The sequence below is a fragment of the Neopelma chrysocephalum genome, unplaced genomic scaffold (assembly GCF_003984885.1).
Source record: "Neopelma chrysocephalum unplaced genomic scaffold, ASM398488v2 Primary Assembly neopelma1_97102, whole genome shotgun sequence".
NCBI lineage: Eukaryota > Metazoa > Chordata > Aves > Passeriformes > Pipridae > Neopelma > Neopelma chrysocephalum.
Window position 1 is genome coordinate 5,770,251 of NW_020925744.1, and position 72,089 is coordinate 5,842,339.

General features: G+C 40.0%; 1 long non-coding RNA gene across 1 annotated transcript; it reads right to left on the reverse strand.

Moving 5' to 3' along the window:
* Positions 1 to 23,067: 23,067 nt before the first annotated feature.
* LOC113961229 lies at positions 23,068 to 41,729 on the reverse strand. Its single transcript, XR_003532250.1, has 3 exons — positions 41,647 to 41,729; positions 23,661 to 23,666; positions 23,068 to 23,077 (listed from the first exon to the last, which is right to left on the reverse strand). It is a non-coding gene; the product is annotated as an uncharacterized LOC113961229 (long non-coding RNA).
* Between the last annotated feature and the right edge of the window lie 30,360 nt (positions 41,730 to 72,089).

A 72,089-nucleotide genomic window follows, 5' to 3' on the forward strand; every position in this document is an offset into this window, starting at 1 on the left:
AAAGGAGGAGTAGCCTCAGACATAGGGGACCCCTGAAAAAAACTCCCACGGAAGGAACCTCCATGAAGCAGGGGACAAAGACTTTAAACATTAACCCCTTGTATTCCGTGGTGCAAAAATGGTGAGACTGGTGTTCCCTCGAAGACCATAGTGAGACCCTTGGTAATTGTGGCTGAGGGGCAAGAAGTGGGGGTAGACCCCCATGCATTCTGAAGAAGAGAGAAGAATCTTCCAAGTACAGCAAATTAGAGCTGTGGCCCTGAGTGAAAAAGACTTCTTCTTCTTTACTTCTGGACATTTATGAGGGAGAGATTTGCATCTAACGTAAATATATTGCTTTACCATAGGAGAGATAGTTAGGATTGTTGTATATACATATATTGTAGTATTTATTGTGTTAGTAAGAAATTTTGATATAATTCCCCCATGCTGAGTTGTGCCTGTCCAAAAACTTCTCTTACACTGAAACAAATTGCAGGGGGCTCGCAAATTGGATTTTTGGGAGCTGTGAAACCACGACACAAATGTTAGTGGCCTTTAATTTGCCATATGAATTAATGAACTGAGTCATGAATTCAGTTTTGGAGTTAGTTTTCATCTTAGTAGCTGGTACAGGGTGGTATTTTGGATTTGGTATGAGAACAATACTGATAACTAAGCTAATTAGTGCTTACTCTAAATCAATGACTGTTCAGTTTCTCATTCTCTGTCAGTGAGAAGTTGCACGAGACCCTGGGAAAGAGCATGGCCAGGAGAGCTGATCCAAATTGGCCAAAGGGATATTCTATGCCACAGAAAGTCTCACTCAGTATAAAAGTTGGGGGCAGTTGGCAGGGAGCTGCTACTTGCCCTGGGGGCTGGGTCAGTCATCAGCTGGCTGGTGGTGAGCAAATGTATTGTACAGCACTAATTTTTCTTGGGTATTATTCCTCTCTCTCTCATTCCTTCTCATTATTATTATTAATATATTATTACCAGTAATTGGTCTATTCACAACACTGGTTCAGAAAGTGCCCTAGAGAACAGCCCTTAATAACAAAGGAGTCCAGGAAATCTGGACATATTATAAGAAGAAGATCTTGAGGGCACAGAAGCAGGCCATTCTTATGTACCAAAAGGTGAGAATTGGGGAAGAAGACCAACCTGGCAGAATGGTGATATTTTGCAGGAACTCAGGGGGAAAAAATTTTATGACCTGTGGAAGAAGGGGCAGGCAACACGGGAAGAGTACAAGTATGTTGTTAGGTCATGTAGAGAAAAAATTTGAAAGAAATTCTCAGCTACAGCTCAGTCTGTTCACTGCTGTGGAAGATAATAAAGTGTTTTTATAAGTACTTCAACAACAAAAGGAGAGTCAAGGGAAATCTCCATCGTTATTGGATACATGGAGGAACACTGTCACCAAGGATGAGGAAAAGGCTGAAGTACTTCATGCGTTCATTGCATCAGTCTATAACAGTAATATTGGATATCCTCAGGGCAACCAGTCCCCTAGAGTTGGTAGAGAGGGATGGGGATCAGAAAAGACTCTCTTCATGTGGGAATGCAAATTCTTCATGACACTGCAGAGATAAGAAGAGATCTTAGCAAGAAGCCTTGGGATTTAAACAAAAGCAAGGAAGAACTGTTTGCACTCACTTCCTGAAATTCTTGCACCATCTGTGATAAGCAAGACAAACGAGCAGAATTGTAAACCTATATGATAAATCTCTTTATGGCCTTGCTTTGCCCCATCAATCATTGTAACTGTAATGAAAAACTGCTTGCTTTCCTGTTTGATGAAAAACACCCATTTGTGCATTCCTACCCCTCGACCCTGGCTATAAACAGAATGGAGAAATACCCTCTGTGAGTCCCTCCTTTCCCAAACCCTGTTTATACCAAAGGTTGTAATCAATAAACGATTCGGTTTGTCCATACAATCTGGGTCCATGAAATCAGTCACTACATCTTCAATCCAGAATGTAGTAGTTAGTGGCCTGCTGAACCACTTAGACACTGATAAGCATATGTGACCAGTTGGGGTTCATCCAAGGGTACTAGAGAGTTGGCAGAAGAGCTCACCAAGCCACTCTCCATCATTTATTTATCATCAGTCCTGATAAACCAAGGAGGTTTATCCTCCAGGTTACTGGAGGTTGGCCAATGTGATATCCATCTACAAGAAGGGTCAGAAGGAGAATCCAGGGAAGTACAGGCCTATCAGCCTGACCTCAATGCCTGGGAAGATCATGGAACAGATCATCTTGAAAGTGATCACAGGACAAGCAGGGGATCAGACCCAGCAAGCACAGGTTTGTAAAAGGCAGGTCCTGCCTGCCTGACAGACCTGATATCTATTTATGACCAGGTGATCTGCCTAGTGGATGGAGGGAAAGGCTGTGGATGTAGTCTTCCTGGACTTCACCGCAGCCTTTAATATTGTCTCTCATGGCATTCTGCAGAAAAGGTGGCTGTCCACAGCTTGGACAGGTGCAGTCTTTGCTGGGCTAAACACTGTCAAGGTGGTTGGGCCCAGAGAGTGGTGGTAAATGGTGCTACATCCACCTAGTGGATGGTTACTAGTGGGGTTTTCCAAGGTTCAGCATTAGAATCAGTCCTGTTTAATATCTTTATTGATTCCCTGGATCTAGAGTACCCTCAATAAGATCGCAGATAACACTAAGTTGGGTGGTTGTATTGATCTGCTGGAGGGCAGGAAGGCTCTGCAGAGGGATTTGGACAGCCTGGATTGATGGATGGAGGGCAATTGTATGAGGTTCAATGAGGCCAAGTCCTACACAGAGGTCACAACAACGCTACAGGATGGGGGAATAGTGCCTGGAAAGCTGCCTAGCGAAAAAGGACCTGGGAGTGATTTTTAGCAACTGCTGAACATGAGCCAGCGGTGTATCCAGGTGGCCAAGAAGGTCAGTGGTATCCTGGCTTGTATCAAAAACAGTGTGGCCAGCAGGACCAGGGCAGTGATTGTCCCACTGTACTTGGCACTGGTGAGGCCACAGCTTAAGTCCTGTGTCCAGTTCTGGGCCCCTCACTACAAGAGAGACATTGAGGTGCTGTAGCATGTCCAGAGAAGGGCAAAGAAGCTGCTGAGGGTTCTAGAGGGTAAGTCCTATGAGGAATAGCTTAGGGAGCTGAAGGTGTTTAGCCTGGAGGAAAGGAGGCTCAGGGGTCACCTTACTGCTCTCTACAACTACCTGAAAGGAGGTTGTAGCCAGGTGGCAGTCAGCCTCTTCTCCCAGGCAACTAGTGACAGGATGAGAGGACACAGACACATGTTGTGCTACAGGAGATTCAGATTAGACATCAGGAAGATTTTCTTCATGGAAAGGGTTGTCAAGCTTTGGAACAGACTGCTGAGGGAGGTGTTGGAGTCACCATATCTGGAGATATTCAAGAAATGACAGGATGTGGCACTTAGCACTGTGTTCTAGTTGACAGGGTGGTGATGGCTGAAATATTGAACTTGATGATGTTACAGGTCTTCTGAAACATAAAGGATTTGGTAATTCTGTAGCAAGCCAAGCATGAGAACAAGAAAAGAAGAAAATCAGAAAAGCCTGGGAAATGTCTAGATGACCTTCTATTGTTTATCTAAAGCCTTGATTTACTGTTCAGGGAATAGCCCTGAGCTCCTGCTTTGCAATTTGCCATGCAGGGGGTGCATGCCGGGTCATTTGAAATTCCAAGGTCTGTGTGTGTGGTGTGTGGGGTCGATTGGCCTATGTATGGTTGATGTGTGACTTGCTGCTGTGTTCTGCCTTGATTTGCTTAACCACTCCCAGTTGAAAGTGAATGAGATAAAAACCCTGGACCTTTAGCAATAAAGCGATTTCTGTCCATCAAGCCAGAAGTCCATGTGTCATTCCGTCACATAATTCTATGATTATTATGATACTATTCAATTTTTTATCTATTACTAAATTGTTCGTATCTCAAAATAAGCCAGGTTGCTGGCTGGAATTAAAACATGGCAGTCCTTTTTCGCTCACCAGTGGGGAGAATTGAAATAAAAAGTAAAAACTGGTGGATTGATATAGGAAGAGTTTAATAAATGAGACAATAATAGTAATCACAATAATTGTAATGAAAAGGAGAGAGAGAGAGGAGAATAAAACCTAAGAGAAACAAGTGATGCACAATATGAGGTCTCACCACCCACTGACTGATGCTCAGCCCGACCTCCAGCGGTGATTGGCCAACTTCCACCTGTTTATGCACTGAACATCCTATATGGCACAATTCATGCTAGCACAGCACTTTCCTTTGGACATTAAGGGTGTAATTAACCTGAACCTAGGCAATACAGATGTCAACATAAACTATTTGCCCTAATCACCTATAGGAGAAAAATGGGTATTTTTGGATATAATTTATTGCATTTTAAAGTAACATCTACACTAGGATAAGGGATATGATTATGGTCTAGTCAAGTAGCTCAAACATAACTATCTGTATTTGATGAGGAGATGTTTGTCTAAGGCCATTGGTTTCATTCGCATCACAAGTCTTTGTATGCTGAGGAGAAAGAATGATTTTAAGGAAAATGAAGGTTTTCCTGAAAATCTTACACTACTTTTCCTTGCCTTAGTGTTATGACTTGCATTATTTTGATGGGGTTATATATCCAACAGCATCTGGCATTTGGGAAACAAACCATAGAATATTGTTAAAAGCTGCCAGTGTATTCGAGATGTTGAGCAGGAAACATGACACAGCTAAGCTTTAAGACACAACTAAGCTAACAGATTGCAGGTTAAGACTGTTCTGAGGAAGGTAACAACAATATTAGATTTGGCCAGGTCTAATGGTCAAAAAAGAAATAGAAAAAAAGAGACGGGCACAAGAAAGTAAGTATGTTAAATGCAGAGTAAAAATGTGCCCATGAAACATCAAAATGAAAATGTGCATTTGACTTTATTTGAGTGATATTTAATATGTTAATATAATAGTCATACAAAGTGGTAGTTTAACTTTCTTAGCACACTAAGTGCTCTGAGAACTGCTGAGATTCATAACTTTTTGATTTAGGCAGGAAAACAACATATTAAAAATAAATACATAAAAACATTGCCTTAAAATACAGCATTTAAGATGCATGTCACAAAGCCTTTGAACTAGTCAGTTGATTTAGCATATTGGAAAAGTTGCAACAAAATTGATTTTAAAAAGTTCACATTTTTTGTCCTTACTGATGCCTTTTAAAAATCTTTCCTAATCAAATGTACAAAGAAGTTTCAAATGAAAATGAAAGAATTATTATGAATACATATTGAACAAAATCACTAAAAACTATGATGCACGTGGGAGTTAGGAGACAGCTTGTAAAGACACAGATAATACTTTTGGTGAGCTTCTGTGCCTTTGATGAAAATTTGGTTACATTTTCTGCACGGAAATGCTAGATCTACTGGAGACTCCTAAAGGAGGACAGACCTGAGAAAGAGAATTTTTCCTTACCCTTTTTTTTCAGCTGAATTTAATGTACATGAAAAGATCACAATGTGAAATCAGTTAGCTGAAATCCTCTTTAGCAGAGGGAGAATCACAGAGAGGAAGGAACCACTGGAGGTCAATCTAGTCCAACCCCTCTGCTCAAGAAGGGTCCCCCAGAGCATATTACTTAGGAATATGTCCAGACAACTTTGGAATATCTCCAGGGAAGGAAAATCCACAAGCTCCCTGGACAACCTGTTCCAGTGCTCAATCCCTTACACAGTAAAGGTCTTTTTGACGTTCACGTGGAACTTCCTGTGTTTCAGTTTGTGCCCATTGCCTCTTGTTCTATTGCTCAGCATCACCAAATAGAGCCTGGTTCCATCCTCTTGGCACTATCCTTTCTGATACCTGTATACATTGATGGTGTCCCCTCTTAGTCTTCTCTTCTCGAGGCTGAACAGACCTGGTTCCCTCAGCCTTTCCTCATAACAGAGATTCTCCAGTCACCTGATCATCTTCACAGCCCTCTGCTGGACTTGCTCCTGGAGCTCCATATCTCTTTTATCCTGAGGAGCCCAGAACTGGACGCAGCATTTCAGGTGCTGAATAGAGGGGCAGAATCACCCCCCTTCACCTGCTGGCAATGCTCTTCTTAATGACGCCCAGGGTACCACTGGGCCTTCGTGGCCATAAGGGCTCACTGCTGGCTCAGCGACAGCAATTTCATGGGCAAAGTAAACACTTTTTTTCCTGCTGTGATTATCTAGTCAGCCTTTTGGTGCAGAGGTGGAAGTATGTGTATCTATAACCTGCATTTTGGACTTCATATGGTAGCAAAGGTGCTAATTATTGTTAACAGCAAGCAGATATCTAGAAGTCACCAGCTAGCCTGAGACTATATCTGGTCTGAATGAAAACAAAAAGTAATTTAAAATCTAAATATAAAAGGTTTCAGGCCCTATCCCTTGTAACAACTTTTCTTTCATTATAAGAGATACTGTTTGAGTATTGATAACCTGGAAAAGTTGGGTATCTGAATCTGCAAAGCAGATGGACTGTGTATTCTAGATCTTAGTTCTTAAGTTAGGCCCTGGACTTTGGGAACTTTGGGACTGAGTTTTTTTATTTTAGGGCAAATGATCCATAAAGCACATTCTAGGACATAAATAGCTCAGCACTGCATTTGCTCATAGAGACTGCATGTACTGCTCATTTAAACAACATCTTAGGAGATAAAAGTATTCAGAGATATAAAGAGACAGAAATCTACATCAGTCAGCAGTCTGCCCTTTCGTTTCTCTTTATTTTTATTTTCGACAAACTAGATTATTAATAAGATTGATTTCTTCTTCTTTCCTCCTGATTCTCCAATTTTCTCTTTTTCATTCTGTCCCATTTCCTTCCTGCATTGCTCTGTGCAGACACTTCACCTCCTTTTATGTTTACCTATCTTCTGATAGGTAAATGCTGACTTGACACAATTTCAAGTTTTTATTCTCTATTTCTGATGGCATGCAGTGGATGTCATTGTTGGTGCCCTAGGATTCATCTGGCCTTTCAAAGGGGCAGACCATTACTGAAAGCATTCTGATCACTGGCTGCATAGCAGGAATGGGAAGAAGAATATTACAATATCCTTTGACAGAAAAAGAGCTGACTAAATTAATAGCTCCAGCAGACCTGTGGCAGTTCCTGCAGAGTTTCCAGCCCTGTAGGATTATGCAGTTCGTGTAAAGTTCTACATGTCTGACATTTGACTGTTCCTTAGAGATATTCTGACCAGCAACAACACTGATGCTTTTTTCCTGTGCCCTGTTTGCAAGCGCTGTTAAATTGGAGGGTGGTTTTATCTAGCGGGTGGAGCACAGACTCTGTAGCATTGCAGTCAGGTAGCACTGTAGAAAGAACAAACCACGCGTTAAATTCTCATTCAGGGGCTGCAAACTCCCTGTGTTATAAAACAAAAATATTGAGAATAATGGCAATATGAAAACTCTGCTAAAAATGTCTGTGAATGACATAAAAGTATATAATTTTGAAATAATCACATAAACTATATCACATAAAACATATGTTTGCTGTCACACCCAAACTGCTATTGAAGGTTCCTGATCTATGAGAGAGACATGATTTTCCTTCTGGATAGCTTGGATATTCAATTTCTAAGGATTAGCATATTGTCAAGAAGTGGTACTATTAGGTATGGATAGAGCACTAACATATCAGAAGCTGATTGTATTTCCTTGAATAGAAAACTGACATTTCTTCAGCATTTAGAGATTTAAACTCCCTTGGAAAGAACAGTTTGTTATCTTGTTTCTCCTGACATCAAATGTGGGGTGTTCAATACTTAGGTATTGGTGTAAAATGCCTCAGATTACCTTCTATATTTTCTGCTGAAATTGCACATGGTGCAGAAGTAGGGTGAGAGCCTGGCTGTGCACAGGGACGCTTGGTCACAACGGTTATGATCTGTTCTTCACAAGCCAAGAAGAGAAGAGCTGACTGAGTGCCATTCATCCGTCATGCATCCAGGTGCACCAATATTCCCAGTGTCTCCTTCTGTGCTTGTTTCCGCCATAGCAAGGGCACAGCTTCAGCATCTGTGATATGTGTTAACATACAGCTCACGGAGCTGGACAACTGCAAGAAGACCCTTGGCACATCAACTTTATTTTTGACAAGCTAACATGTCCCTTAGCCTTTGCCAAGTGCGAAGTGCTAAATCTAGTCCCTTAGGCAATGAAATGTAATCCAGCCTACAATTTCAGTCCTGTAGAGTCTTATACATGTGAATCATCCAAGGTAAAAAAAAAACTAGTTCATTATTTATGTTGAGAAATAAGTGCTTTTTCAATACATCTGTGCTGACACGTTATTTAAATGTGTATGAGTAAACATAGTTATTGATTTCTTCTTTACAAAACCTTTAAAAAAATATGAGTTTTTCTAAATCATTTGATTTGTTTGATGTGAGTGGGAGAAGGTCTGTTTCTCTTTTCCTTCTGCATTTTCTCCTTAAGTATCATTGGATTAAGTGAAAAGATTTTTCAAGTTTCCAACAAAATTTGTTTTATTGACATGAAAGACAAGTGAGATTTTCAGTAATAGTGAAAAAGTGTATTCTTCCACTTCAAGGATTTATGTAACTTTCTTGGTGTGTTGGTTTTGGCTGGGGTAGAATCAATTTTCTTTACAGTGCCTAGTATGGGGCTGTGTATTGGATTTGTGCTGAACACAGAGTTGATAATATAGAGATATTTTTGTTATTGCTGAGCAGTGATTACACAGAGCCAAGGCCTTTTCTGCTTTTCATAGTACTACGCTGGCAAGGAAGTTGGGGGTGCATGAGAGGTTGGGAGGGGACACAGCTGGGACAGGTGACCCAAACTGACCAAAGGGATATTGCAGACCATATGACATCATGTTCAGTATATAAAGCCAGAGGGTAAGAAGGAGAAAAGGCGTACATTTAGAGTGATGGCGTTTGTCTTCCCAAGTAACTGTCACATGCGAGGGGGTCCTTCTCTCCTAGAGATGGCTGAACACCTGCCTGCCCATGGGAAACAGACAGCTGATAAGACTTTTTCCACTCTTGCCTTGCGGGACTAGATTTTTGACATGGGTATACTACTTGTAAATATTAACAGAAAGGTGAATGTAACCATGTTTTTACTTCCCAGATAAAGATTAAAAAAAAAAAGAACTGCGAACAGTGATTATTTAATCTTAAATTAAACAGAAAGGTAGTCACCAGGTAAGTTTTTATTTTCATTTCAAATGAAAACTGAGAAAACTTAGAATTTTTTAGCTGAAAATACAAATATTTTGTAGAATTTATGTGGAATCTGTGAAGAGAAGAGTTACAAGTTTACATAAGAGACCACCACAGAAACGATTTTAAGACAAACAGATTGTCTAAAAGAAATGCATTAATGGATTAGACAGTAAAGAAACTCATGCCAGAAAGTGTGGCAGCAGGGTGAGAATTTCTTAATCCACCTCATTTAAATCATGTGCTGTCAGCTACCCAGAGATCAAGGGAAGAAAATCTGCTCAAATTTTCTTAAAGTACTGGCCAATAAATCACAGTTTATTTTTATGCATGATCAATCTACCTTTCAAAACCTTTCATACGATTTTCGCATTTTTTTTTATTTTTCTTTATTGGCCTTAATATTCAATTTTTTTCAACACATTATTTTCAAAATATATTGTAATTTCTTTTGCTGGCTGTACAATTGTTGTTGTATTACTCTTTGTTTCTCCTATGTGGTACTTCACTGAGAAAGAGAGTCTCTCTCCAAGAGCTCTAGAAACAACTATTGCAAAGACAATATGTGCCATGCATCAAGGTTTTTTCCTGGAAAATATTGCACTGGGGCCTTGGGCCATTGAGTGTATTGGTATGAAGAGAATTTTTATTAAGGCAATGATATGACTGACACAAGAACAACACCCCCCTCCCTTGTTTGCATGATTTTGGAGAACTAACCAATTTTCTAAGGAAAAAATATTTTGTTGTCTAATAATGCCAAACTTGGGGCTTGATTTCTTGTGTATCAACGTTAACATGTAATAGTGCAGAAGATATGGACTAAGCTATGCATGTTATTAAACTGCAGATATCACCCTTTACCCCCCACATGCAAGGATAAAAATATAGTGATATCTGTTTTGGATGTGCCCTGGTTCTGGCCAGGATGGAGTTAATTTTTTGCAGTAGCCTGGCTGAGGGGTACGGCCAGGAGGTTATTTGATACCACCTTGTGTCATTGATGGAGTGGGGGTGAGGGACTTTCTGGCTTCTGAGAAAAAGGGTGAAGTTTCCAGTTGAGAAAATGTGGTGCAAGGGGGAAGCTCCACATCTGCCATTGTTCATGGTCACCCAGGTCCACAGTGAGAATCTCTGTGTGTGAACACTGCCTCTTTTTCATACTTTTGTGATTAATATTGTCACTGTTACTGTTTTTTTTCTTATCTTGCTGTTGTTTCCAGTAACTTCTTATCTTAGCCTGTGATCTTCACCTTTCATGCTTCCAATTCTCAACTCCATCTCTCTGCAGCTGGGAGTGGGAGGAAAAGGGGAGAGTGAGAGAGCGTTGTGTGGTTTGGGAAAGTCTCAGTGGAGGCACTTGAGTTGGAGACTACCATTCCTAAATACGACAGGATACCATTAGCACAGCTTCTACAACGGGTATTTCCATCAAGAGGTAAGAGCTAAAATTAGCAGTAAAATAAAGGGAAAATTGGGCTCTGAACCACCGCAGCTATACTGTTCTTTGTGAAAGGCCTTACTTAACATACAGGCAAAGTCTGCATGTCTGTAGAGCCTGTAAATTTAAGGGCCAGTATTCAAAGCAAAGACGTTGTCAACATCTCTCTGAGGAGCACTCAAGGGCAGAGCTGGGACTGCATTTGATTGGCACTATAAAATGTCCATCTCAATGGTGCAGAAAGCTACCAGGCATTGACATAGATTGTAATTGATATAAGAGCCTACTACCAGATGTCTGATATGAAAGATAACTAAATCAGATCAGTTTTTCTATGCCTCAAATAGTTCTTTCAGCTACTGGCATCATAAAAAATGACTAATCAGAATGACAGAGACATAATTAGATGTAAATTGATTGTGGCAAATATTTCTGCAGATGAATAATACAGGAAAGATAAAAAAGTAAGCCCCCTCTTACAGGCTTCTCTTCATCCTCAAAGCAGTCAATGTAAAAACTCCCCAGAATCACAGTTCCCATGAGTGTTTTCAGGGACAAAGGGCTCTTCAAAAAGTGAAGGCAGGTGTCAGAAAAATGTTGTCCACCACAGTCATAACTGGTGCAGATTTGGGACTGATCCTCAATTTGCTGCAAACCATACAAGGAGTCTGGCATGATGTAGTGGTTTGAACCAGGTTTTCCCCCTGAAGCTAAGAAAGTGGTAACCCCCAGGGGGTGGTGACCCTTGGGGTTTGACCCAATCAGCGCTCCTGCAAAATATAAACATATCACTGGACCGGAAAAGAAAGTAGTTGTTGTTGGAGAAGAAGTAGCCATGTTGTGAAGCCACGAGGAGAAGCCGGGGCAGGAGCCCCTGGGGGCTTCGGCCCCCCCCCAGCCCCCCTGGGGGCTGCAGGGACTTGAAACAGTGTTAAACTGGGCTAAGTACCTGTAGCTAGAAAGCTGAAGGAGTTTTCTCCACCGTGAGTGGGCAGACGGAGCAGCGACAGACACAGCAGTGTACAGAGAGCAGTGGCAAAGAGCCAACAGATAAGCACCGAAGAGGCAGCAGAAGCCGGCATCCAGGTGAGGCAGACACAGAGTTGCCTGAAGAAAAGGAAAGCAGCAGCAGAAAGAGAACTCAGCCACTACAGAGACAGAGTTTCGGGGTAAGAACTGAACAACCAAAACTCCCCAAACTCCTTGGAGACTCCTCCAAGAGAGAGGAGGATGATGGACTCTTACTTGAAAGAGTCTTGGAGTGCAGTATGCACTGCAGAGAGGAGCTAAGAAGCTCAACTCTCCTGAGAGCTCAGCCAGGATGGAATGTGTGTGTGGAGGGAGTGACCTTGGGCCTTCCCCTCTGCAGCTACAAGGAAGCTAGCAGCCAGCTTGAGTCAGAACCAGAAGCTCTGCATAGGGGCTTGAATCCCCTGAAGATACAGACCTTCGCGAAGACCCCTGTGCTTCGTGATATGACCGTGGTGGAGTGACCTTTGTCTGGGTGAACACAGCCCACGGAAGACCCTTCGCCTGCGTCGAAGGGCCGAGGGGCTTGGAGACCCCATTGTGTTTGCTGGCAGAGATCCAGCAACTGCTGCATGGAAGAGAGGAAAAGACACTGCTGCTCTAGAGAGACTTGCTGCTCATAAGTGAGACGGATCTTTTCCCTTCTTCCCTCCTGGACTTTTATTTGGAGGGAGAAGAGATTTGGTCCTTTGTAGATATTGTATGTCATGGTAGAGGTAGTTGAAATTGGGTATATGATGTATTATACTATTTATTTGCTGTACAGTCACTGTAATATATTCCCTTTCCCCCCATTTTGAGTCTTGTGTAGTGTCTGGAAAACCCATCTCACACTGGGTTGAGATGTGGGAGGGGGGCTAAGAATCAGGAATTGGATTTTGGGACTTCAAACCATGACACATGACATTTGAAAGGATAAGAGAGAGAAGTCTACTCTGTAGGTTTGGCAGGTTTGAAAGCTGTGCTTGCACTACGGAGTTTCACGAGGTTTCTCCAGAACCATCAATATGACCTTTAGTCTTTGACTGCTACTGTGATGAAAGGTTGCAGGAACACCAGGGCTGATTTTAAAGGCCTAATGAAGGTGTAGGAAGTGTAGAATACACATGAACTGTTGCTGCCTGTAGCAATGAGGTTGCTAATATGGCTTCAGTATAAACTCAGGACAAAACAAAGGTGCAAACCCAGCAGGCACACTAGCTATACTCTGGTACTCACCCTTAGTCTTATATTCAGGACATTAAATAACAAAAGCCATAATACACAGCTGGAGACCTGCACACTGCTGTGGTTGGGGGTTTTTTTGTTGTTGGTTGGTTGGTTTTTGGTTTTCTTTGTGGGTTTTTTGTGTTTTTTTATTTATTTATTTTTAATTGAAGCACTGTACATTTTCTTTCTTTCTCTGTAAATTTGGAACTTTGTTTTGATTAGGGAAAGCCAGCATCCACCTGGTTCCAGAAATACTGTCAATACAGCTCCTGAATAATTTGGCCACAGCAGTTTCAAAACTCAGTGTGACTGTCACTCTTGGAACCCAGAGCTTCTGCTGTGGTTTTGAGTTCTGTTCACTCTGAAATGTAAACTAAAGAGCTGTCTCTACTTCAGCAAGTCATGAAGAAGTTTTCTTTTACAGCCTTCAAATATGCTCTAGCTCAGCTGTTTGGATAGGCAAGGTGACAGAGATTACCACCAGAGTACTTTGAAGTGCCTGGGGCATTTTAACTAATACATAGTGGCCAGTACACATGTGGATATTAGTGCTTCGTAGGTGACTTCGGGTGAAGATCAAACATCCCTCAGCACTTCAGGTTGCCTCTTGATGGGTGATTTTAAGAATTATTTGAACTTTATTGTGGTGATGGTTCTTTGACATCTATTGCCTCCATAAATGCATACTACTCTGTCCCATTGTTTCTATTAAGTGCTCCTTTGGCTTTGTAAGACTTTGAAAACTTGAGCATACTCAGTGTGCAGTGCCTACCTAGAAAGTTTGTGAGCCCCATACTGTATTGTCATTGTCTCAGTCTGAAGAGACTTGAATGTTTGCTAAAGAGGATGAGTTATGAGATAGACCAAACTTCTCTCTCTCAGCAATTGTAAATTCGAAATTAAAGGGCTTTAATCAAGGAAATGTGGAAGAAAAAGAAAAGAAATAACAACCCTTTATTAGAAGATCTGTGTATGTTGGCAAAAACAGTAACAGAACACAAAAAAACCCCAGACAGTAGTCCTGGAAAAACAAAAAACAAACAAACAAAAAGTCGGAATGAATACTTCTCTGTCCTTTAGCACAGTCCTAATTGTGTCCTGCAGGGGGCGCTGTTGGGTCGGTGGAGGTGCAGAACCTGCAGTTCTTTATGTTGACCTGCAGGGGGCGCTGTTGGATCACTGGAGGTGTAGGGCCTGCAGTTCTCTGTGGTGACCTGCAGGGGGCGCTGTTGGGTCGCTGGAGGTGTAGGGCCTGCAGTTCTCTGTGTTCAGAGGGGGCGCTGTTGGGCTCTGGCGGTCACCACGTGAAGAGGGGGTCTGGGGGGTGGTCTCGGATCGTGGGAGAAGCCGAAAGGAAAAAAATGGAGACCATTCCCCCAATGGGAGAAGGGCAGAGGGGAAAAAACAGTTCAGCCCTACGGGACTCACTGTGGTTCCCAGATGACATTGTTCCAAGGCTCTTCCCTTCTCTCCCAGCAACCACAGACCTCTCCGATGAAAACTCAGTAGGTCCCGGCTGGAGTCACGAGGCAGTGTGCGAGCCGACGGAGTCCAGTGGTCTGGTCTCACCAGGACGAAAAGCCAGAAAAGACAGTCTTCCAGTCTGCCTGCACGCAGATCCCCATCTCCGTCCCCAAGAGCGAACTTTGCGGTCTGCTTCTCTCTCCTCTCGAGCAGAGCAAGCCCACCCCCTCCCAAAACTCCTTCCCTCTCCCCCCAGCCTCTGAATGGGCCATCAGCGAGGAATGCAGCCTGGCTAGCTAGTTCCTTTGTAAGGCTAATTAACTCCCTTCCCCCTTTCCATTCAAAACTCCGTCTTTCCTACAGTGGGGGGGCAGGGGGAAGAAAAATTCTCCTTAAATTTCTAACCTATAACATTCATGCAGTATTTTTACAAGTATCTTTTCTTTCATTATGAGTAATTATTATTTGTGAAGTTCTTGGAGACCTGAAGTGAAAATGTCCTGAAAGAAAATACCACTGATAGATGATTGTAGGGGAAGGCATTTCCATGAATATGCATTTTGTCTTTGGGCAAATTAGATTTTTCAGTGTTCTTCCTGTTTCATGTTTGTTATCCATTAAAATATAAAGTGAATAAATGACATGCATGACTACAGATTTATACCAAACAATCTTCTTGGAAAGCAAATATTTGACTCTTACAAGTCAACATTCATGTCAGAAAGGAGAAGAGAAACATGTATGACTTACACATCTATCAAGTACTTAAGTATGTAAGTTCAAATATAAGTATCACTTAAATTTCAAATGGTCTCATGTATGTAATAACCCTAAGTTTATCTTGATCATTAGAGACCAGAGAACAGTCTGAAGATCTATACAAAGAAATTAAATATGGCTTATTTATAGCTAAGACTAGATTAATTGTGCTTCCATTTACAAACATACTATTACAAATGTACCCTCTAAAAACTACAAGTAAATTAATTATTACAGAATTAGGATACCAGTGTTATCCCTTAAAAGTAACTGAACATGCTCCAACCAAGGGCCAAAAATAACTTTAGCTGTTCCAGGCAAGAACCAGAACAACAGCAATTTTCTGTATCATAGTTCTTTCTACAGACTTGTGCGACTCTGGCATTGTATGGAGGCTGTGGAGGAGAGGAAATCTCCAGGTGGGCAGGGAGCATAAAGTGGGAGATGAAAGCGACATTGAATGCTGGCTGGTACCGGGTATCTGGAAAGGGGTATGCATAGGCAAAAGGAATGGCTGGGAACAAGAGCTGAGAAGTGGGGAAAGGGAGGTGGCCCGAGGGAGTTGTGAGAAAAATCTCATTTATTAAATTTAGAAAGGCGGCAAAAGTTTGCAAAACAAAAGGAATAAAACGAAAAGGAAAAATTAATTACAACACGTGTTGGGTGTCCTAGGCATGCAGGATTCCCAGGAACACGCCCTCCAATTCCAAAGTCCCGCTTTTAAACATTCTTAAGGTTCAACCCCATTTACGTCATAGAAGAGGCGTTCCCCTCTTTCTGGTTGGCTGTGTCGTGCTGGGAGGTGGAGTGTCCAGCAGCATGGCAGCTTCCAGGACCAGTCATGTGGTATAAGGGGTTTCCTTACCAATAATCATTTTACAGTTCCCTATTCCCGTTCACATGTTTCCCTGACATGGGTTCCAGGCTGAATCTGGTGTCTTACAACTCTGCGATATGCTTTATAGGTTAGTAAAGAAAAACTCCTACGTTAGTGATTTGTTTAATTCATTTGCTTGTAATAAAACCAATTCTTTATTTCTCACAGAGTCCATAGGGAAAGTACATCTTCCGTCCCTTCCAACTCTCATCAGTGTTGGGGTGCCATAATCTCCTGTTTTGACCTGTCATTCAGTAGTTCCAGAGGCAGCAGAAGGTGGTGGTGGATGCAGAGCTCCAAAGACTGGAAGTGACTCTTTGGAGTCAATATGATATGCTCAAATAGGAAAGTCCAATATGTGCTTTCTGCAATTTTCCTTATTTTTTTTATTAAAGATAAACAAGGAGGAATATATCCCCTTTAAGCCGAGTTTATGTTATTATTAAGAGTGCAGAGCAATTTGGCAAAACGCTGTAGAACTTCACTACATGCAAGCATGGGTGACTTCCACTCTTTAAAAATGCTACTTTATTTAGCTTTTATTTCATGCTTAGGGCTTTTTCTCATTCTCCTGTTGCAGTGAGCTTGAGCACGGGGTTTGCTTTACAGGCAAGCAATGATGACATGAGAGCAAGGAAGAAAGGCAGAATTCTCCCTCTCATGGGGCAGGGTTAGGAAGGCACCTGCTAAATGAGACAGCAGCTTGCAGGAAAGGAAAGCCTTCCTGATGCAACTGGATGTTATTTGGGAAAAATGGCCACTCGTCTCCCTCTGTCTCTGCCTCCTTATTTCCTTCTACGCTGTTGACCAAACCCTGATCTTTGGTAGCTGTCAGCCTTCTATGAATACTCATGTCATCTTGTGGCGTCCTATCTGCAAAACATCTGGTGACACTTAAACACAACTTAATTTGAAATGATAGGGAGCTGTTCTTTCCCTACATAGTGATCAACATGATGCAAAACTCTCACAAAATAAGGTCTCATATATCCACAATTGGTATACTTTAAATTAGTGAAATATTTTGACCTTAATATGCCCCTTTCTGTTTTCCATGTGTAGAATGAAGGCAGCAATGTCACTTAGTCTAGGTGCTTTATGAAATGGTAAAATGATTTAAAAATATCATCCTAGAAAACATGTGACTGCTACTATTAATACAACTGGCTCCTAAGAAATAGATTCTTATCACGTCTGGTAATGAAGAGTAAAATCCACTAGTATTGTCTGTTGGGAGCACTGAATGATATAGGCATCTTATAGAAGAAATTTCTATTATTAAATAATAGATAAAAATAATAGATAATAATAGATAACAATTTCATATCATCCTCAATTTAAAAAACTCATTGCTGTCAATGTTGAAGGTTTTAGAAAATATTCTTTAATCTATATGAATATACTGTGTTGAAATAGATTTAGTTTTGATCATTGGAGATATGCATTTTGTTACTCTCCTGTAACTCTAGTCAGACTGAGCACAATATTAGTCTTCAAAATTTTTTTCATCAGTTCTTTTATCAATTCTTCCTTGGGGCATTGAAATCACCAGAACTACACACAGCTAACTGAAATAAGATGAATCCAAGATCATCGTATTGCTTTTAATAAAAATAGAATATTTTATAATTCATAACAACATTATATCTATTGTTTCTAATATGTTGATATATCCAGTCACAGAAGAGAGTATTAAGCTAAGGTTTAGATGGCATCTGTATTGTGACAAACCTTTAGCAGAAACTAATAAATTAATAAAACTAATGGAATATTAACATCAACATGTAATGATAAGTTGCTTCCTACTGCAAGAATCAAAGCTAGTGTCTTCACTGGAAATATTTTTACTGTGAGAAAATATGAACTTCTATTTGAATTTCTTTTGCTGCTTAGGGCAAACATCAGATATCAATTTTGATTTACATCTCAAGCTGTCTGCTAAAATATTATTTATTAGGTTCATTTGAAGAATGAATTAATCTGAATTAAAAATAAGACTAATAAAGTTAATGACCTGCAAGTCCTCTGAACTCTTCCTACTCTGGGAATTATCATTTTAGACAAAAATAAAACCTATTGTTTGCTAGGTATTTCTACTGTGAAATAAAAAAAATGTAATTTACAGCGTTTACTTTCAGGTGTGTAAACAGTTTTACACAGAGTTAGAAAAAACCAATGAAATGGCTTTCTACAGGTACACGGTAAACTATACAAGTATGTGGTTAGCTTAGCAAAACAAGATTCCTGAAAGACTCAAAATCAAACACTCTTCTTTTGAAAGGTCATTAAACCCAAACTGCTTCTTTACGATATTGCAGCTACAGGTTGTTACTTTGTCCTCATTGACGGTGAGTTCAAAATCTGGAGTCATAGAATCATAGAATGCTAATGAGTCGTCATGAACCTTAAGGATCATCTAGTCCCAGTCACCCATGCTTTGGGCGGGGACACCTCTCACTTGACCAAGTTGTTCAAAGCCTTTTCCAATCTGGCCACGAACACTGCCAGGGTTGGGGAATCCACAACCTCTCTGGGCAGCCTGTTCCACCATCTCATCACCCTCACAGTAAAAGATTTCTTCCTAATATCTAACCAAATTTCTCCTCTTTCAATATGTATTCATTACTCCTTGGTCTATCACTACAGTTTCTGATGAAGATCCCCTCTCCAACTTCTCTGTAGGCCCCCTTTTGATACTGAAAGGTTAACATGAAGTCTCTATGCAACCTTCTCTTCTTCCAGCTGAACAGCCCCAAATTTCTCAGCCTATTTTCTTCATAGGAAAGGTACTCCAGTCCTCCTATTGACCCCATGGCCCTCCTCTGGACTTGCTCCAATAGTTCCATTTCCTTCTTATATTTGGGACACCAGGTGTGATCTCACAAGAGCAGAGTAGAGGGGCAGAATCACCTCCCCTGACCTGTTGGCCACACTCCTTTTGATGCAGCCCAGGATTTCGTTGGCTTTCTGGGCTGTGACCTCACACTGCCAGCTCATGTTGAGTTTTTCATCTACTATCAGCCCCAAGTCCTTCTCTACAGGGCTCCTCTCAATCATTTCTTCCTCCAACCTGTAATTTTACCTGGGATTACCCTGACCCAAGTATAGGACCTTGCACTTTGATTTGTTGAAATTCATGACGTTTCCACTGGCCCCCCTCTCAAGCCTATCAAAGTCCTTCTGGATGGCATCCCTTCCCTCCAGCGTGTTGACTACACTACACAGCTCGGTGTCATCAGCAAATTTACTAAGTCACTGTGTGATATCTTAATGTTCAGAATTCCCTTCAGCAATATTACATTTCCTGTTATAATTGAAAGTGTCAAATCCTTTAAAAGTATTATTTTTAGGAGGCAGATTTGTTAACATGAACATCACCAGACAAATATTAAGCCCTGAAAATAAATCTGCAACTAACTGACACACGAGTCTCATTCTATATTCTCTCTTCAGTGGTTGATTATTTTCCTGCACAGAATAAAGAAGTCATTAATGAATAACGAAAGAGACTGCTTCATTATTTTATCTTTAAAAATTTTCTCTCTGAAAAATACATACTTAACCATATGGGGCCTTCTGTACGCATGGATTTTCTCTTGCTAACAAGTTCAGTGCCAATGGTATGATTACTTAACCATCATATCACATAGGGGACCCCTGGTGGCCTAGTGGTTAGGATGCAGCACTCTCATCACTGCGACCCAGGTTCAATTCCTGGTCCCCCGGGCAGATGGAGCTCGTTAGCCCTGTGAGGCCATCCATCTATGAGAAGGTCACTCTAAACAAAACCTATGTCCTGAGGACCTCACTGCCATTGTCCAAGCTCGCTTGGCCCCGGCAGATGAACCTTAGGATTAAAGGGTGGGCTCAGTTCAGCGTATGCTGTGTCTCACCTAAAAAATCCATTGCGCAGGCTTGAAAGGTAAAAGACCTTTCCCAAAATCTTCGTTCGCGAAGACTGGCCATTATTATTATATCACATAGGGTTGAGAAATACTCTGTTGGTCATCAATAAGAGTCAAAGTGGCTTTTTATGTCTTTCAACACCAGTCATCTCATGAAGACATTTCTCCTGTTATCAAGTGGCCATATTGACTGTGTTTGTTATTAAAAAGGCTCTTTTGTTTATAGTATGAAGCAAACTGACTGCTATAATAAAGTGATGTAGTCTTACTTGAAATGATGCTCAGCTAGGGCAGAACTCTATCCAGGTAACAGCAGAAAAATACACATCTTCACATATAGTCTTGCTGGCAAATGTATGCTCTTTGCATCTGGAAGGAAGCACATTGCTTCTCTGAATTGCTCGTAGACACTCCAGCTGCTGCACTCAAAGCTACAGCTGATGCTGAATCAAAAAGGAATGAAAAAGCAACACTCTCTCATGCAAATCTCTCTCTTTGTGCTGACTGTCCCACCTCATGAGAAAAACATGACTCTCGTAATTCTTTTTTTATGCAGCTAAGTTCCACCACTGTAGTGATGGATTCCAAAACTGTAGACTCAAGTAGATTTCTAAAACAATGTAGGAAAATACAGTTTGAGTTAAAAGTACTTGTAAGGAGGTACTGGAAAAGGATAGTTGAAATAAGTATGTACGTTTTCTGCTGAACTAAGCAACTCTTTAAGACTTTGTAGAGATGTCATCAATATGGATTGCTTCATGTCTTGCTTATTTTTATGTATACTCCTTAATGCGACATTGTAAACTGAAACTTGAGTAAGTAAAGGTAGTTAAGAGTAGTATCAAATACTGCATCTGGCCTTCGACATGTTTTAAAATTTGTGAAGTTTTAAAACTGCAAGGGTTTTGGTTTGTTTTTGGTTTTGTTGTGTTGGTTTTTTTTTTTAATATTTCCTTCAGGCTACCAGAATATGAATCCAGCAGAGAAGAGTTGCTTTGGAGAAGTGACTCTGGATTGAAGTGGTGCACCCTCTGCTCCCTGCTGGGATGACCAGTCACAGACAAGACCTGCCACCCTAGTTTTTGCTGAGAACACCCACAGAAATGTGGTTTTCTGATTGGTGGTGGTCTCAACACATGTTTCGGGAATCTGACTCCTAGGCTGTTGATCACACATTTCTTACTAAACTTAAAGCCTCAGCAAAATCAAAATGAAAGACAAGGAAATAGCCTTCCCTCTTATTCAAGAGACACCTGTCCTATGCGGACTTATTCAGTTCATCCTACTGCTACTACTTTTTCCTACATCATCCCTGTCCATACTTTTTACTTAGACAGAAATGTGTCATTTATTCTTATCCTGGTTTTGGCCAGGACAGGGTTAATTTTTTGCGGTATCTGGGAGGGGGCGTGGCTAGGACACAAAGGTTATTCTGTACCACCTCACAACTGCTGGGTCCAAGGGAAAGTGACTATCTTGCTGGGAGAAAGGGTTCCTTCCAGTGGAGGAAACATGGCTGAGGAAGCTGTCCAGTATTGTCTATTATTGGTTGGGGAGGTTTTCCCATGTGAATAGTTTCTTTTCTTATACCCTCTATCATTAGTATTGTTGCTTTACTGCTTGTTTTCTTATCCCATTGCTATTTCCAGTAACTTTGTTCTTATCTCAACCCGTGACCTTTGTCTTTTGTGCCTCCAATTGTCCTCTCCAACCTACCTCAGCAGAGAAGGGGAGGAGAAAGTGGGAGAGTTAGAGTGGCACATGGTTTGGAGAGTCTCGATGGGGACACTGAATTGGGGAGTACCATTCCTAAAACCCATGTGTGTGAATGCTAATGATAACGTATGACCTTTACAATAAATTAAGCCAAAGTAATATTTTATTTAAAGTTTAAAATTTCCACCATGCAGTTTCAATTTCTAATCTCTGTGTACTGTGCTTTTGCCCTTGAGACCTTAGATATATTAGATGTTTTGCATGGTGCTTTACTGCTCAATATATTGTATATTTCATTTGGCTTTGTTACACTTTTTCATTATATTTTCATTTAAGGTACAACGAGGTCAAGTACTGGGTCCTGCCGTTGGGTCACAACCTCAGGCAGCGCTAAGGCTGGGGGAAGAGTGACTGGGAAGTGGAAAATGACCTGGGGGTACTTGTTGACAGCAGCTGAACATGAGCCAGCAGCATGCCAGGTGGCCAAGAAAGCCAATGGTATCCTGGCTTGTATCAAAAACAGTGTGGCCAGCAGGACCAAGGCAGTGATTGTCCCACTGTACTTGGTATTGGTGAGGCTCCGCCTTGAGTCCTGTGTCCAGTTCTAGGCCCCTCACTACAAGAGAGACATTGAGGTGCTGGAGAGTGTTCAGAGAAAGGCAACAGAGCTGGGAAGCATCTAGAGAGCAAGTCCCATGATGAGCGACTGAGGGATCTGGGGTTGTTTGTCCTGGAGAAAAGGAGGATGAGGGGAGACCTTTGTCATTCTCGACAACTACCTGAAAGGAGGTTGTAGCCAGGTGGGGGTTGGTCTCTTCTCTCAGGCAACTAGTGACAGGATGAGAGGACAGAGTTTCAAGCTGTGTCAGGGGAAGTTCAGGTCAGACATCAGGAAGAATTTCTTCATAGAAAGGGTTGTCAAACATTGGAACAGCCTGTCAAGGGAGGTGTTGGAGTCACCATCCCTGGAGGTGTTCAAGAAATGACTGGATGTGGCACTCAGTACTACGGTCTAGTTGACAAGGTGGAAATCAGTTAGAGGTTGTACTCATCATTTTGGAGATTTTTTCCAGTCTAAATGATTCAGTGATTCTGTTTATGACATCTTGTCATAGATTTACTTGCTCTAAGAAAAACCAACTTGGAATTTTTTTTCTCCTGCACCACTGTGAAAGAAAAGTGTTGAATGAGGGAGGGGGACTCACACACAAAAGAACTAGCCAGCAGTCCCACATTCCAAGCTAATAGGCCTCAGAAGACTGAGGGGGGGGAAGGTAAGATTTTCTTCTCCTTGGTAAACAGCATCCTCACTTTACTTTTGCCCTGACTCAGCGAAGGTGTGTTTGTGGAGTGCGGTGGGGCTCTGGAATTCATTTTGTTTTTGGCCGAGTCATCTGGCTGCCTTTGGCCCCAGTCTGTCTCCATTCTCTAGCACCCTGTTCTGCTCACAGCCCAGGACCTGCCTTGGGTTTCATCAGAGAAGCCAGGGCCATCTGCAAAGTAACCTTTGAGGGAAGAGGCTGCCCCTTCCCTCTTCCATTCCTGTGTTGGCAGCAGCTTGTACCCATCGGTGAAGGGGGGAGAAATCCCAGACAGAGCCAGCCATCAACAGTGTGAGTCCATAGCAAGAACCCTCTTTCCCCTTTTCTCCTTCCCCTTTTAATGATGGTGGGGGAATCTCCATTTCGGCTTCTCCCATGCACCGAGGCCCACACTAGGCGACCACCAGAGCTCAACAGCGCCTCCTGCAGGCCACCATAGAGCAACTGCAGGCTCTGCTCCTGATCCAACAGCACCCTCTCCTGAGCATGGTTAGAATTACACCAAAAGGCAAAAAGTACTGAACTCTTTTTGGTGTAAACCTTGGGTGCAGGATTGTTGTAACACCAACTGACCAAAGGGATGTTCCATACCATATGGGATCATGCTCAGTATATAAAGCTGGGGAGAAGAAACAGGAAGTGGGGGATACTGGAATGATGGTGTTTGTCTTCCCAAGTAACCATCACATGGTAGGGGACCCTGCTCTCCTGGAGATGGTTTAACACCTGCCTGCCCATGGGAAGGAGTGAATTAATTCCTCAGTTTTGATCTTATGCAGGGCTTTTGCTTTCCCTATTAAACTGTTGTTATCTCAACCCAGAAGTTTTGTAGCTTTTACCCTTCTGATTCTGTCCCCAGTCCTGCTAGGGAGGGAGCAAGTGAGTATGAGAAATAAATAACCTTGTTTTATTAAAAGCAAATGAATTTAGTAGGAGGACAGAAGGGGTTGGGGTTTTCCTTTTTATTAGTTCCAAGAGCTTTTTAGGTATACCGTGGAAACAGTAAGGTGGATGGTCCTGTCTAGACCTGACCCCAGGGAACATTTCATGGCCAGGAATAGGGAAAAATAAAAAAAATAAAGATATATCCTCTCTGCCACATGGCAGCCTATTGTGTCCAGGGGGACCCCCTGCACAAAATCCAGGGGGGTACGTCACAATCAATCAGGGGAAAAGGTAGCACCCCCTTCTGGGTCAAGAAATTGCCTTTTAATGTAAAAATCCTATGGTCAATGAATATGTAACAGCTTATGTAACCGGGAGAATAAAAAAAGCGCGATTTTCAAATGGTTGGTGTGCTTCCAGACCCACGTAGCCTTGGAACACCCAACACGCTTCAATAAAAAGCTTCTTGGTACATTTTCCGTGTCGTACAGTTAGTTTTTGCCGTCTTTAAATCTAAGGGAAGAATTTTACCAACATGAGTGGCTGTGAGAGACTGAAAATGATAATGCCTTAAACACTGTTAAGATCACTGAAACCCACTCCCCACCAAAATATGCCTCCTGGATTTCAGGGAATTGGACTGTGAGTTAAGCCACCTGATGGGAAATTGAGATGCGATAAAAGTGGTATTACTGTCTAATCCTCTCAGGTTTAAGAAGACGTAAACAAAGCTGGGAAGAGGCCATAGCCCCTAGATTCGTTCACACACTCTTCACCTCCTGTGAGAGGCTAGACTTAATGACAAAGGTTCGAAAACTCAGCAAGGTGCTTTGCTAAAAATGTGGCTGCCCAGGTGCTGAGGGTGTGTATACCCAACTCAGGCTACAAGCTGGGTGTTAAATAAGATACGGAAAGAGGAAAATCCTGCAGGGTAGAGTAGTGTTTCTTTTTCCTTACACAAATGACTCAGCTGTGATAACTCCCCTCCGGGATGGCACAAAAGCATTCCTGACCTGCAGGTATTCATCTCTGCTGATGGGCCATAGTGGAGTCAACTGCACTGAGGTAATAGGGAGCTGTAATATCTTAGTGTCAAAGATGTCCTGCTATCGAGTATTATTTCATCCACTGTAAAACTCCCTACCCCAGGAGATAACGATACATAAAAAAAACCTGTGGGGCTTCCTCAACACAAAAAGGCTTCTTCTCTGACCACCCTGGGACTTCCCCCACCCCTGACTGATCAAGACCATCAGTTTGACAAGACTGCAAATAGCACTTCTGCATGACTGTGTTCTTCACTTCAACCAATCAACATGGAAATTACAACTAGCAAGTCTCATTGCTGAATCCAACATATGGTGTCTATATGTCTTTCTATTTTCATCCTTTCTTTCTCCTTCTTTTCCTTATAGATTTCCTTAAGTGTTTTTTCTATGTTGTATTGCTATATAGATAACAACAACCAAAATGGCTACATGTCTGTTTTCCTTTGCAACCAAATTGTTCTAAAATAAACCAACAAACTCTATATTTACAAACACTGATCATTCAGTGTCATTTCACTCTAATCTGCCCCAAGGGGTCTATTAACAAGAACCTGGGTTACCATTGCCTTCTGGGGTGGGTTGCAACAGTGGCTACTGCATTACAATTACTAGAAAATCTGTATAAGTAAATTGCACACCCATTTCAAAACAAAATTGTGGTGGAAGTAGTTACTTTGTCAGGATAGCCACTGCTGTTCTGTGATTAAGCCTAGATTTCATTTTAAATTAATTACATAAATTTTCAGTCAAATCAGCCAATATGTAAGAGAGCCATTCTGTTCAGGACTGCTTGCTTTAATCCCAACACAATTGAGGAATTTCCCTACCTCATGCAGAACAGAGAAGAGAAGAATTATTGCAACAGAAGGCAGGCCTTCTGTGACACTGAGAAAGATGATATGCTTTTAGGTAGTCCCTATCTTAAATATGAGGTTCAGAGCAGTCACAATGTGAGTGAAGACAGCTTGGCACTTGATAGATTGCTTTGTCTAGGAGTTTTGCACAAAATGGAAAAGCCAGCTAGAGCGTTCTGAAAAGGGAGGATGTGGAGAAAAGTCCCTCAGTCACTCACTAAATGTGGAAGAGGCAGAACTGAGAAATCATGATCCTCCCATTTAGCTTATGACCTAACTGCTTGACCATCCTTCCTCTCTCCATTTGTTGTATGTGCACCTTTATTCTCCTTTCAAGGAAACTGATTTTGGCAATAGCTTGCTAAAACAGAAATTCTTGTCTGTTATTTAAAAATCTTTATTCTCAGAGCTCAAATTATAAGTAGAAAAATCACCGGTCTGGATGTTGCATGTTCAGTCCTGTCAGCCACAAACAGGTTTTGATTTCTTTCCTAAACTCCTATTGTGCCCTAATAGAGATCTCTGACTTTATAATAATGAGCTGGAAGAAAAGATGCTCAAAAATCAGTCCTAAGGTACCTCAGTCCTCAGTCACTAAGGTCTTCAGATGTCTGTGTTACATAGATACAGTATAGGTTAGAAATAATTCCTGTGTGATAGTGTGGAATTAGGTTATGAATATATTAGTTATATACTTAGGGAATTAATGCTAATGATACATAATAAGTACAGTCTTTGACGAGCATGAACTTCTCTACAACCACCAGCAACATGTGAGTTTCTACCAGCGTTCAGTGAAAATACTGAAGCGTATCTGTACCAGCCTCTGCTGATTGCCCCCAACAGTGAAGGAAAAACAGCCTGTCTCTACTGCAAAATTTTAAGTTTTAGTATTACTGAGTCCAGGGAGAACTTATCTTCAGCCAGGGCTTGTGGACGAGACCTTTGAATCTGAGAAGCCTTTTGTACATCTTCAGTTCCTTCCTTAGCTTTCCCTTAAGTGACAGTGATGGGGACTCAGAGGACCACTCCCCAGATGGGAGTCAGGAGCCTCACATTCCTCATGCGTCCCTACATTGTCTCTTCAAATTGCAAATGCTTCTTAATCGTTGCTGATCCTATCTCAAACTCCTCTGTTTCTTCCTGCTCGAAAAAGTTGAGAATAACTTTAAAAATTTCATAATAATTATTTCTGTGACAGAACTGTTAGTTGCAAGTCAGTTCCTTGACATCCATGGACTGCTGCTGTTTTGAGCCCCAGCTGTAAAAGAGTTCTCCAGCCTTGGAAGTCCCCTTTCCCTGCCAGAAAACTGAGTTTTCTACCCATTCACCTTGGACAAATCTGCTAGAGCTCTCAACAAGAAGAGTATAGGGGAAGTAACATTTCAGTAAACCAAAAAGATCATGAAATGTATGCTTCTCACCATAATATTTACATTGAGATATTTTTAAATCTTTTTTCTAGCTTTGCTACTTCCATGACCCCTACCACAGAAAGTAGCACAAAATAGACAGATAATTTCAAGAGTTTTGCAAAGAGATGCTGTAACTTCCATTTGTATTCCCCAAGTGAATGTGTCCTGCCTGATTTAAACTGATAATTATCAAGTGCACTGCAAAAATGTGATCAGGACTTAGGAAGAGATGAATGAGTAAGAGGAGAAAGATCAGAACAGTGACCTCATTAAAAAATTGGTCATGGAAATACAACTAAAGAGTTGACTCTTAGTTGACTCATATCAGCAAGCTCTGATGAGTCAAATCAGATTCAATTCATTGGAGTCTAGTGAAAAACCCAAATAATTCTTGTGTTGTTTGAGAAGGTGTATTTGTAGTTTTGGGATCAAAAGTTTTATGGATTTTTTTATTATTTATAAGAAGACTGAATCTGATAGTGGAGAATGTTAGCCTTTCCCTTGCTGTGTGATTTGGGATTTGGGCATGTAAGGTGAGACTCAGAGAAACATTTAAAAATACAGCAGGTACATATACATATGCATCATTCATTGTGGCCTAAAACAAACTGTATGATTTATCTTATGACACACTCAGTCTGTGTCATGTGAAAAGGGAGCTTCCTTGAACCCTTTATGTTGAATCAATCAGTCAACACTCCAGAAAAACTGAGACCCTTGTGCCCAACAGTCTCTCGGTGTCCCATTATGGTGACTCTACTGAACAATCCATTGTATCAGAGTTCAACTAACTTGTTCAGGGACATATGCCAACAGAATACTTCAGCTGAATCTTTTATTACAATTTAGAAAGAGAGGCTTCCTGCTGGATCTCCCTACCCTCAACTGAGTATGTTATCTGCTGCCAGCAACTGTTAGTGCCCTTAAGGACTTATGCTAAACAGGTTATGGAATAACACACTTTTTTTAATAAAAACACCGATAATAGAAAATAGTGACAGGCTCAGGTTCAAAGATTTCCAGTACTGGAGAGCAGTACAGAGGTGCCTCTGTGGGTCCTTCTCTGTAAGGGTAGCCAAAAGGATGATGGGCTTCACCAACAAGGGCATCACCAGCAGAGATCAAGATGGCATTATCCCACTCTACTCAGCACATGTCAGGATACACCCAGAAGGCAAATTTCAGTTTTGGTCCCCACTATGCAACAAAGATATGGACAGACAGGAGAAGGTTCAGAGAAGGGCAACAAAGATGATCAGAGAACTGGGAAGCCTTCCATAAGAGGAAAGGTTGACAGAACTGGTCCATCTCTGTAAGGGTAGTTTAGGAAGATGTTTGATTGTGCTTTGGGATGATGATATTGGAGCACTGATATAGGTATGCTGTCTCTTACATATTCTATGCAAACTAAGTGTTGCTACGCCATTTTCAGAATCTTGAAAGTCTTGGAAATTGAGTATTCTAATCTGGACTGCCCACAACTCTGCTTAGGGTGGTAGTGTTATTTCTACCAAGGGAGAAATCCAGGTGGGCAAAACAAGTGAGATCAGTTTGATTAGTCAAAAGCCAGGCAGTGAAATGATTTCTTAAACTAATAATTAGAAAGAACTTAATTTAGAGAAGCCCTTTGTAAGTCAGAACAAAAGATCTTCTCTGGTAATAATAAAGTTTGTATTTATTAAAGAAAAGGAGATGCATCTAATGGTTGTTCACATGTCTAATCCTGGATGTTAAAAAGGCAGTGCTACAGCAGTGCATTTTTGTTCACAAAATGAAACTACTGGCTGCATGTGGAATTGGTGAATGCATTTGCTTATATCAGGACTGACTGCATACACAATTTTGGGTGGATGCGTGCATTCAGTGCTCAGGGAAGGCATACTCAGCTTTTTTACTTTGAAAAACTTCCTCTTCAAGTTATTTAAAATACAAAGTCTATATTAACCAGTGAATTTTCTGTGGTAGCTACAGCAAGAAGTTATATTGCCTTGAGTGAATTGAAAGGAAAAAATCTTTTGCAATCTTATTCAGAATCTTTCATAAATGTCAAACATTTCATTATTGCTAGGGATAATTCCTTGTTTATCCACAAGTATAATATGTGGATATACTGCAATAGGCTTTTTAATAATTTTTCAAATCACCTTGTCTTTCTTCAGCTCTGTCCCCTCTCTTTAGTTTCTAGTTCAAACATCATGAATGCTTCTGCTAACTAACTTTCTAAAGGTTCCTGATAGCATTAACATCAAGTGCAGGGCCACAAATTCTTGGGATGGATATTAGGAAGATTAAAAGGCTGTATAATTTGCCAATCATAATTAACAGAATTAGTAAGTATAAACTATGCCTTTAAGAATTTCACTTGCATTGATTTCTCGAAAAATGAAAATGCTATTTAAAGTCTTTAATCAGAGAAACAGCGAAATCTATACTGATGTTTATTCTGAATGACTGGAAATAATAAACTTGAGAAAATATTGGACTAGATACATTTACTGTGGCTTCAGTGGGGTTATGGAATAAAGAACAGATCTGAGGGTCTTTTGTTACCTAACACCTTAAAACAGTTCCAAGTTTAGGCCCAGCTACCTACCTACTGTTTCAGGGAACAAGTGAATCACAGAAAGTGATGGATGTCCTAGCTTCAGTCCTCTGAAAAGTGCCCCCTTACCTGGTAGTTCCAATTTAGTGGTGAGTCACCAGTGGTTCTGGATTTCCCTTGTATGTCACTAGAGACATCACGAACTAGGAGGAACTGTTGTGATTGGTATGTGTACACACTACAGAAAAGCAAAGAACTCGGGAGGGAGGAACTACCCAACTAAAACAGATGTGCACTCTCAAAAATGTGTTTTCCCTCTGAAAATGTCACTTTCTCGATATTTAGCCCCTGGTGGATCCATTTATTGCGCTCCAGTCCAATTCATTTTAGTTGGTGTTAAACACAGGAGAGTTAGAAAAGCATGAGTAACACTAGCATCATTAAGGATGGAAATGTGATTTGATCAGGACTGTCAGCAAAAGGAAAAAATGTTTGAATGCTTACCACATTAAAGCCAAAAGGTTTTCTTAAAATTGAAACTAGAACTCTACAACATTGTTCAGATAAAGTATATTTTCATGTCAGATCTGCCTTCCTTATTTATTCCCCTCCTGTTATTTGACTAACTGTTAAACCTTTAACTGCAACATCTCGTGTAATTATTTCCACAGGACCCATCCCCCATTTCTTCAGACGGTATTAAACAGAGGTGGGCACATATCTAGGAATATATCAGATTTAAAAAAAAAAAAAGAAGAAGGAAAACAGTTGTTTCCAATCCATGTGGAAAATATGAAGACAAAAATAGGAGATCCTAGGAGATATGCATCTTTTAAAGGTGCAGGGAACAATTTCATACAATGCAAGTAATCCCATTTCTTTTGCCTAGCCCTGCTACAGTTCTCACAGGAGTTCTCTCTATGCTGAATTAGGGCAACATTAAGGTAGATGTAAGCCCCAAGTGGCTGACTATATGTAGTTTATAGGGAACTGGGGCAGAGACATTCCCACTTCTTTTGGCAATCCCTTTTACCTGTTGTGCTACCATGGGACAGTGCTTGTCTGGCATCCTGCCCATGAGGTCCCATTTCCCTGGGGTAATGTTATGAGGGCTGCATTTCGGGAAGAATGGCAATGTGTTTACAAGAGGCATACTGTGCCGGAAAATCCAATCCATAAATTAATTTTGCACCGCTGCTGTCTTACATAGCCATCTCGTTTTCAAGACCATGTTCAATTCCCTTCATATGAGCTCTACTTCCTTTATTATAAGTTTCAACTTGCTAGAAAACTCAGCAAACAATTTTTCTTGCAGCAAGTTTTATTCTAATTAGGTTGGTGCAATTCTGAAATAATTTGAGGTGAATTCAGTGTAGTTAATCCATATTTGCATCACTTTAATAATGATAGCAATCTAGTCAAGGCTTAGAAAACTCTATGTAAAACCTTAGCTTCATTTGTTAATTGATTTGCATGGTAGATGAAGGGTGAACAAGCCATGGTAATAGCCTATTGTCATATAATTGAAAACTATCTTATAAAATACAAAACATGTAACCTGGAGTTATTAATCTACAAAATTATATCACTACCTCCCACCTTCATTCTTTGAAAGCATGTTCATAAACGACATAAAGAACAAAGGGGACAGAGTTAAAAGTTGTCGCTTTTGTTTTGGACAGTAAATATTAATAAGCATTTAAGATGTTGAAATGCCTTAATGTTTTAAACATATGGAAATAGAGTCATATAATCATAAGGGTAATTTCTCTGGAGTTTTTATATTTTTTACTTTTGGAACCTGAATTTTAATGGCTCTCGTCATCCTCAGTTTCCTCATTATGAAGGCTGATTGGTAATATTCTCTAGAGTATCCAACATATGCCATGGTGTTAATCATTTTGCATATGAAGGTGAATGTAACTAGACACTGCCAGTCACATACTCTGTCACTTCTTCTATGACATTTATCCACATGGCTGAATACAATCATGGAATCACAGAATTGTAGAATCATAGAATTGTTTGGATTGGAAGGGACTTTTTATGGCCATCTAGTGCAATCCCTCCTAAAATGTGCAGGGGCATCTTCAACTATGCCAGATTTCTCAGAGTCCTGTTCAACCTCACCTTAAATATTTCCAGGGATGGGACATCTACCACCTCTTTGGGCAAACTGTTCTAGTCTTTAACCACCCTCATCATAAAAGCTCTTTTCTGACTGACTTTTCAATCAGTCTTCCTTTAATCCACTCACGTCAGGCAAGACTTGCCCTTGCTGAAGCCATACTGATTGCCTCAAACTACATCCCTGTTCTCCATGTGCCTTAGCACAACTTCTAGGAGGATCTGTTCCATGATCTTTCTAGGCACAGAAATTAGACTGACAGATAGTTCCCAAGGTCCTCCTTTCATTCGCTCAAAAAAGGGTTGTAATATTTACCTTTTCCCAGACATCAAAGACTTCACCTGACTGCCATGACTTTTCAAATATCATGAACTATGGTTTGGCAACTACACCAGCCAATTCCCCCAGGACTCTGAATCTTGCCAGTTCCCATAGATTATAATTATAGGTTTACAAACACATGTATTGTAATTGTGTATATTCAGGTTCCTCAGGAAGTCTCAGACTTGATGATTTTTTACAGTGGGAGGGATTTTGCTTCTCCTGTGTTGTGATCTATGCACGTGAGAAGTGTGGAAAGAGGTTGCCAGATAAGATTCAGACAAAAAAGTTGTTCAGTATCTCAGCCTTCTGCTCTACTGTTGTTATCAGTTTGCCAGTTGTGTTCATCAGGGACAGTACATTTTCTTTAATCTTCCTTTTCTGGCTGACACACCCGTAGAAACCCTTCTTATTCTTCATGTGCCTTGGCAAGTTCTTCTCCAGCCACATTTTGGAATTCCTGATTCCATCCCTACACAACTAGGCAGTGTCCCTATGCTCTTCCCAGGATACATGATTCCACTGCCTGTGTGTTTCCTTCTTGCTCCTAAGTATTATACAAAACACAGTGCGTATTAGGTACATCTCCTCATGAGAAAACAGTAATGACCTTGACAATTTTGCTGGCTTTTATTGATTTATAAATACTGCACAATGCACTACTCTGAGCAAAAATACTGCTGAGAGGGGTTTTTTCTAAAAGATTTTATGATGACCATTCTTAAATCTACTGTTCTTAAACTGAATTTATAAATGAATGCAAATCCCTTTTTCTTCCTGTGATATAATAGGACCGAAAATATACCATAAAATGTTAAATTGTGTTAAATGGTAAATATCCTGCAATGCTTACCAGTTAAATGGTAAATATCCTGCAATGCTTACCAGTTAAGTGTTGCCTTGTAATTTATCCAGAATCATTTCTTATGAACATGCTTTAGTAGCCACACAGGGATACACAAACTAAATTAGAAGGATTACAAAATAAATGTATAAAAGAGCAAAATAAATAGAGTGACGACACAGGATGCTCTCAGCATTTCATGGACAAAATGTGAGGTCTTAAACTGTGTGTGAAAGAAAATTTAGAAGTTAAAATCACAGAATCATAGAATTGTTTAGGTTATAAAAGACCCTTAATATCATTAAGTACAACTGTAAACCTGACACTGCCAACTCCACCACTAGACCATGTCCCCAGCTATCATGTCTACATATCATTTAAATATCTCCAGGGATTGTGACTGCACCACTTCCCTGTGCATCCTGGTCCAATGCTTGACAAACCTTCCAGGCTAGAAATTTTTCCTAATATACAATCTAAACCTTATCTTGCACAATTTGAGGCCATTTCCTCTTGTCTTATCACTTGTAACCTGGGAGAAGAGACCAACCCCCATCTGGCTGAAACCTCTTTCAGATAATTGTAGAGAGAGAAAAAGTCTTCCCTGAGCCCCCTTTCCTCCAGTCTAAGCAAGCCCAGCTCCCTCATCCACTCCTCATATAATTTATCCTTTACACCCTTTATCAGCTTTGTTGGCCTTCTCTGGACACAGGCCAGTAAACTCGTTGTCTTGTATCATCAAAGATTTAGTGCCATTCATGATGAACTCTTGGTGGGGTTATTAGTAAAAAAATTGCAAAAGTCACCTAAAATTGACAGATAGCCAGAGACTCCAAACCTGCTTCTTGGCATGATCAGGTGACCTGCCTGGTGGATGAGGGGAAGGCTGTGCATGTGTTCTATCTGGACTTCAGCAAAGCCTTTGACACCATCTCCCATAGCATCCTCTTGAATAAGCTGGCAGTCCACAGCTCAGAAATGTGCACTCTGATGGATTAAGAAATGGCTAGAGGGCTGGCCCAGAGAGTGGTGGTGAATGGTGCTGCATCCAATTGGCAACTGGTTACTAGTGGTGTCCCCCAAGGATCAGTGTTGGGCACATTTCCATTTAATATCTTTATTGATGATCTGGATGAGGGGATTGAGTGTATTGTCAGCAAATTTGCAAATGACACCAAGTCGGGGGAAGCATGTTGATCTGCTGGAAGGCAGAAGGGCTCTTCAGAGGGACCTGGACAAGCTGGAGAGATGGTCTGATTCCAATGGGATGAGGTTCAACAAGGCCAAGTGCTGTGTCCTGCGCTTTGGCCACATGCAGCGCTACAGGCTGGGGACAGAGTGGCTGGAGAGCAGCCAGGCAGAAAGGGACCTGGGAGTTTGGATGGACAGGAAGCTGAATATGAGCCAGCAGTGCGCCCAGGTGGCCAAGAAGGCCAATGGCATCCTGGCCTGTATCAGGAACAGTATGGCCAGCAGGACCAGAGAAGTGATTCTTCCCCTGTACTCAGCGCTGGTGAGGCCACACCTGGAGTACTGTGTCCGGTTCTGGGCCCCTCAGTTCAGGAAGGATATTGAGGTGCTGGAGCAGGTCCAGAGAAGAGCAACGAGGCCGATGAAGGGACTTGAGCACAAGTCCTATGAGGACAGGCTGAGGGAGCTGGGATTGTTCAGCCTGGAGAAGAGGAGGCTCAGGGGAGACCTCATCACTCTCTACAACTACCTGAAAGGAGGTTGTAGCCAGGTGGGCCTCAGTCTCTTATCCCAAGCAACTAGCAGTAGGACAAGAAGGCATGGTCTTAAGCTGTGCCAGGGAAGGTTTAGGTTGAATATTAGGAAAAAATATTTACAGAGAGAGTAATCAGACATTGGAATGTGCTGCCCAGGGAAGTGGTGGATTCACCATCCCTGGAGATTTTCAAGATGAGACTGGATGTGTCACTTAGTGCCATGGTCTATTAAGCACAGCAGTGTTGGATCAAGGGTTGGACTTGATGACCTCAGAGATCTTTTCTAACCCAGCTGCTTCTATGATTCCATGATTCTATGAAGAGGAAGGCATTAATGAAAGAGTATAAGGCAGCAAGCTATCCTGTCTGAGCAACTGTTTAAGGACTCAAATATCTGAGTTATTCTGGTTTGTGACAAAAGACTATTCTATAACACTAGGGTTTTAAAATGTCCTACAGAGCCAGTAAGATGTTTCATTTATCACATATTGCAGATAAGTGGTGTTTCTAAGGCTCTTCAGCTTGTATCCAGTCTCTTCTGTAGTGCAAAATTCACTTCATTCATCATTTCCATGCTCATAAAAACAAGAGAAAGAAGTCTTACAGCTTATGAAGATCCTCCTTTTGTTTGTATTGACCCCAGTGGACCCCAAAAAATAAACCTCCTGAGTCAACTATGAGCATTTAACAACTTTCTTGTTGCTTCAAAGGCTCAATGAGACCTGTTTGCCTTTCAAAAGGGCAAATAGAAGTGGGTCTGCCTCCTCTTTTCTACTGAGCTCTCTGTTGTTACAGTGTGTACAAGTGCTGTAACTTAGTTGAGCCTTAGTTGAGTCTTCACATATTTTGTGGGTACTGAGAAGATTTACACAGGTAAAATGTGCATAGTTGCAGAGTGAAAGCAATTTGGCATATGTGCAGAATGTAAAACTGAGGGTGCTTATGGCACTTTCAGGTTAAACCTGAGAAAACTTAAGGAATCTAGTTATTTCCAGAGGCAGAGGGATGCCAAATTGTGAAATTGCATTTTATTGAGTTTTTTCATGTTTACTTAAAGTACTTTTTGTTTGCTTTTTTGAGTTTTTGGTTTCTTTTTAAGTTGGCCTTGAATATTTTAAAATAACTGGAGTTAAAACTGTCAGCATAAGAACAGTTCTGGGTGCATTCCTCCCATTGTGGGGTTCCATTTCCGAAGGCTTGAGGTGGATAGGGAAGGGGTTACTCCAGCTCCAAGGGTTTCATCAGGGTCCTGGACGCATGGAGGGGTTAGGTGCTCACCCCTCCCCCCATCCACGTGGTCCCATGGCAGCCGGAGAGAGACAGCACACGGGACTTGGAGAGGAGGCAAGAGAGCGAGTTTATTGTGGTTAGGGGTTTATAAAGCTCTTGGGAGGGTCAAAAGGGAACATGTAAGGTAAGGGGTCTTACAAAACACCAATCAGGCAGGGAACAGCCAAATAAGGAAGGGGTTAACAAGAGACCAGTGAGAAGACTTCTTGATATCTTCTCAGGACATTCCTGAGACAGAGATAAGAAATGGCCGTGGGGGATTTTGGGAAGAAGAAACATGAGTTAGCAGAGACCACAAAAAAGCCATTTTAAGACATGCTTAAACCACAGTTTTCCCATATAATGCAGCTTTACTGCTACACAGTCATTTCTCTTCATTTTCTAGCATGATGCATAAAGACCAAAAAGCTTGGTTCACACTTTGCCTTCATTAAGAGAGAAGGTCAGAGTCTTTCTTAGGCTCATGTTCTTCCTGCTGTTTATGGGGTAGAGGGGTGGGAGCATATAATTTTATGCTCTTTATTTATTTTTAAAAAGGACCTTGATACTTGTGCCAACATCTTGAAATTGAAATGTCCACATGTCTTTGGCACACCTTAGATCCCAAAACCTCTTTCTCTTCTGCTCACGGGGGAAAATTACGGTTGCTGTAACTGTAGATGATGAACCAGAAGGGAAAGCTGACTCAAACTCTCAGCACTGTTTTTGCTGTGTTGTGAAGGTGACTTTTGCTAGGAGGATTTGTCATGGTCACCAGCACGGAGAAGGGATGTCCTCTGAAGCATTTTGCTGCATTCTTTAAATCCATTTTCACCTCTTCTTTCCAACAGTGATGTCCTTCAAACATCATCAAGGAAAGGAAATTGGGGGTGAACCTGTAGAGGTACTCTCTGACCCTGAGATATAAGGGCATAGTTTACCTATCCAGTATCCCACCCATTATTTTCTGCTGCTGGACAAAGTGTGATTCTGGCTTTACTGAAGCAAAGTGAATGGAACTCTGAGAACTAGTTGCATAATATAGCCAACATATTGGAAAATAATAGTTCATTCAAACTATTCCAAAAAATCTGTACCAAAAATCTGTGTTTCTGTGAGGGATCCAATTAGAAATATCTGATAAAGCTATGTTAATGCACACACAAATTAGTATGACTGTGACATTAAGCCTAAGAGATTATATTTTTTAGGAATGAAACAACAAAGCAAGTCTCCAGTGTTGACACTGCCACGACATCAAATACTGTTATAAGAATCATTCCTTTAGTATTTAGATCACTCTTGTCTTCTCCTCTGAGTGCATTTTTCAAAGCAGATTATGGGAAAGGACATAATTCCTCTGAAATTACTGGCAAAATTCCCACCTATTTCCATGGATAGAAGACAAGACGCTATTTATAATATGATGACTTTTTCCCATTGCAAATAACCACTGTGATGCTCTGCCCATCATTGCATTACACTGAGCTTTTGAATAGATAATGATTCACCAAAACTTATCAAACTAGACCAGAGAAACATGTAGAATTTCTATGGTAGCTTTCATTATAGGTCTCAAAGTCCTCCTCAAAGCATAGGTTAGTTTATCATTTCTCTGTTACAAAAAATGGGGTCCAAAGTAAAATAACTGAAGCAAAAGAGTAAGATCATAGAAGCAAATAATGTGAAGTAGCATTAAGACTGCATTCTTAGCTTTCATACTTCTATAATTTTTACTGGATGTGAAGACTTATTATTCTGTGTTATCCTTATCTGGGCATTAGTTATGCCTCGGTGTTTTCTCTTCCATTTAAAGTCATTAAGTAGATAAAAAAAACAACGAACAGACTGTTTCTGTGTTTTTCAGTGAAACCCAATATATTTAGGCCAGATACTGAACACAGGAGTTGGAGTTTTGCCTATGTATAGGGCATGAGACAGTCCCAGTAGTGAACAATTCCACCAGGCTTACATTAGCACTATTTCCATCCTTCAGTATGAATTAATTTGACAAAATATTTTTTTATAACTAATCAGAACAAAAAAGAAGTTCTGCAAGTGCTCCCCTCTGTGCTCACTCACTTGAATAAAACCCCCTGTTGTCATGAAAAGTACACCAAGGTTACAGAAATACTTTCTAATGAACTAGTTTTTGTGGCAGCATGAAGTCTGGGATCGGATATATAGTGCTATTAGTCTACCTAGTCAGTTTTCTGTTTTATCTGATTTTTGTAAATGTTTAAGCTGGTAATGTAAATTAATTTTTTTTGTCTCCTGTGGTGCTCTGAGAAGCAAAAAAAACCCAAAGTAATCTCAACATCCAACACCGATTGGCAATCAAGCTCCAAGTTTTCAAAATGCATCACATGATTCTTCCTAATGGTGATAAAGGGCTCCAGGAATGGCATAATATTTGGGATTATTGGTCACAGTGATCAGCTTTTGCAAAAGGCTCTGTATAAATAGTGATGTGCGTGTTGATGTGATTTACTAGGGAAGGCAACAATTTTTAAATATATTGTTTTTCCAGTATCCTGTGTTATGCCTAGTCTTATTTTTGTTTGCATTTCAAGGAAATATATAACTGTATCTTGGTACCTAAAAATACATTCCTTTTAGCAGTCACTGACTCCATATGCAGTCTCTCTCCTTTTCTCCACCAAAGCAAGGAAGCAAGGGCCTTAAGAAGAACTAAAAATGTTTTCTTCTTATTAATTCAAGATAGGAATGAGAAAAGCAGGTTTAGGCATTTGAGGTGAATATAAAACTGAAACAGTGTGTAAGAACCCGCCTAGTGCAAATGTCACTTCCAAATCACTGAAGGAAAACAAGATTCCTTGATAAAGTCTTTCATGTTCTGACAAGTCAGTGCTCTTAGAAAGGGCTCAGAAAATATATGCACCAATTTTTCAATCTGTCTATATTACGAAGAAAAAAATACAGGTCAATTCTACTGATTTTGACAGAATTGCTGCATGTTTATAGAATAATCATCACACTTTGACTCTTTAATATGAGAGAGTGCTGACCAGATCCTCTTGAAATAACTGTGTCTTTCAAAAACAGGCTTCCAGATTGCTGGTCTTGTATTGCATGCCAAATCTTTTCCTTGGATCAGCTACAGAAAAGAGCCCTTTGAGACAATTTTTGCGGACAGTCTGTCATTCTGCAGCAAGAGGAGAAATGGTGGGACATAAGTCATGAAAATTATGTGTGAACCAAAGCAAGCAAACCCAGAAGCCTGGAGACAGCAGCAGAAGGTGGAGAACATTCATGGTGAAAGATTCACTTTAGCCAGCCCAGAAGGAAGCTTTTGCTCCTGCATAGATGAGCTTTCTTATGTGCCCAAGGAATAAGGATGTTTGCTGAGGTCCACGCCTAGACTTTGCTGCAGTGTTTGAGACTTTGTAGCCCAGGTCACTGAACAGATATAAGATAAAAGTGATGAGCTGGGGAAACGGGAAAATATGGGATGATGCAATGATGCAATGATGCATTGAGAATGGGCAAGACCTAGGATCAACAGCGCTTGGTGGCATGCAAGAACAGTAAGAGCAAGCAACAAACAGACGGAATATTATTGACCTACCCTGCCATGCTGACATCACCTCCCATTGCTCCCATTGCTTTTCCAACAACTCTCCTCTTTTATATATCTCCAGATTTTATCAGCACTATGACAAACAGGCTGCTAATAATTTGTTCTTCCACTTTCTCCCCCTCCTTTCAACTATTTTTAAATGGAGTGGGTAATTTCAAAGTATTGGATGCTTCGTATTACCTGTGCACAATAGGAATTGTACCTTCTTCCTACCTGCTTGAAGACATACTGGCAGCAGTTGTAAGAATTAGGAGAAACAAAGGCTGAGGAAAGAAACAACCGAAGTTATGTACCACAAAGGAAGCAAATAAATTAACTTTTGATTGATGGACAGAAATATACTGGTTATATGACAGAAACCAAATATTTCTTTCCTCTAATGTTCCACTATACCCCTACACGTGACTTAAAAATTCAGTACAAATAGTAGGATATAACCACAGAGCATTCACAAAAACTACTTTTTGGTGCAATATAATTTGGGGCAAAATTATAACTACTCTTGAATGCAAGATGTCTAGAATGCATAGGGAATTTATAGCTCTTGTAAGCTAATGTAATGTTTTTAAGAGGTTTCATGTTGATGTACACTACTAATGCGCGGACAGTTACAAAGCTGCTGTACCAGCATGAGGACAAGCAAAAAAGTGAGTGGGAGAGCCCCAAGAAGGAGTATTGCCATAACCTTGTTGAGTTTGGGGAGCGAGGGAGATTTGTAAGTCCACTTTGTTCTGTGTGATCAACAAGCATATAAGAAAGGTCAAAAGCTCAAATGCCAGATCTGGCACTTACAAACACAAATGTCATCTTTCTTGGGTGCAAGTAGATGAAGTTACAGTCATAACCTGTGTGCTGTATACTGGGAACAAAGGTGAGAGAGTGGCAGCATGGGTTTGTTTGAATGTTTTCCCTGTGAATACATGCAAAAAGCGAAGTAAAACACTTAGAAAGTATTTGAAATGTCTGAAAGACTCCTGAAATTACTAAGACATTCCCAAAAGTAGATTTTGAAGTTGTACAAAAAGCCACTAGAAAGGACTAACAATTTAAAATTATTCTCAGCATAAGAGCAGAAGTGGAGCAGGAAAAGCTTTGATATAAATATCTGTAAATTTAAGTTACACAAGGTTGTTCGAGAGGTCTCAGTGGCAAGAAAAACCACTGCAAAAAAATGTTTACTCCTGAGTTTGTTCCAAACAAATAAATTGTTCCAGATAGTTGTAAAGAAATAGGACAATATCCACCTGCTTTTTTTACAATATAAAGACATGTTTTGTTTTCATCTCATAAAAAAACCACTTGTAGTTTCACAGACTAAACTCATAATCTCAATTTACCTCGTGGCTTTTAAAAGCTGTGAATGCTGAGAAGGCAGAAAAGTGGGGAGCTGCAAGAACCTTCGGTAATATCCGGCGGAGAACTCAGCAAAGAGCTGGTAGAGACCTTGGCTGTCTTAGACTTCAGGGTGTTTATGCCTTTCCAAAGACCAAACTTGGATTAAGCAAGCAAAATTGAAACCACCAGATATTATATTTTAAGTTTCTCCTCTACCTAGTGTTTGCCTGGCAAAGCATGTCCAGGAAATGGTCTGTGAAGGAGGAGAGGCCAAGATTTCTCCTCCCCAGCTTCCTTAGAAGGAAGCAGGTTACTGGAGATCATGAGGAGATGGTCTGTGAAACAGCACATGAAAGCTCATTCTTTTAGTGTGAATTTTGGCTTGTCCTGAGAATCAAGGATCAGAACTCAAAGGACTACTAAGTAAGTTTGCCAATGACACTAAATTAGGAGGACATGCTGACTCCTTTGAGGGCAGAAAGGCCCTGCAGAGAGAGGCCTCAACAAATTAGAGAGATGGGCAACCACCGATTGTATGAAGTTCAACAAGGGCAAGTGCTGCATTCTGCAGTTGGGAGGAGGCAAGCGGTTCTGTTTATAGATTAGGGAAAAAGAGGCTGGAGAGAAACACTGCAGAAAGGGACCTGGGAAGTCCTGGTTCATGGCAAGTTGAATATGAGTCAGCCAGTGCCCTGGCAGCCAAAAGAGCCAACTGTGTCCTGGGGGGCATCAGGCAAAACATCACAAGCTGGTCGAGAGAGGGGATTGTCCTGCCCTGCTCTACACTGGTGCAGTGTCACCTTGAATATTTGTGTGCAGTTTTGAGCACCACAATATAAGAAAGATATTAAGGTGTTAGACTGGAAAGGCACTTGGGCTGTATCCACTGATGATTTTAGCCAGCTCATGGCTGTGAATTTCAATACTGATATGTGATTTAAATACTGATACACTGTTGAGAATAGTGAAATGTAGCAGTGATAGTTTACTTACATTTTACCAGAACAAAAACTCTCTGCTTATTTAACATTTTTATGTTTCATGCTTTTATTACCATGTCTTCACATTACCTACCTTACAGCGAATAAATCCGGAAATATAAATAACGATTGAAGACACAATATTTGATGGCTAGAAGTAAGGGATTATAAGAAAAAGTCCAGGTATTACTCCAGCTGTGAGACATAAACATATACAAAAGTAAAGCCAGAAGTTTAATTATTGCAAATGTTGCCCCAAAGCAATAAATCCACTTGTGTTTTACAGCCCTGATCAAGGAGCCATAGATTGTTATCCAGTGAAGTGATCCAAGTTTTTCCAATACCTCTGTTGTTTAGCTTACAGTAGAAATGAATAAATTGAATGCTTTTAAATAAATTTCCATACACAAAGCTTGATATGGACACACAAAAAAATACCACTTCATTTATAAAATACATGGTGTTCCAGACTCAAACCACACAAAATGGAAAGCCTGTCCAAATCAGTTCCAATAATGGCTTCAGTTAGGAGGATTAACTTCTGATGACGTGTGTAATATGGGAAGGCAAATATTGGATGCTGTTCCTGTAACATGGTACAACAATCCTAGAAATGCTGTACTGTTTCTACTAGACAATCAGCCAATTTATACAACCACAACAAGTCAAAAATTTTTTTGCACATTAGAGGATGTGTGAGCGAATTGTGTGAGGAAGGGAGAGCTGATAGCTGTTTTCGTAGTCTGGACTTTTGGGCTAGGTTTGTGGGAGCGAAAAAATGTAAGCCTGTAAGCCTACTTAGTGTGAAAGAAGAGAGGGTGGGCAGACTTCAACTTACTGTTTCAAAATATGCACCTTGTGGGACACTATACCAGTAAATGTTGTAATTGTCAATGCTTGATTCACTTGCCTGTAAGGGCTGTTAATAAGACGCTATTATAAAATTATGCTAGCCTGCCAAGTTGACTCTGTATTGGCACAGAATTTGTGCTGGTAAATGCAGAACATTCAAAATGGCTTCTAAACTCATAATCTCCAAATAGTGATGGAGATAAAACTCCAGTTTCCTCAGTGCTTTTTACAAGTTTTTAAGGTATTTATCCTCAGTTGCTAAGAAGTCAGAATTGGTCACGGAAACAGTTGTGGTACTGACCTGGGAAGTCTGAAATTCATCCAAGAACAGTGCCAGAGAGATTACAAGAGCTGCAGGCAGGTTTGGGCCCACAGGAGCCTGTGAAGCCCCATGCAGAAGAGTTGAAAGTGAGCAGTGACTGGGGCTTCACAAGATAGGATGTGTGTATAGTGACAGACTTGGCAGTAAGCTACTAAAACTTCTGTTTAGGTATTATCTTCACTTCAGATATTCTGCTTAAGGCAAGTGCTAGAGAAACTTGAATACCTTAGGTGGTCCTTTCACAGGCATATGACAGATGAAAACGAATCTTTAGAAACAAAATGCTGGGTTAGGAAATTTTAAAGAACCAGTGTGCATTGCTGATAATTGGTTATTGGTTTGGATTTGAAGCTAAATTTTAGCTCTTAGGTGGAAAAAATGAAAAGCAAATAGAGCTAATGAGGAAGGACACAAAAATACAAAAGCCAGTGCTATGCCACTCCCTGAAATGGACTGCACAGAAATGAATGAGATAGTTAAACCAAGTTGTTTACCAAATGCAAATAAAATGCCGTGCGCAGTTAAATGCAAATAAAATACCGTGTGCAGTTAGGTGACAAGAAATAATCAGAGATACAAAAAGTACTCTGGAACATTGAGAGGATTAGATTTGTTTGCCTTGCAGAGGAGATTAATTACGGCTACTGAACATAATAAATGCAAAAGAGGAAATAGATGAGAAAAGCATGTTTGCCAACTCTTACAGCAAAAGAATAAATTGCATCCAGTAAAAAGTTAAAGGCAAGAAATGTGAGACAAATTACAGGGTTTCTTTAATATACCATAAAATTTGCCTCTTGAATTCATTGCCACAATATATGAGCTAAATAAGATTTAGATAGGGGAATGTATATGGCTAATGAGTGTTTTCGCATTCACAGTACGTGCAAACTGAGAATAACTGGAGATATAAACCAAAGATATCATAGATAACTGGGACATTACATATGTAGTAAAAAATGACTAGATTTTCCTTTGTATTCCCGAAGATCAGACACTGCTTCTGGTTCTTTAAGTATGCAGCAAAGTGCAAATCAAAATGTTGTGCTCTATTAAAGCAGGCAATCTCTGTCCTGGAGATACAAAGGATATACAAATATTAGTGCACTGAAAAGTCCAAGTCACTTTGAAAAACAAAAGAAATTTTACTAGGTGAATGCTGAATGTCAGGTAGTTGTCACAAACAAAGTTTGCAATAAAGACTAAAACACAGCCATAACAAGCAAAGCATCTCAGCCTTTCTTCTTCTCTGTCACTTCAAAGGCAGAGGCTTTCCAGTGTTATCCAGGCAGCTGGTGTTGACAAGAAATAAATCAGACATCTACTGACCACCTCTGTTATTTAGGCACGAGCACTGAGGATTGGTCATATATGCAAAATATAGGAATAGTAATTAAAACGTGTCTAGTTTTTTTGGGGAAAAAAATTCTAAACTGTGAGGTGTAATTTGGTTTAAAAACCCTCCAGGCTAAGGATTTCAATTTTCTCTGACAAGAAGTCAGATTTCGAGCTCTGTCAAAACACATACAAAGCATCTCAGTTGAGAAAACAAAAAGTTTAATGCTGAATTTTTAAATATATTTAAAATATATTTTATATCAAATGATTTAGGAAGGTAGAATAGAAGGTGGAAACGCTATTTTAGTACACAGAAAAAACCAGCAGATTTTCAATTTTCCATTATTTCATCATGTATAACCTCACAATCCATTAATAATGGTTCTTCATGACAACTGACATAGTAAAACTAAGAAAGTTGAATTGGTCTTATTGGACTAAAATGATTCATGGTCACTTAGAGATTAAAGATTGCTCTTCAAATTCTATTACTGTTTTCATTTACTACCAGTGCAACAAATATGACGCGACACAAGGGAAAATGGTGGAAAAATTCAGAAGGAAGTGAATCATCAGAAATATTCCAAGTCTACTTTTAATGGTAGAATTTAACTAAGAGTTTAACACAGCTATTACTTGGCATAATTGATAGAAATGGAAAAAGTTCAGTGCTACCAGAAACACAAAAACAAGTCTGAAAATTGCCGATTCATCCATCTCAAAATTTTTTGCAAGTATTTCTAAAGTGATTGATAGTCTTCCCCAATTTCTGTCTAAATGACTGAGAACCATTTTGAACATTATTTTGTGTGGTGTTTTATTTGTAAACAAAATGGAACCATTTTTTATTTTGTTTTCTTTCAGAAATATAGCAAATTTAACACATCAAGAACAGGGGTTCAAAGGTTTGCATTAATAGAGCTGAAGAAATATTCTTGCTTTGCTTCATTTAATAAAATGCTCATAAAAAGAGTGAAATTCATGTATTGTACATATCCATACCTCTCTGTTAACATTTTTACCCTTACTGTTTGAGTTTTCTACTTTAGAGAATATGACCTTTTTTCCTTCTTCTGCAGTATAAAAGATCTACACCTTTTTTTTGCATATTAATGCCTGAAGGTACATGAAAATTAACAAATCACCGTCTAGAACAGAGCATGAAGAACTTTTTGTAAACATTGCAATGTAAATTTTTTTCACGGAAACTAGTGACCTGATTTTGGAGCAGTAAGAAAAAAGTGTACCTCTCATAAGCAAAACACATTCAAGAAAAGGCTTTCAGAATTAATTACAAGGGCATTTTTTGAACTGAAAATTCGTTAATTACTAAATGGGAATATTTGAGAAGTATTGTTCATACAGCTGTTCACGCTATCAACATACCTGCATCTTTACTTCACACTACCAAGGATGTTTTTCCATTTGCGGTATTGGAGAAAACTTCTTGAACAGATCACAAGTGCGTGTCTTTTCCTGCTGGCTTAGAAGATGGAGAGGATCTCAGTGTTTTTTGACCTGGGATATGAGAGCGCCTCTTATCTCTTGTATTCTGTCTGAAATGGCTAAGCTGGTGATCTAAATCCACTTTCAAACCCTCAAAGAATTACTTACTACTAATAGTTGAGTTTGGTATTGTGTACAACAGTCCTAGAGACGAATTGCTTCCTAGTGAAGTGGAGAGGTTATTCTTCCTCCTTACTTTGCAGTGCAAGCTGTTGGGATGGTTCTGGCCCCTATTGCTTCAGCTGCTGTCTGTTAAGGCTCAGGAGGAATGACTGATACATGCTTCACAGAAGTCAGGTTTTCCAGCACATTAATGCTGCATTTGGCCTCCTTGGGAAATCCAGGAGCCTGAGGTTGTCCATGTGAAAGAGAAGTATGAAGTACATTTTACCACAAACATGGGAAACAGCTTTACTTTCTGGAGTAAAAACAGATTTTTAAATTAAAATTTAAAATTAAAAAAAATTAGCAAATTTCGTCTAATAAAATCCAGAAAGATCTGCAAGATTCTTTCAGATTGGATAAACAGGGAAGTACTTCATTTGAACTCATTCCCCAAAGCTCTGTGCTCTCAAAAAGACAGATCTTCCACTGTACAGTGCAAGTCTTTGGACTACTATTACAGTCTACTACCAAGACTGAAATGACCCTCCTCTGGAGTGACTGAGGCTGTACACAATAAAAATACAGATAAGAAAGACAAAAAATTTGTGATGCTTCTGCCTTTAATGTTAAGGAGGCAAATATCATCCACTACTAAGTTGCTTTTCATGTGCAATTAGCTTCCTATACTGTGGAGGTTCCCTCTAACTCCGAGTAATTTAAAAACTGATACAGCTTTGAGTTTCACAGATATTTTTCCCTTAAGTTTCTAAAAACTACAGGAAAATGACTGCAGTTTTTTATGACCATACTCTCTTCACAGCTTTTTCCTTTGTTAGTTTTTGTAGGGAATCACTTAGCCCAAGTTAGAACTTATTCTGCCAGCTCTCAAAAATAAACCCACAAATTCTCAATGTTTTGCAACATCATGCATTTGCATAGCAAAACATTGGCAACAAGATTGAAAATTGTTTTAAACGTCATAATTCAACGATTGCACTAGCAATAAACTGCTTATTACAAAGTTCTGAATTTGAACACTCTAAACTTTCTGAACAAGAAGCAATCTCTTAGCTAACAATCTTGTTAATAAGACACTTGAATATTGAGACTAATATCAAATTGTCAATGGCACTCACAATGGTTTTTACTGACACTGATTTCAGAAATAATGACAGCACTGTCATAACTTCTTCTGTAGCAAATTTATTAGAAGTACAGTGCTCCTACCCAATGCCCAGGTGGAAGTCTGGATCCATGGGTTCATTGGTTCTGAGTACATCTGCTCCTGGTAATTACTATTTTATTATTTAAGATTATGTGAGAGTGTATGGGGCAGGCACTGATCTCTTCTCTGTGGGTACCAGTGACAGGGCATGAGGGAGTGGCCTGAAGTTGTGTCAGGGGAGGTTTAGTTTGGATATTAGAAAACGGTTCTTCACCCAGAGAGTAGGTGGGCACAAGTAGGCTCCCCAGGGAAGAATTCACAGCACTAAGCCTGACAGAGTTCATAAAACATTTGGATGATACTCTGAGGCACCTGGTGTGACTCTTGGGCATGCTCCTGCGCAGGGTGATGATCCTTGTGGGTCCCTTCCAACTCAACATATTTTGTGATTCTTTGCTTCTGCTGTATTTTATTGGTGCTGTATGACACTGTTTAAGAAGATGTTAAATCACAGAGCAAATGTCACAAGAATATGAAATCGGGTATCACATTGTGGGATATCACAGCCTGTCTTCTGCTTCATTGTGCAGATCTTGCCGTTTAGAAATAGTATCAATCTACCAAGTACCAAGGAAGTGAAGGTGCCTCAGCTCAATTTATCTATTTATTTGAATTTCAGGTGGTTCCTCTGAATCAATAGGTGTGAGTCAGTATTCAGTGTAGCTGAAATGAAAACTTCAACAGATCAAAGTGGGCTCCTTTTAAAGTTTTTTCCTACCATGAGAGAGATTAACATTAATTCAGATTTATTTGAAATCATCATAAATATCTTTCCCTATAAAAAAGACATAATCAAAGCTAATATTTAATCTAATTCTTAGTTGAATAAAACAATATTCTAAGGGCCAAATTTGTGCTGAAATCTGTGAAGTAAACAAAATTACAACAAACAACAAAACAACCCCCCTCCCCCCCAAAAGACCCAGCAAAACATTCAAAACCCCCCATCCTATGGAAAATGGTGATAAAAAATGAACTCAGCCTTGGACAATGTTAAACCCAAATAGTGAACCTGCTCCAAACATGTAAAATTCACTTACTATGTTTGCCAGAGGTGACTATTAGCACAAATGACGGGACCATTTTTGCAAGTTGATACAGGTACCCTTTCTCTTGGACCAAATCCCACAGAAAGATGATATATTGCTAATTTGAACTAAATCTGGCCTTTTAATTAACTCAAAAAGCCTGGTTTAGTTTGATTACACATATGAGACCAGTTATTCAAGGACTTTTTGTTGAGACCTGAAAATTAAGCTAAGCCTATTAGACAGATTCTCACTGAAATACATATGTACATGTCTGTCTGGTAGTGCAGCCTCTTCCCGCTCCTGCAACATAAGGGAACTTAAGGGAATATGGAATGTTCTCCATGGCGTCATTTAACAACACAATCCCTATTAGCTTTAATGAGGTTCCACGATTAGATCTTCACACAATGTGCTAAAAATCACTCTTTCAATTTAATGCATAAACTAATAGGTTCATTTTAAAATGTGAAAGGATAGGGTAAGTGAAAAATTTTTGGAAAATACATTTGCCTCAGTTTGATGAGACACTTAAAAAGAGGGGACAATTCAAATATATAGTAAGAGTCTTGTTGAATTAGATATTAGAATTATAATCTTGCTGTATGTATAGTGTGAAACCTGTAATAGAAAAACAGAAAGTACGAAAGGTTTGTAATTCTTCACTGTGAATCAGGTAAATAACCAGGTTGTCTCTATTTCGACAGCCTGTGTGAAAGGTTGTCTAATTAGGGCTGTAAGTATATTTCCACCAATTAAATATACAAAAAACAAACCATAAGAAACATAGAAGTCATCTTTATGTACAGCCAACAAGCATCATGGTAGAGTAAAACAAAAAAGGAACTGCTCTTCCTCCTTTTTTTTTTTTTTCCTGTGTCCGATTAGAAACACCTTTTGCCAGAAGAAACACTGTGGCCTGTTCATTGGGGAAAAAGTGGAGGTTATTTTGAACAAGCTGTAGAAGGTGAGTGAATTCCCACCTTGAATAAATAATCATTAGGAATCTTGTGTACTGCTCCAAAATACAGAGAAAAAACAGGCTGTGGATCACTAGCAATTTTGTCTCAAAATACAATATCCTAACTTACCAGTAAACTACTACATTCTGTGGGAACCTCTAACTCCCAGATGGGTTTCAAGTAAAATGAGTAAGGGAACAGAAATTTTTATTTTTTAAATGCAGCTCAATACTATATGTAATTATATATCAGGCTGCAATATTTCTCTGAGTGTATATTGACAGTTAACAGTTTCCCACATAAGTTGTATTTACAGAAAAAGAGTATTTTTACATATACAGCCATTCCTCTATATAGCAAAGAGGCATCACTGGTGCATTTATTCATGGTCAAACTTAAAATCCACAAACCTTTTCTTCTGAGGCTGTGTTTGGAGAACCATTGCAAAACCATATAGATTGCTTGTATAATTGAAGGTTTAACACTATTTTTTCCCTAAAGTTTGAGATTGTCCAATATCAAGAAATTTACGAAAACAAATTTAACACTCCTCCAGTAATTCAATGTCTTTAAAAGTATAATCACACTTTATATGATAATATGAAAGGATGAAATCCTGCCCGTTCCCCTCAAAAACAGAGCTGAAAAGAGAAGTAGACATCATCTGATCAGATTATGGCTAGGCTTCGCGAACAAAGATTTGGGAAGGGCTCTACCCACACTTGCTACAAGGGTGCTGGTGGCTAAAAAGGCCAATGTGAGATAGAAAAGTCCGGTTGCAAATAGCACAATCGAAAGACTCCTTAGGTGGTATTGATTAGACACAGCTCTTTCTATGTTGTCTCTTCTCGAGAGTGATGCTGCGTGAATTTTCAAAAGAAGCAGTAGTGTTATAGATAGTGGGTCTCCAGACCCCCCGATTGGAGGCCAGAGTAGACCAATGATGATGATCGATATGACCAAGGCTGAGACATTGTTTCAGGGAGTCCTTGTATCTCCTCGTCAGGGCTCCACTCTTGGGGCAGCTGGTGGCAAGTTCACCATAGAGCACGATATTAGGAAGGCGGTAGTCCTTCATCTTGGAGACGTGTCCTACCCAATGCAGCTGTATTCTCAGCAACATGACCTCAATACTCCTAACTGCTGCCTGTTCTAGAACAGATGTATTAGTCACATAAACTGACCAGTGGATGTTTAGGATTGTACGGAGGCAGCGCTGATGAAAGCGTTCTAAGAGTCGCAAGTGGTGGCGGTAAATGACCCATGATTCGGACCCATACAAAAGAGTGGACCGTATGATGGCTCTGTAAACACTGATCTTGGTACTTTTCTTCAAGTGTTTATTTCACCAAACTCTTTTATGGAGTTTTGCGTACGCTTTATATGCCTTTGCTAACCTATTGGCTGTCTCTTCGTCAATCTTACCATCCGAGGAGATGATGCTTCCCAGGCAACTAAATTGCTGGACTGATTTGAGCTCTGATTTGCCAGTGGTGATATGGCGATGATGGAAGACTTCCTGAGGTTGATAGAAAACTTCTGTCTTCTTTAAGCTGACTTCCAGCCCAAAAAGCTCAGCAGCCTCTGCAAAGCAGGATGTTAAACGCTGCAGAGCTACTTCTGTGTGCGTGACTAGGGCAGCGGCGTCAACGTAAAGCAGCTCACTTCTGATACAGTCACACATATCTTTTTCAAGTAGGAAAAAAGTATTTTGAAAAACTCTCATGTTGAAGCACTAAATATTCACTGATGTCCATAGTTCCTTTTTTTTTTCATATAACAGTTCACCATGCAATTTGTCTCACACTTTTCAGGTTAGGTTAAGTAAAGCTGGTGCTTATTAATATGAAGGGATTGACAGCAGTATGAAATGAAAAACAGTGTAAGTCAGATCTTCTACAATTTTCCGTTCAGATTTTTAATCATTAATAGCAGTAGCTGCTTTTATCTTGTTATCCTGGCTTTTTCCTTCTCCTAAGAAGAATTTTGCAGTCATACTTAAGTTAAGCTGAACTATGTATATCCATTAACAATTAAGAGAGATGAACCTGCACTGAATCCATTCTAAATTTAGGTTGACTCAGTACTAGTAAGAGGCAAATGGAAGTTTCCTGCTGACAGGATGGTTGTATCGTCTTTTCTGAACTAGCTTTTCTGGGTGAACCCATCTGACAATTTAGATGAAAAGTCATTGGAATAAATTGAAAGGAAAATAGCCCAAAGTCAATGAGAACTGTGTAAGGTATTACAGACTTACTTTTCTTGGGAAGTTTTTAGAAGAAATATGTCACTGCTGTCAAAATAAACAGCTATACACAACAATCAGAAAAATTTTTAATATGCTAGAAGTAATTCTGGAAGGAAATGTATGAAAATATCTTTTTGCATGCTGCTATTGACAAATCTATTGTTGAGAATACCACAGCTTTTCCTCTGAAGTGATAATCCGATGGTGAGGGAACCACAAAGATTATTGGCAATAATATTTTGCTTGTAGATAATATGCTGCACTAAAAAAGTCTGCTGATAATTCCTTGCAGAAGTGAACATTTTCTACTAGAATTATTACACATTTTTGAAAAAGTCATTAGTGTAAGAAAGGATTTAAGAGAGCATGATCTTCTTGTTTTGTTAGAAGTAATAAAATAGCGACTTTCTGTATTCAGAGAACAACATTTTGCAAACAGACCTTTTTCCAGTCAAAGGAACTCTATCATTATTATCATCTTTTAGGAACAAATATGTCAGCTTCCTGACTCTCAACATTCTAGTGCATTTTCCTTCTCTGTGCATTCTTGGCAGTCATGCTGACTAACCCATTTCCTTTATGGAGGTGATGAAATCTCTGTATATCTGGAATGCTGTGTTCCGCTTCCAGAAACTGGAAAGATCTTGTAGGAAGAAGATATAAAATCACCCCAAGATATAAAGCAGAGAAACCAAGGACGCAGACGGCAGACCTCAACTGGCCAACAAATGAAGCCATGTTTTTAGACCACGACATTCAGGCCAAAGCAACACCTGTCCAATATGAAGTTGATGTTGATGCTTAAATAAAAACAAGAAGTAAGAGTTTTGTTGCCCTCACAAAAAAAAGGGAAAAAAACAGAGGAGTGCAACTACAGGGGTGGTGGATTACAAGTTAAAAAAAAATCTACATATTGTACAAGACAAAATATGTATTTTTGCATCAGTTTTCAGCAAATAGAGAAGTCCTGTGGTGACAAAGTAGGCCGCTAAATATAAATGAGGGTATGGTACTGCATTTTATTTTAGCTGAGAGGGAACCAAAACTTAAAGGACACGATGCATTTGAGAGCTTTGGATTTTAAAAAGGCTGATACCTGAATCACAGACACAGAAAAAAGTGTACAAAAAAAAACAACCTAGTGAGTAGGGTATAATATTGTTTGATTGCAAAATGGCAAATAAAATAGCAGTATTTTAGGAGAGATAAAATAGGAAGAGAAGAGATTCAAATAACTGTTTTTCAATTAGCCTGATCTGAATAACATGCAAAGCATTATGACATACTGAGAAGAATAATGGTTAAGGATATTTAAAATAACATAAAATATATATGAGTTGTCAAAGGTGGACTGTGTCAATATTCATCTTTCATAAGGAAATTAAAGCTTTTTCACAGAAACACAATCTCTCTGAATTTCAATAAGATTCTGATTAGAAGTCACATTGAAATTATTAGTCAAACTAAGAATTAGTCAAATGAACTCTGGATGTGAAGTAAGGCAAATTATCCTGAATTAGGTGCTAAGCTCCTTTGGTTTGGCTTTTCTCCTACCAGAGCTAACTCACAATTTGAATTTACACACTTGACTGCAGGATGCACTCAGCTAAAATATTGCCAAAGATAGTAGCCTCTTTGATTTAGTAAGGCAAAAGCTAAAATCACATATGTACATACACCAAGGTAGTGAGGGTCTATAGGGAAAATAATTGTTTCATCTGAATGAAAACATTGGCAAACAAATCAGCTGAGGAGGAACTGGTCATGGCTAGCTATAAACTGGACACCAGATGTTGGAGAAATTGGGAGAAAAGTGACATCCTAGTCAAATCTGCCAATGACAAAATGCTAATCAATACGTCTGTCACACCACAAAGTCACGGCCTTCAACAGACTCCTTCACTCTTTTCTTGCAAAGTGCACTATAGTACTACCAACATAGCCTCAGAAACGCCTGGGTTGGAAGGAACCTTTAAAGATAATCTAATCCAAACCACCTGCAATAACCAGGGACACCTTTTGCTCAGGACTCTGTTTAGTCTGACCTTAAATATTTCTATCTACAGCTCCCTGCGCAACCTGTTTTAATGGTTTACCACTCTCAAATTTCTTCCTTATATCTAGAATAACGTAAGTTTTTCTTTTGATCTGTTTTGTCTTGTGCAGGCCTACCATGCCAGTATATTAGCTACACTTGTGCATACTCACCCCACTACACTTGAGAGATATGATAGAGAATTATTAGCCCTGCAAGTGACCATGTGTAGATTGTAAAGGCAAGCATAACACTCTCTTCTGCTTGTGTGTGATACATGCAACTCCCACTGGCTTCTAGTTGAATGATGGCAGTAGGAGTGTTGCATATCAAGCAAACATTGATAAACAAAGAAAAAATTTCTGCCCACTATGCAACACAGCGATGTATTTTAAACTAGAATTTTAGCCTTTTATCTGAATTTGCCTATGTGCCTTGAATGCAACTATTTCAATGTGTTGTTCTCTACCATGCTGTTTTCATACAGAAGTGACAGAAATCTTGTGGAAGTCCAGCAGGTGGATATTTTGTCATGTAAGCCTGACCAGATGTGACTTTTGATTAAAGCTGAATTATTTACATTACAACTGTGGCAAATTAGTGTTTGCCATAGTTAGTCTTCTATTGTGATAGCAATGATGAGAGTAAATAATTATATACCATTCTTTCCATGATAATATTATCCAATTACACTTTTGTCAAAGTAAAATAACTGAGATCAGTAAGAATCTGTGCAGGTTACAAAGTGTCCTTTTTGTTAAAATCTGTGGCTTTCTGGAATATGTACAACACATTCTACATATACTCACAAGTTCTAAGCGAAATGGGCTATTTTATCAAGTACCTGTGTTTAGGAGCAATTGCTATGTCCCTGGTGAGATTGTTCAATGAATGGTTGTTCTTCCTGTAAAAACTTACTTTCTTACATCAAGATGAAAACTCAGATCATCCAGGAAATCTAATTTTTTAGTCGACTACGGAACAAAGAATTGATAAAGGAAGATGAAATGGCTCAGAGTTTTCTTTTTTGTTCTATAGGCATAAAAAATTAATGAAAAAATTTTGCTTCAGAAGGTAAGTTTTAGTTCATAGGACACCAGATTTCCTCTAAAGTCATGCAATAATTTCTTATTTATGTCAAGTTAATTTAGTAAAAAAGAGGCTTTGGTTTAGCATATTTTAAACATACTACAAGCAAAATATACATGAAAATTTAGAAATGGTGAAATAACAAGAAACTTTTAATTCCTCAAAAATTAAGGAAAAAATGAAGATATATTTTCTGTGACTGAGATTAATACAACACTGAAATTTTTTTAAATTGGTTGGGTTTTTTTCCACTTGAGTGTTCTTCCCAGTTAACCAGTCCAAGTACATGTGATGACTATTGGGAACAACTCTCTCTTTTCAGAATGATCTTCCATTTATCCCACTGTCCAAAGTAATCTTTCTGATTAGGCAGCTCTTCTTTTTCAGAATGGTACTCAAAGGTCTTTGATTTTTTTTAACATTAAAATTCACAGCTACGCTATAATTCATATCAAGAAAAGAGCCTTGTTCATAGCAAAAAAAGAGCCTGTCTTGCTCAGTTTTCTGTCTCCAACAGCTAAACTTAAATGGATGCCCATCAATGATATTTTCATAAGATTTTTCCAGCCCCTCTGCTTTTTAATATAATGAAATTTCTAAACCTATTTTCCTTTGTCTAATCACTAACCCTTGACATCTCTCTCTTCTGGTACTTCCTCTGTCCTCATTTATATTGAGAAGGCATCCTCAACATCCTGCAGCAAGGAGCCACCAATCTGCCACCTATTCTGTGATACAACATCTCCTTGTGTTTGTTTCAAATCTATGTTTGTATGAGAGCTACTGTTTCTTGTCTTGACAGATATTAGGAGTGTTTTTCACTCTGTGAACTAGTTTAATTTCTCTTTGTTGAATTTAGCCTCTCTCTTATCTACATTATTCTTTTTTCCTGCTTCATCTGTGGGCCTGAATTGTATTTCTCCCCAAACAGTCTTGATTGCACAACGAGGATTCCCAGTCTACTGGCATGGGTTTTGCATGGGAGCTGTTTTTATGCCTCTAACCGCCTTTGTTGTTCTTTGATTTTTTTCATATATGCGCACACTACTTGAAGCAGTGATGGACCTCAAACTTATGCAGCAGTACGCTGGTTTCTGTTTTGTTTCCTATGTTTTATAAAAGTAATTAGTAATATTTTGTTTGTTTATAATTGCTTCTCATTACTGACATGATGTTTTCCTGGGGTCATCATAACCCTAAGCCCCTTTTCCTGAAATGAAAGGACGCATCAGAAACCATCATTTAAAAAGTGAAGCTAGGAATGCTTTTCACCCTGTAAATCAATTTCCTATGTCTATGCTGATTATATCACTCTGTCCTCTGATTTTTTGGTCTCCTGCTAGTTTTATCATCAGAGACCTTCGTCACTTCTCACTTTTCTATGTCATCTGAGTTTCATGTGAAACAACTGCAAAAAAGCTTGTAGTAAAAACAGAAATATGTATCCATTCACAATTCATACCACAATGTCTTGTCTGGTTGGTTTCCAAAAAAAAATAAAATTTCTCCACTGCAGAAATTCCACCATGAATACTGCAACCCCCCCCCCCCCCCCCAACCAGTCAGCTTTTCTGCAGAGGTCCCACTTTTGTTGGGTGCCCTCAAGGATGGCCTGACTGGGTGCTCCTGTGGTGTTATGGTCATGTAGTGTTTAAGGACTCTCTGAAATGTGCCTTGTCCTAGATATTTTAACAGCCCTGACTTTGCAATAGAAGCTTTGCTTCCCTTAGGTACTTGTTTTTCAAATTATTTTTTAGCTTCTCTGAGAGTTTATGATACTTTCTATTTTGAAAAGTATTTTAACTTTCTAAAAAAATCTTTCTCAACTCCAGAAAACTCCTTTATGTAGGTGTTTACTAACACTGGCTCCTGAAGAGCTGTGAAATGGAAGTACATGGTGGTCATTCCTGCAAAGTGTTCTTTGAGCTGAAAATTTGGAGCCAGATCCTGCAGATTTCTTATGTGCAAGTGGAGGACTGTGCTCCTCTTGTGGGATTGTTAACTGCCTGCTTCTTCAGGCAGTCATGCCTGGTGCCCAAAAATGTCCTCTCTGCTTCATGTCCTGATGTGAGCTTATCCCATTACGCACAGGATAACTGAAAATTATAACACACTTGAGCTCCTGCTCCTGAAGCTTCTCCCATCTCTCTCAGTGCATCTCAGGCAATGCTATGGTCCTGCCTAGAAGACACTACCAGAGATTCAGTACTGTATTCTTTCTATCTAGGCTTATGGGGTTTTTTTATTTGCGCAGATGCTCTGTTGCACAGTAAGAGGGTCATTTCTCATGCTGGGAGGAAACAGTTTTCCCCCTAGAGTTATGAAATGGTAAACCCCCAGGGGGTGGTGACCTTTGAGGTTGACCGAATCAGCGCTCCTGCAAAATGTAAACATATCACAAGCAGACTGGAAAAGAAGGTAGTCGTAGTTGTCCATGTTTTAAGGCCACAAGGAAAAGGGGCAGGGGCCCCTTGGGGGCTGCAGGAACTTGGAAAAATATTAGACTGGGCCAGGTATCTGTAGCTGAGAGGTGGGGGAAATTTCTCCACCGTGAGCAGCAGAAGCAGAAGCAGAGCAGCAGTGAACGGAGAAGCAGTGGCAGAGAGCCAGAAGAGATAAGAACAAGGAGCACAGACAGCATGCAGCCAGAGAAGACACAGAGATCTCTAATGGAGAGAGACAGAGCAGGACTAAGCTCTACAGAGAGACAGAGTTTGGGTGAGAATTGCAAGAAAACTCCCCAAACTCCTTGAGAGCCCTCCTAGAGAGAGAGAAAGGGTGGCGGACTCCTCCTTGAGAAGAGTCTTAGAGTGCAGCAGCACCGCTGAAAGAGGAGATAAGAAGCTCAGCTGTCCTGGAAAGCTGGACCGGGACGGCCAAAGGAAGGCAGAGGGGGTGACCTTGGTCCCCCCTCGCTGCATCTACAAACAAGTTAGCAGCCTGAGATCAGAGCCAGAATCTCTGGAAGGGTTTTGAATCCCCTGAAGATAAGGACCATTGCAAAGACCCCTGTGCTTTGCGATATGACGTGGTGACGTGATGTTTGTCCTGGTGAACACAGCCCACGGAAGTGAAGACCCTCGCCTGCGTCGAAGGGCCGAGAGGGGCTTGGAGGTGTCCCTCGTGTGTACTGGCAGAGATCCAACTACAGCTGCTGCATGGAAGGAGAGAAACTGCTCCCCTGAAGAGGGACTGCTGCTCTGAAAGTGGAGAAGATCTCTTCCTTCTTCCCTCCTGGACTTTTCATTTGGAGGAAGAAGAGATTTGATCCATTGTAAATACTGCTTTATCATAGTAGAGATAGTTGAGATTGTTGTGTGTGTGAGGTACAGTAATATTTATTTGTACAATGTATTGTAGCATATCCCTTTCCCCCCATTTTGAGTCTTGTGTGGTGTCCGGAAAACCCATCTCACACTGGGTTGAGATGTGGGGGAGGGCTTGAACTTGGGAATTGGATTTTGGGGCTCTCAAACTATGACAGTTCTTTAATTTGTTTTGATGCCAAGGTTTCTAATGTGCTGTATTGATTTATTTCTGGCATGACTTATGTGATATTTTCAGTATCTTTCACACTGAGATATTATTGCATGGCATAGACTGCCTTTCTTTGGGAACTAGGCTAACTACTGTCAGACCTTCGTGACGCAGTCATCATCACTTCGTATAAATAAAAAGGAAATAAATCAGACTGTTCAAATTACCGCGGTATTACTCTGCTCTCCATTACTGGTAAAATCCTCGCAAAAGTACTCTTGAACAGACCAATACCCGCTATAGCAGAAGAACTTCTATCTGAAAGCCAATGTGGTTTCAGAGCCAACAGGAGTACCACAGACATGGTATTTGTTCTGAGAAAACTGCAAGAGAAATGCAGGGAACAGAACAAAGGTCTCTATGTAACCCTCGTTGATCTCACCAAAGCTTTCGATACTGTGAGCAGAAATGTCTGTGGCAGATTTTGGAACGTTTAGGTTGTCCCCCCAAGTTCCTTAAAATGATCATCTTACTCCATGAGGACCAGCACAGCCAAGTCAGATATGGCAATGCACTTTCTGAGCCCTTTCTAATAACGAATGGTGTGAAACAAGGCTGCGTTCTTGCACCAACTCCATTCACAATTTTTTTCAGCGTGCTGCTTCAAAGGGCCACAGCAGACTTCGACGAAGAAGATGGTATCTACCTTCGATATCATACTGATGGAACCCTATTCAACCTAAGGTGACTGAAGGCCCATACTAAGACCTTAAACCATCTTGTCCATGAGCTGCTTTACGCTGACGCCGCTGCCCTAGTCACGCACACAGGAGTAGCTCTGCAGCGTTTAACATCCTGCTTCGCAGACGGTGCTGAGCTTTTTGGGCTGGAAGTCAGCTTAAAGAAGACAGAAATTTTCTATCAACCTGCACCTCAGGAAGTCTTCCATCATCGCCATATCACCACTGGCAAATCAGAGCTCAAATCAGTCCAGCAATTTATTTGCCTGGGAAGCATCATCTCCTCGGATGGTAAGATTGACGAAGAGACAGCCAATAGGTTAGCAAAGGCATATAAAGCGTACGCAAAACTCCATCATTGCAAAGTGAATAAGGGATTAGTTTTACAGTTTGTAAACAGTAACCAGGATGTCTTTTTAGGAATGGAAAGAACACAGAATACAAAAATCTAAAAAAAAAAGAAGATGCCTTTATTTTTTATAACATTTGTTAACACAGTTTTCCTCTTGGTTTTGATCATGTGTGTTCCAAAAGTAATTATTACAATGGAATTTTATTCCAACTTTTAAACTGAGTAGGAGAGGAAGGAGACAAGGGAGGATAGGGTCTCTAAAACAAATTTGCAAATGTGAAGATTTAGTGAGTTTCTAGTGGACAAAGTATTTTGATTTTGTATATTTGTGACTAATGCACATGTTCATGATGTCAAGGGAAAATTGAAAATGCTCAAAGCTATAAAAGATATTGTACCCGATTAGCTTTAAAGAATAACAAATGCTCTGGATTTTGACAGTATCCCATACAGTGAGTAATATTTGCTTATTTAGAGCAGAGAGTTTTACCTACAGAAATAGATTTCTAATATGTAATGAATAGTCGACTAGAAAACCCTGATGTAATGCATTTTATTTTCACTAATTTCCTGTCTTCAAACATTTTGTTGCTTCAAGTGAGAGAGGAGAATGAAGCATACACTATTCTGCTGCATACCTGATACTGACCACTTTTTTGGCTGAGAGAGCTTTCAGTAAGTAATACTCTACAACAAGAACAACAACAACAACTCTAGTCCACTTAAAATTATGTGTTCCAGTATAAACATAATCGGGAATAGCACACACATCAGCATCAGATACTTCTAGGTGTTTTATCATACTTACATTGGAAATATTTTCATGGCAAGAGATACTAATTTACACATGAAAAAATGTCTCAGTTCAACAAGACAGAAGTGTCTGCTAAGGAGGGCAAGTTATGAGGAAGACCAAGCTCCTCCCTCTAAGCAATTATAAATCCAAAATTAAGAGGCTCCAGTCGAGGAAATGTGGAGAAGGAAAAAAATAACAGCCCTTTACTAAAGAATATATGTGTGTAGGTAGCACAGCAGAAGAACAAAACCAAACAACAATCCTGGACCCAGATTCCCACCAAAAGCAGTTCAGTTCTTCTCACCTTTTGGCACAATTCTAACCACGATCAGCAGGGGATGCTGTTGGAGCTCTGGTGGAGTGGAGGCTGTAGTTGCTCCCTAGTGGTCGGCAGGGGACGCTGTTGACAAACTCCATGTGGCCAATGGCAGCTCTCAGCTGTGCTAGGTGATTCAAGACCCCAAGGTGGGCTCCCAACCCTCAGCCCCAAAAGGGGCAGCTAGCAAGGAACCAAGGTGTCAGTCCATCCAGCCAAGAGCAGGGAGACCCAGGAAGAAAGGGAAAAACCCACAAGATGCTGGCAGTCTCCGTGACAGCAGAGGTGGGGTGCTGTCCTGCAGGGGGCTCTAGGGAACCGTCCAGCCAAGATGGCACTTATTTCTCTGATGAAAATCCAAGGCAAACCGGGCAGTGGGTAGGAAAAGGAGTGAGGGGAAAAATGAGGCGAGTCAGGGCCAAAAAGCAGCCAGATGACTCTCCAAGAGTGGAGCTTTTTTTTTTCCTCCTCCCACACTCGCCCCACGACTTCTGCCCTGAAACCCTGTCCCTCCCCCCACCCCCGCCCCGAGGGAGAGAAAAGAAAGAATACCGAAACCTAAGTTCTCTCTACGCCTACCCTTGGCCTTGACTAGAGGGAAACCAAAAGAGTTCTCCCTCTTGCCCAGAGGAGTCGTTTAGCATATTGACAAGAGAGTCATTAAGGTCTAAACCGAGCAATCACCAAAACCAGAAAAACTCATCTCCACTCTCAGCCAAGCAGTTGGTGTGGCAAAATGACCAGAAGAAGATTTTCTGGGAGAGAAGCGAATTTAAATCTGTGTTTTATAGAGACGGAAGCATATTCCGTATATCATTCAGACTTCTGAGGAAGTGTTTACTTTTATCTACTCAGAAGATAAAAGGACTATTTCTATTTAGTCTTCTTACCCCTTAATTTAAAAAAGAACACGTAGTATGGACCACAGTATACTAGGCATTCCTAGATTTATATTAAATATAGGACATGTTGGTAGGACTAAAGCATATGTAAGCGACGGTAAATTACACGAACCTTGAGCAAAATGCACATAAGCACTCTACAGCTAAGTTTTGTTCCTAAGCTCAAGTTATGAACACCCACAGGACCAAAAGTAGCCATGAGCACCTATGGCATACTTCATGGATTTGCTTACCTAAGTAATTAATGACATATTTTGCTTCCTGTTAGCCTTGTAATCCAAAGTATAGAAATGCCCCAGTGGTGGCAGAGTAAGTGGGAAGAACCATTGCAAGTTCCAGTCTTTCCCATACTGGAGCTCAAGGGTGTCTAGGCTTGTGCAAAAATGTACAGAGGTGAGGGAATGGAACGGGGAGGTTGATATCTTTTGTTTTTAGAGTGCAAATGGACTCCAGCATCTAGTCCGGGAGGTGCAAAAGTCCCAGGTTGAGAGGGCTATTAGCCAAGATATCCACTGAGCTAATGGAAAGCATGAGAAGAAATTAGTCTCAAGCAATAACTTTGAAAGCAGGATTTTGTTCTGAAACATCCATGACAATTTTGCTTAGGTGGGCAGAGATCTCTCACTTCTGAGAATTGTCATTAAGTCCACAGCTGTTCACAAACAAGTATCTCAGTTTCACAGTTTAAAACCTTTGTTGAGTAAGGCCATACTTTGCCTTCCTTTCCCTCCCTCCCTTCCTGTTAAATTAAGCTGCTCTGGATAGCCATTGTTATTCTGACTGACAGAATGATTCCGTTTTTCACTTTTATGTTTCACATGTGTTCTCTAGAACACTGTGTTCAGCTCCACAGTTCCAGTCTGGGGCAGCATTTTTAAACAGATATAGGGTGGAAGATCACACAATGGTGTAATTTTCTTTGCTGATGAAGCTGGTTCCCAGCTGACATGTGTTGACAGATGGCTGTCTTGTTGCACTCAGTCAGAAAGAAACCTGTGCCAAACAGATATGTGTGAGAAGTTTATCCTTTCCACTATTTCAGGAAAATTATCAGGTATTATTTTTTTCAATGTTCAGGCATTGCCTGAATTATGAAAAAGCTACTGTGCATCTGGTTTAATTTGAAATGTATCAGAAGTACCTCTTAAAAATCTAAAAACCTTTAAAACACATACATATAAACAGCACATACATATAAACTTCACTGCATAGCTTATAGGATGAACAAATCCTGCCACTGCTAGGAAGAAGTGACTTTTTAGGTGCTTATCTAGATACTGTAATGTTAAAAGGTTCAAAAATTTGATCTCCCCTTTATCCATGTCATTCACATTTGGCCCCTTTAGCTGTTGTCCACTGATTGCTAGGTCAGGGACTTCCAGACTTTGGCTGGAGCGATTCACATGAGGACTTTGGCAATGTACTACCCTAAGAAAAGTGAAGTTGCCCTTCCTCAGCTTCTAGCAATTGCTGTGCTGCCTTCAATTGCTCACTTCTGGTTCAGAGCTGCCTCCATGTTTCCTGTGACCTCCCCTTTGCTTCAGCTTCCCATTGACTGCTCTTCCTTCTCCGTCCAATTTGTCAAGTCTTATAGATTTTGCCACAGCAAATCGATTTTGCGTGCTGTCGGTCTATGTACCTGAATACCACAACATATTCCAGTTTCAGGTAAGCACTGTTTAGATAACTCCATTTACACCTCTTCTCTTTGAGAAATTTACATTTTATGTGTGCAACTTTTGAATAAATATGGTGCTTTCTAATCCACAGCATAGATGGCATTTCCATCTTTTTCACTACATTCCTGTAGTGAAGGTTTCACATGTAATACATGCGGAAAATGCACACTGGGAACTTAGAAAAAATCATCTACTCAGAGTTTACCAAGACTGCTTGAACTACATTACTTTTCAAGTATTGAACACAAATGGGTTTGGAAAACTTTGCCCACAAATGTTCATATAAAGGCATAACAAAATTGAAATAGACATACATTTACTTCTCATTAAAAATAGTCTTAATTTTAAATTAATTGGAGAATGAATATGAAAGATGATTCCTGGACTTGTTTGTCCCACTGCTCATTAAGAGTTCATTGCTCCAGTTCTGATTGCTTCATACAGTGATGAAATTCAACAGAACTCTATACTCTCAAGAATGTGCTAACTGGACGCAAAGTACCAACTTCTGCCCTGATACATCAACTCACCTCAGCAGCCCTGTTGTGCCTGCCCATTATACATGTTTGACTGTTGCACTCCGTGCTATTTGCAAGGTGACGTACCCTTCTTTTGCTCAAATTAGCTGGTTGCTCAATGGGGAATGGATGGAAGGCAGCTTGGCACCTTGGTGACTTTTGTATCCTTAAAGGCAGCCCATATGGAACTGAGAAAAAATTACTGCTACATTCAATATGTAGGGATATATTGCAGCTTTTTTTCTGAAAACAAGCTTCAGTTTCATGAAGTTTCATTTTGAGAAACTCTGTCTTGGTCTATGAGGTTGTCCAACAGCTGAGACACAATATCAAGAGACCACAGAAACTGGAGACAAGAAAATCAAGAGACCATAAAAAGTCCATGTCATCTCCAAGAGGTTCAGAGCTATAATGGGCTAAACAAATACGAGAAAAAAAGAAAGTTTGATCTACAGATAGAGAATCTTGGCTTTACTGGGGATGGGACAAGCTAGTGCCTGTACTCTTTATTTCTTTAATGACATGCATTCTAGTGCAAAACGACTGTAATAAAATACTAATTTTGTTGTATGAACACAAGTGTCTAGAATCACTTAATATTAGCAAGGGCATCTGAGTCTTCTTCACAGTGCTCACAGATATGAGAGATATATGGTAGTTTTGCACCCTGCTAGAGAGGCAGTCAGAGGCTAGGCAGTATATCCTGAAGATCCTAAAAACCTGTTGTGTGCAATGAATACAAATCTGGCTGACAGATGTGGAAACAAGTTTCATGAAGAGTGGCTGGGGGAACTGGGGTTGTTTAGTCTGGAGAAGAGGAGGCTCAGGAAGACCTCATCACTCTCTACAATTACCTGAAAGGAGGTGGCAGTGAGGTGGGGGTTGGTCTCTGATGCTGTGTCTCAAGCGAAAGAACGAGTGGAAATGGCCTTGCTTTGCACCAGGTGAGGCTCGAGTTAGATATTAGAAAAAAAAATTCACTGTAAGAGTAGTTAGGCATTGAAATAAATTCCCAGGGAGGTGGTGGAGTCTTTGGAAGTGTTCAAGAGGCGCCTGGGGATGCGGTTTGAGTGTGATTGTGGTGGTGCTGGGTTGACAGTTGAACTAGGTGATTTTGCGGGTCTCTTCTAGCCTTGATGATGCTATGACTATGGGATGCAGTAATGTATTAGAGAGGTTTCAAACATACTGAAACCTGAAACTGTGACACCACTGAAAGCTCAACAAAACTGATACTTATTACCAAGAGGTGGCCCACAAAACAAACAAACTCAAAGAGGAAGGAGGAGAGAAACAAGCCCCCAGCACGACCTATCCAATTACCCAGCTGTTGCCCATAAAGTTATCTTACCGACCTAGAATTCCTATAATTACCCATAGCAGAAGCTGCATCCTTGGAGAGTCAGTAAATTCACAAATTGGCAGGTGTCCCTGCCAAAAGGTAACGTTGTCCTTGATGGGAAGCTAGCTTCTCTCCAAAGAAGATCTATCTGATTTTTATACAATTAACTGAGTGACCTCAACCTAGCCAGGTATGGCCAGCACCGCCCAGCCACAGGCCCTCAGTCCCACCTCCTGGTTATGCAAGTAATATCTCTTCTGCGCATGCATGGCTTTCCCTGCCCCTGCATGCTGCACATGGGGGGGGTCGTCTTTCTTAATTGAGTCGGTGGGTTTACTTCATCCTCCTCCTCCTCAATCTCTCCTTCAAGTAACTTTAGAGAACGATTAGCCAATCACAGAATACCAATTAAATATAGTTTATACCAGAACTCTCTTCAAGGACAAATTTCCCATTTTATCAGTGCTTGTTTTCTCATAACTTGGCAGGAAAAGAACAAAACTTGTACAGCTTGCTGGGCCAAACACAGACCAAAAGTATCAGCGTAATTAACCCCTGATACGAGTACCTAAAACTCTGATTTCTTAGGTGGCCAGGTGAATTATCTGAGAACATCTCAAATGCTTTTATTTGTGTCTTCAACTGAACTGAGTCCAACACTTCCTTTGAGTATCATAGAGGCTTTTGTACACAGCTTATATATCTACTGAAAATGCAGGTGGCAGCCTCAAACTGGGTACCAACCTACGATGGAACCGGGGTGAGACAAGACAACCTTCAGAGGTTGCTTCCAACCTTAAACACTCTGTGAATCCAAATGCTCAATGTCACTATTTGTTTGCTCTCACTCCAAGGAATAAGATGTATACAATTCTTAGGAGCATGGTAAGAACAAGTGACATTTTCAAACCAGGTAAATAGAATAGGTATGTGAATGAATCAGGCTTTTTACTGCAAGCCACTCTATAAAAAATATCTGTAAGCTCCATGGTCACGTCAGGATGCCTTTTTACATGTAATGTAGACTATACATGATTAGGAAGCATAAGAGGTAATGAATTATACTTTTTCTTGATATCCATGTCCATAATTTTGAACAATATAAATGAGAAATAAAGGCATTAGGATTTTCTGTTTGACATTATAAACAACAGATATGTATACTAAGCTTTACCTTTTTCCTTGCTTTTGCCAGTCAGAACAGCATTTCTTAAAGTCTTCTCTAAGATTGTCGAGACCATGCTACTTCCTTTTCCTTACATTTTAGTTCATCTCTTACAGTCTGTAAGATTGGGATTCACAGTCTCTGCTGGAATGAGGCTTGTCCAAACGTCTGTGGTCTTTTGACTGGTTTCTTTTTTGTATCCACTACTAATTCCAAAGCTGTTTTGAATTCTCTCACAACCAGCATTGTTGGTTGCAGCAATGGAGCTGCAATCACTGGAGCTCCTCCAGTGATTTACTGGTATAGAAAATTGTAGAGTTTTAGTGGTATAAAAAGTCAGAGGATGCTAATCTGAAAGGGATGCAAAGATAAGGAATACAAAGTATGTTCAGACATCACTAAAATCCCCACTCACCAGATTAAACAAACCCAAAAAATGTCATTTATTTTCCTCCTCTTTTCATCCCACTGGGAATAAGATTAGGAACTTTTTTTACAGCACACCTCCATAAATGAATATAGCCTTCTGAGTCATCATATCTAGTCACTATCTTTCAGAAGCATCACATAAAATAAAGTGATTAAATGCTAATGCCAGAAGGCAATGTGAACACAGTGTGTAATGCTGATGCACAGACTGCAGGGTCGGTTGTGTTTAACTGTTTATTAATTAAGATACAACAACACATTCAACTGCCTTACTGATAGAACGATTTTACTGTACTAGGTAAACTATCTATGTTGTAAAGATATAAATCACAATAGACAAAATAATGGGTTGATGTTCTAGTTTTGGCTGAGGCAATTTTCTTCGTAGTAGTTGTCATGGGCTATGTTTTGGATTTTTCCTGGAACTGCTTTTGATAGCACAGGGATGTTTTAACTATCACTGAGTGGTGCTTACACAGTGTCAAGGCCTTTTCTTTTCCTAACTCCAGCCCACCAATCCACCCATGACGAGGCTGGGGATGCCCAAGGATTTGAGAGGGGACACAGCTGGAGCAGCTCACCCCAACTGTCCACAGGGATATGGTCTGGGACATATCAAACTTGGGGGTGCAGAAAGAAGTGGGAGACGTTCTGAGTGATGACATTGGCCTTCCCAGACACCATCACATGTCTTGGAGCCCTGCTTTCCTGGGGATGGATGAACACATGCGTGATGATGTAAAGTGGTGAATGAATTCCTTGTTTCACTTTACTTATGTGTGCAGCTTTTGCTTTACCTGTTAAACTGTCTGCATCTCAACCCAGAGTTTTCTCGCTTTTACTCTTTAGATCTCTACCCATCCCACCAGGGAGTGAGTAAGTGAGAGGCTATGTGTGGCTTGGTTGCCCGCTGGGGTTAAACCATGACAGCAAACTAGCCCCTGAAATGGCTATAGTATTTGCCATATGCTGGAGAGGTTTTCCAGCTTACTGGCAATCAATTTATGAAGTGCAGGTAAAACAAAGAGGTTCTATACTCTCAGATTAAGAGCAGAATAAACTTAAGAGCAAAACAGCCAGGCTGTTATTCCACTATATGACTGAACATATAGTGGAATAATAGTTTAAACTGAAGAACCAGACTCAATACAGTTTCTAGAGTTCAAGCTTCTTTGAGTTTTAAACAAACAAATATTCCTTAGGCCTCTGAAAATTAACTCACTAGCAGCTCAGGGTTTCCAGTGATCTCTCCAGCAGACAGAAAACCTTTCTCTCTATTATTCTTCTCTTCCTTGGTCTCTGTATCCCTTCTAAATCAAAGAAGGTCTTACTTTACTGGGAATCCTTTTGGCCTCTGTGCAGTGTCTCCTTTTATGTGCTCTCCCACTCGCACTAGGTAGATTTCACTAGGAGTAACTGCACTGGAACATGTAACTTCACTGAAATCCCATTAGGGGATTCCTGGTTTAGGAAGACAACTAGGCTCTATCTATAAAATTTGAAAACCTAGGCTTGAGAAATGAAAACTGGATTGTTGCTGTCATACTCCAGTCATGAATTGCTTCAGACACTGTAGCAATCACACCATAGGAGCAGAGACTTTTCATAGCTTATGCAGAGTCAAGAAAACAGTGGGAGAAAGTTTACTCGCTGCAAAACTGATTTATTGGTGAGATTGGTGTGTTTTCCTCATGCACCAGGCTTGCACTTGGCAGCAGATGTGGAGTAAGAAACACTTTTTTTCTGAAGGCATATTGCCCTTTTGCTCTCTGGTGTGTTCTGCTTTCCCTTCTGACCTCTGGTAGAGGTCATACTAACAAATTATTTGCTATTTGTGGGCTCCTATAACAAAAGTAAGATGTACAATTCCTTCTGTGATACATGGCTATGATTCTGGCTTTTGGTGTTTGACTTCAGGCCTTTAGGGTGCTCTGAAGTGCTGGGAAGTTTTGTAGCCTGTTAGGCACGGGATCATGTGTATAGTTTGTCCAGAAGTAAGTATCTCTTCCATCATTGCTTCCAGTCACAGGATATGGAGCTTATTAAACAATATAAACTCATTGCAGAGAAACTTTTGGAAAGGTTTGAAAACTTCAGAAGCCGCTATCGAAAGATCTTATTTGATCCAATGTCCTATGTCTAGACCTAAAAGCATGGTAGATAAATTGATAATGTAAGACCTGGCTTACCTGTAATAACCATCAAAGGCATTGGAAGGTGGAGGACTGATCTCAGGAAAATGGGCTGGCCAGGCAGCAGAAGCTCTGTGCAACAGATTGTAATGCTATCACAGTGAGGTATGTAAATTTTGTGGCTGGGCAGACCTGGCTGCTTCTTCTGGTCATTAAAGACTTAGTTATCAGGTGCCACTGGCAGACTTCTGGGTACTCATTACTCTAACCTTCATGGGATCATTCTGTGCAGAAGTTTATATGCAATTAGAGTCTATGAGAAAAGATACAGTTTGAACCATTAGTTAGCACCCATGCTGGTGTGGAAAGCTCAATCCTGGCCCAGTTCCAGGCTGTGTAAATGGATGATTGGCTCCTTCCTTAACAGACAGCTCCTGTTGGCTCCTTTTTAGCTCCCTTACCCATATTTGCAGAGGAGATAAGTGAAGGATATACCCGTTCTATCAGTACTGATGACTGATACCCTGTTCATACCAGGAATGTGCAACACTGCCTCTTTCATATTCAAGGTTTGGTGCCATTGCTGCCCAGTAAATTGGCTGGCCTTTTAGCAAAGGAGATAACTGCATAAGTAATTTTTTGTGAAGTCACTAGAATGCAGTTGACCTCCCAAAAAAAAGCAAATACCCTGAAAGCCACCCTCAACTGCAGAATGAGATTGGTGAGTAGGATCATCTGAGCCTACAAGATCTCATGTTCACTTGGATTTCATAGTATAAACATCATCCCAAATAACCCTCATTGCCAAAACTTAGTTAATCTGATACTCTAAACAATTATGTATCCCACTGGATTTGGGTTTCATCTCATTAACATACAGAATATAAAATTACAAATGTAATATACTGAAATATGAAAAATGAAGTGGGTCTTTCTTCAAATAGAAGCATCAGCATTATATTTCAGAATTTCTAGCAAATAGCAAGTTCTCTAGAAACATAAGTAATCTCTATCATATCCTATACCAGGATGGCTTTTCTAATTCTTCTTAGCTTCTTACGGGATGGTGTTGCTGAATGTCTCCCTTAGTGTCACTTTCCAGGCAGAACTCACTAGGCGTGTTTGTTTTGGATAGCAGCCAGAGCTAATGGGTCACTAGGAGAGCTTCTCCTACTCATATGAGGTCTTCAGGGTCCCATCTCAATCCTACTGAATATTAGAATTTGAGAAATTACTAGCAACATACTCAAAGAAAATCACTGGGTTTCACATGAAGCAATACTAAATTAGCTAAAGAAGGAGTTATATGATGTAAAAATTAGTCAGGTTAAGTGTACACATTCTGAAAAAAGAGAATGTCATTATTAGATTATATTTCACAGAGAGATACAGTAAACAAGAGGTGGTGGACAAATACCACAATGTTGTGCATATAGTGTACCGGTAGGTAATGAGCTTTAGCTGTAGTAAAGTCTTTAGTGCTGTCACCCATAACCACTGGGACGTGTTGCTTACACTGAAATATAAAGGTCAGAATATACTTTTAAAGTATTCCACTAAAAATGGAGTCTGTTCATTTGACATGGTTTAAAAAAACACTGTCACTGCCAGTGGCTCGTAATCATTAGGGTCAATTTTTATTAATTGACAACTTTTTGGGTCAATTTCCTATTGGTTGAGATATTTTAAATGGGTTATAGTCAATTGAAAACCTGATGTGTCAATTATGTGATTCTAAAATGAGTTGTCGTTAACCTCCCATTATTTGGGAGGCTATCTCTAGGTCAGTCTGGTGCACTTGATAGAAGAAAAGGCCATCATCAGGTTACTGTTTATAAACTGTGTAGTAAATATGACTCCTACACTTTTACCTCTGTGTAAAATAAAAGACAGATTATGTCAGATAAATATTAATTAATCTGAAATAACGAATAGATGAATTAACTTCTGTCCCTTTGTTTTTATCTTGGCTCAGATTGGTTTTAAGCCTGGCTAGCTAACTTGTCACTTAAATGGCGAGTTTAAGAGTGCTTGCGTAAGTGAAGTAGCAGGAAACAGATACGCTGTATTGATGAATGTTCACTGAAAACTTTGTGGAGACTTATTCTTTTCACTTTCACCAAGATTTCTTCATTAATTTAGCTCTACTAAATTTGGTAGAATAACTCTTTTTTGACATAAATCAAGAAGGATGTCTCACAGTGAGAGGAATGACTGAGAAATGGCAAGCTTGTACACCTGTGTGACTATAGGACTACTCTAGTGAAAGGGACAGGTAATGGAGAGAAGACAAAAGCAGAGAACTAGAACCAGAAGCAGAGATGCAAAATGGTTTAGCTGGAACAGGTACCCAGATCCTGTGTTTGCAGTAATGCCCACCACTTATGTGTTAATGAAAACACTACATCCACAAACCCCTGTTGCCATACCACTTCCTAGCACATAGTTTCATTGCTCTCAACAAACTAGTCACTGAACTGTGTCTATCTAGGGGAATTTGTAAATGGGTCAATACCTGAGGTGTTTTCATAATCTCTGCATCTTGTCTCAGATAACCTCTGCTGGATCCCTCTCATCACAGCCTTGTATGATCAGATGAGTAGAGAAGACTGTATTAAACCACTTTTGCTTTTTACCTCTGCAGACTGCTGCAAACAATCATCACAGGGGCTCCAAAGGGCAGGCGGTTGTTCTGACAACACAGTGCAAAATAACCCCTGAACAGGTAGTGACATACCAAGAATCCCGAGGTATGTTTCCAGAAATCAGAATTTCTGACATTAGAAGCTTTGCACTGCAACCTACCTCAAGAGAGATTAAGAATCTTTAGTATTCTATTTATACTGCTTTATCTTGGAGTCAGAGTGGGAGGCAGTATGGGCACTGGGAGCCATGAAAACCTCGTTTCTAATAATCCCAGCTTTCTCAGAAGTGTTATCTACATTTCAAATAACCCACCTACAAAATGGAGATAACAGTAAATACTGCCCTGTCTTTTTTGAACACACGAGTTGTGAGGCTTTGCTCCATAATATTCCAAACATATAAATTTATATAGCTACATACAATAAAAATAAGACATTTAATACTGAATAGAGAAAAGACATTAAATTACCTTCTCCATTTTTTAATGTTTTTATTGAAGTTGTGTTTCCCCATTGTGGAAATTGCTTAAAAATTGTGGAAGCACTCAGGTTTAACTTAAAGAACTTATTGCAGAGATGGCATTGTTACCACTTGCCTTGTTAAATACAATAAGTTTGGGGTTTTTTCTTATTTAACTCATACATGTACATGATATGTATGGACACTATGATCTTCTGCTTTACCACGTGGTAGTTAAAACCAGTTAATTCAATTCTAGTATAACCAAGACTGAAGTCCATATAGTTTTCACTGTCTTCTGCGGGCCAAGAAAGTCTCTCAGTTTGCTTTGAGTCTCACACTGGGAGTCTTGCAAGGTTTTTTTCTTTTATTGTTTTTAAAACAACCTATGTTTTAGGGAAAAATAGCCTCATTTATTAAAAAGTATTGATGAAACCTAGAAACAGGACTTAAATTAAACCTGGTGGCTCAAAGATGGAAGGTAAAGAAAACATGCTTTCTATAATTTTTCTTTACAGAATTCCATCAGGTGACAAGAAT